The sequence below is a fragment of the Cibotium barometz genome, chromosome 11 (genome assembly GCF_041138505.1).
Source record: "Cibotium barometz isolate CiBa-2024 chromosome 11, ASM4113850v1, whole genome shotgun sequence".
Lineage (NCBI taxonomy): Eukaryota > Viridiplantae > Streptophyta > Polypodiopsida > Cyatheales > Cibotiaceae > Cibotium > Cibotium barometz.
In genome coordinates, this window is record NC_141056.1 from 24184361 (window position 1) to 24255520 (window position 71160).

Here is a 71160-nt window from a genome sequence, read left to right on the forward strand (position 1 = left end):
AACTACACAAAATCCTAACTCCCCACCACTACCCCTCTTGTGACCAAATCTTGATATGACATCTTTTAATGACCAAATCCCACGACTCATTAGCCTAAGCTAATGCTAGTAATGCTAGGGGATGTTCACACCTATCAACATCATGTCATGCTTGGTTGAGTGTCATAGCTCTATCTCACAACTCATGTGAATTTGGAGTGACTTGGCTCATGTGAAGTTGTGGCTCACATATCTCACTACTAGTTGACTCACATTATGGATTTTGTATAAAATGAGCATCTTATATCTTATGTCTCACGTTTCACATTTTACGACTAGCGGTTCACATCTCATGAATTTTTATAAAAATGGCTCACAAAGGTCTGCTAGTGAGCTAGACTCACAACTCACGCCTCACATTGAATGGGTTGGGTCTCATGTCTCACACCTTTTGTGGACTCACTTCTTACGTCTCATGTTTTTTGTGGACTTGTGTCTCATATCTCTCTTGTGTGGTTGAACTCATGGATTTTTTAATGAAATAGGTCCACATAATTTTTTTCTTTTATGAAGTACGCATGCTTGGGCAGGGATTCCAAGTAATGTGTGGAGCCTCGTGCACTGCGGCGAGGATTGGTGAGCAATTGTGTACTTAATGCTCTAATATTTACAAAGGACAATAAATTTTCTTAGAAATTGGTACAAATTGTTTAACAAAAAAATCTTGCTAGGACATTGGTAGGTATGTCGCAAGTCTTTAAGGTAGGTTTAATTGGTCGGTACAATATTAAGTTTACCTACCCTTTCATTCATGCTCATGTCTACGCCTCACATTTGTTTTAGCTCATGCCCATGCCTGTATAGCTCACGTCTATTATTATAGTTCACACTCATGTTTGTTATAGCTCATACTCAAAGACATTTTTTGCGCATGACTAAGGACTTGGTCTCCTAGTTGAGAGGTCGTTTTGCCTAGTTTTGGGAGTTTTTTTTAGCTTTTTGGGATTTGATGGGAGGTGATTAAGGTTCCTACTCCTAGTTTAAGATTAAGCTACTTACATGCTCCTTCTTGTTATGATTCTCATCTTTACATGCCTGGAGAGGGTTGTTCATGCTCTTTACATGCCCAAAAGGGGTTTGGTATGGTCCAAGAAATGAGTACAGGATCGAAATGAGATGACATTGATCTTTACATGCCCATAAATCTACAACCTATACATGTTCAAGAAGCACTTTGTGTACTCCTTATATGCATGGTACTGTCTCAACATGGTCTTTCTTTACATATGTAGATAACTATGACCCATACATGTTCAGGAAGCATTTTGTGTAGTGCTTACATTCATGGTACTATCTTGGCATGGTCTATATAATGCATACAATATTGCCTAGGTGCCAAGGTAGTCTTTATGTTACGCTCAAAAAGGGTTGCACGTGTTCTATACCTGCTTGTGGTTTTTTGTAGGGTATCATGCATAGCGTCCATATGGTCTAGTGCTTATTACATGCTCTATATTGTCCCATTGTGGCCTCTTTGATCTATCTATGATTGAAAAGCACTTCTTGTGATCTACATATACATGTTCTAACATGGGCTATATAGTTCATTAAGGGTCGAACCATGGATATGGATTGTGGAGTCTAACCGTGTCAATATTCGCCATGTAAGACGATAACCCCATCAAACCATGTATGAACCATGTGTGTGTTTGTGTGTGTACATGGGCGTGTGTGATATTATACTTATTATATTGATCTACAAAAATAAAAATATTACATATATAATCATATACATATTATTATTATCTTATATATAGTATTCTTATATTATATAATATAGTATTAATATATATAATATATTTTATATATTATAATATTCTATATATAATAATTATTATAATGTTATATATAAAAATAATATCGTATTTCATATATTAACATTATATATATATATATATATATATATATATATATATATATATATATAGAAAAGGGAGAGGAGGAGCATTAAGGCCGACACTACTGCTGTGGTAGAGAGAGAGGGGTGTGGGGAGGGGTTTGCAAAAAAAGGAGGGGAGGGGGTTTCAAAAACATTTGAAATGACTTTCTCTCCCTCTCTCCCTCTCTCTCTCTCTCTCTCTCTCTCTCTCTCTCTCCAAACATGGTGTATAGGTAGATGTAGTGTGTATATGATGGTGTGTAGAGGATTCCAGGTGGCAAAAGCGACATGGCAGACAAGTGTACTCTCTCTCTCTCTCTCTCTCTCTCTCTCTCTCTCTCTCTCTCTCTCTCTCTCTCTCTCCATAACCCCCCATTCTCTCTAAGAGGTTGAATGCAAAAAAGGGGGAGGGGTGCCTTTAAAAATAAAAAAAGTTGTAGCAATTCTTTCTCACACCTCATAATCTCCTTGGATCTATAGTAGGAGGTTGATTGCAAAAAAAAGGGGGGGGGGAGTGGGAACAATAGTGTTGAAGCAAAACTCTCTCTCTCTCTCTCTCTCTCTCTCTCTCTCTCTCTCTCTCTCTCTCTCTCTCTCTCTCTCTCTCTCTCTCTCTCTCTCTCTCTCTCTCTCCATGCTTTTGGGGGAGGAGGAGTGGAGCATGGCCTTGGGGGAGGAGATGGTAGGGTGCAAGACAAAGAAAATAATGTGGGAAGGACCCCTTCCCTACCCTAAAATGGCTATATCACACAAACTATACCTCGGATCAGCTGAGTTGTAAAACGCAAAAGTGATTATCTCTTTGAGCTCTATCCAATGGTGGTGTCGAAGAGAAAGTTAGACAGTGTGAGACAACAATAGCGTCTAGCACTATTGCTCCCCCTTCCCCACACTAAGATGGCCATATCTCACAAACGTTGTGTGTATATATATACACACATGTGTGTGTGTGTGTGTGTGTGTGTGTGTGTGCGCACACTAGCTCGTTTGTCAGATCCTCACACACACACATACATGTGTGTGTGTGTGGGTGGGTGTGCGCTAGCTCGTTTATCAGATTCTCACTCCATTGTTGTCACATTGGAATGCTCTTTTCCTAAGGGGGTGAACATAGACCTTCCTTTTTCTAGATGGATGCAATAAGGAGATATCCTTTGCGGTGGTTCTCTCTCACAAAAGAGGGCGGAGAAGAAGCTAATGAGTGGGAGAAGGTCACAAACCTACCTACCTTTTCAAGAAAGAAAGATTCAATAGAACACAAGCAAGACGGTTAGGAGCTCACAAGTATCATATTACAAGGGAATGAATGTGTATTGCTCAATGTCAAAAATGACTTATATACAATTGTATAGCTTTCACACTAGACCAAACAAAACTTAAAATAGTTTCGGTCCACTAGTTCTAGTCAAATTCAAGTACGTACGCTAAGTTAACGACTTTCCTATTTAGCATGAAGCTCATGGTAAGGTCGCTTTATAAAGTCCAGTATCATCTTACAAAAGATAGGTGTCCATTCAAGCAAGTAACTTAGCAAAGCACCTTACGATCACCTTACAGTAGATTAGGCGGATGAAATCGTGTTAACCTGCAAAGTGGTTTTTGCAAAGTGGTTTTAATACTTCTTTTCTTCTTTCTACCTCATTTTCCCTCTATATTGTTTTGATGGTATTTTTGTCTCCCTTGGCTTTTTTTTGGGAGTTTGTAGGTGTCTTGGGTGTATTTTCATTAATTGAAAGCTTAAAAAGCTATTCAAAAAAAATAATCAAAGCTAGATGCACTGTTTTGTGAGGCTAGGTCGAGAAAAGATTTAAGACATGGAGATTGAGAACGTTGCTATCGTGGTCTTTACACGGCTACACAAAAGCAAGCATGGAAGCTTCTCACGTCACTGAGATGATGGTGGCAAGGTGTGGAGTTGGCAGCCTATGTGGACAACATAATATTAGAGACATGCAAATTGATGCAGGGATTTACAAAAAGGCTACAAGATAGGGGGGTTGATGGCTGAAAGGGCACGTCTATGCTGAGCGGAATAAGGGACATAGAGGGGTTTTATTTTTTTCAATGAATTAAACACAAAAAAGTAGTTTTGATTATACACAACAAAATTACAAAGTAAGAACTACTTTATTTTTAAAAGAAAATAAACAAATAGAGGGGATTTCTTAAAAAATAGAAAAATAAACAAGAAGAGGGAGTTTTATTTGTTTAATTATAATAAGAAACAAAAGTTGCAATTCAAAATTTGAAAAGAAAGGGGGGGAGATTTTAAGAAGCATTGAAAAAAAATGAGAGTGGGAAAGGGGGCTTTGGAAGTTATGGAGGAGAGGGGAGTAGGTTTGCCTTTTTAGTGATGGGGCCTCCCACTAAACTTAGGGGTCCACTAAAATAGCAATCCCTCCAAGTTTAGCAAGGAATAAAAAATGGCTAATCACTTTGCTAAAAACAGGGTGCAAATTAAAGGGGTTTTAAGCATCAAATTAACAAATGAAAATCAGTTAAGTGATGCAATCAATTAGGGCTTTTCTTTAGCATCATGGCATCCCTTGAGCTATGGAAGACTCTAAGAAAATCAAATGATAGAGCAAAAGGAAAGAAGCTTATCAGCCACCATCAATAGCCCCAGGGGCACCATGTTACGGCAAAAAGAGGCTCGCTCCTCTCTTAGTGTCGTGGGGTTTTAGTTGATAAGCCTCTCACAAGCCGAGCTCAAGGGATGCCACTCTCATGTGTCGAAAACTCCTTTTTCATTCCCACATCCATTGTCACACTGATGCAGCTTCATCTCCATGGGTAGTGCCCTCTTCTCACTCTAGATGCAACTTCATCTCCATGGGTAGTGTCCTCTTCTCACATTGGTGCAGCTCCATCTCCATGGATAGTGCCCTCACACGTGGAGCGCTCCTTTTTCCTTCCCACATCCATTGTCACACTAGTGGAACTCCATCTCCATGGGATCTTCTCAACTCTCTCTCTCTCTCTCTCTCTCTCACACACACACACACACACACACACACACACACACACACACACACACACACACAAGCACAGTAGTATGTATTAAGAAATGACTAGTAAGGCTCCAATTGCTAAATGGGAGGGCCCTTTGCATTATGAGAAAAACTGGTATATATACAAGGCCACATGTGTTCACACTCACTTAAAGTGTGTCCATAGTAGGTGCTCATGAGATAGTTTTGGTTCATTCATATTCTTATACACGATTATGATTCATTCTCATAATACATTTATGAAGCACATTCACTGTGGGAATCTCTACAAGCTTGTTGGCACACACTCATGAATCGAGAATTCTAGAAGTAACACCTTGTTTGTCTTGGGCCCTCATCCATTGATTGTGTTGATGCCATAGTCTATCTCTTTGTTGCTCTTGGTGTTGGTATGTTCACCTTTGCTAGCTAGTTGGTGTCGACAAAATCGTGTTAAGTAGTATGGTTTTAACACTTCAACTTGCACTCATTGTATTCTCCATTGACATGGCAATTGCGTATGATGCCACTAGTTTCCCTTGTCAAGGAAAGTGGTGGATTTGATTTCCACCGTATATTTTAGGGCCAGTTTCAACTTGAAGTTGATGCAGCTTGTATAGTTGTATTCTCCATTGACATGGTAATTACCCAAGCCACGAGTCTCCCTTGCCTTTAATAGAATTCTTCTTAGATGTCTAGGAAAGTGATGGCTTTCGACCATTCTTGAGGACAATTTAAACTTGAGTCGTGTGCTTGGGTTACAACTTATAAATAAGGTAATGTTAATGTTTAATGTAGCTTGCACTAGGTTCATTCTCCATTGAGATGGCAATTTCCTATGCCACTCGTTGCCTTTGCCTTAATTTGAGTTTGCTAGAACTCTTTGTAGATGTCTAGGAAAGCAATGGCTTTGATTTCCACCATAGATTTTGAGGGTGGAGTCACATGCTTGGGGTGGTGACTTACATGTTGATGGAGCTTGCAATAGCTATAATTGGCAACAGTTCATGCTACAAGTTGCCCATTAAGGTGGCTAGAAATCTCCTTACACGGGGCAGGTTCTCGAAAGGAAGAATTACATGTGATAGGTTTGGGAGAGGAAGAAAGAGCTTTGGCATAGTTTTGGGGAGAGAGGGAGGGAACTTTCAAAAAGCGAGCGGAGCCGTGGGTCATTTACTAGTTTATTTTATTAATGGAATCAAGATGCATAGATGATCATAGCCCAAGCAAGAGTTGGTCTACTTTATAAGCGATTTGCCATGTTGATGGAGAATACAGCCAGTAAGGAAGGCACAACCCAAACAAAAGATTCCAAGTTGAAACTAGTAAGTAAGTGAGAACCCAAACGTTGAAAACTACTAAGCAAGTCACAACCCAAACAAAAGACTCCAAGTTGAAAACTACTCTCAAGTTCTAAGGTGGAAATGAAAGCCATCACTTTCCCATTCCTATACACCTAAGGCATGGGAATAATAGTGAAAATGAAGAATAAATATATAATATAGTATTTATTTTCCCATAATAAAAGAAGCATATGATAATATCGTATAATTATAATTATTCACGGGCAGATATAATTTATCATCATGTTCTGCGTCCACTTCATGTATTCAGACATTCCACCTTCTTCCGACAAGTTGCCCTTATTGCCCCATCATCACACCATCCCCAACACTCAAGCTTGCTCTTCCCTCCCATCTCTGCAGCTTTTATCTGCTGCAAACCCTAACTCTAACTTCAAACCCTAGCCCTAACGTTAACCCTAACCCTTAATCTAACCACAACCCTGGACCCTGTGTTTCATGGCGGATACCCAAGCTAGCCTTTTACTGCGCAAGCAGCTCAAAGGTGATATTTTTGTTCTCTTGAATGGCTGTTTTTGATGGGTTTTCTATGGTCTGTGAAGATCTCAGATTTGCTTTTAAGGTTTTTTCACTCTTGCGCAGATCTCACCAAACACCCTGTTGAAGGGTTTTCAGCCGGACTTGTGGACGATTCAAATTTGTTCGAATGGGACGTGGCCATTATCGGACCCCCCGATACACTCTAGTGAGTGGAAGCACTCGAAATTATTTCAATAGTTAATAAATAACAATTGTGTTAAATTTAGTTCATAATTGTATCATATTCAAGGAATACTTTGGTGGCTATGGAGGCTTATGAGTGGCAATGAAAGCTCTTTTGAGAATCATGAGATATCAATTTTATGTAGAACTATAGCGTTTTTTTCTTTGTTCAAGGGTATTGGATGATTGATATCTCCAAATTCTCTTGCTGATAATATAACAAATTATTCTGTTTTTTTTTTTGGAATTATGTTTTTGGTAGTTTAGGTCACCATAAATATAACTTCATTTGAATACACATCCCTTTTTTTCCCTGAGATCATCTAAATGCATACGATCGGAGAATGTATTCAGTTCTAGTGTGGTAATCTGATTGCTCCTGCATTACAATCTTTGAATGCAGCGAAGGTGGTTATTTCAATGCCATTATGAGCTTCCCAGTAAATTATCCCAACAGCCCCCCATCAGTGAGGTTCACTTCTGAGATGTGGCATCCAAATGGTAGGCCGATTTCCTTTATGGACTTTGAAGGGCTTTAGTGTCAGCAGTCCTTATTAGACATGTTTTTGGTTGACTGTTTGCTAAGCACCCCCTTTACCTCTTACACACATTACCAGTGCCCCCTTGCTGCCGGAGCATTTGACTGATGCAAGGGAGGGGGTGGTGGTGTGGCTCATGGACAGGTAATCATACCTGTCCATAGCTGCCTGTTTGTGTTTTGGGGATGGTCGTGTAAAGGTCTTCAGCTTTCTTTCTTTGCTCATCTCCATTTTTATCAATGGATCCCTCACACCAATCAACTTGTTTGCAAGATTTTTCGGTAGATTTACATCAGTCGATAACTGCTTGAAATGTACAAATTTCCCTTTTTTTCCAGTTTATCCTGACGGGCGTGTTTGTATATCAATACTACATGCTCCTGGAGATGATCCGAATGGCTACGAGCTTGCAAGTGAGCGGTGGACTCCTGTGCACACGGTATTTTTCATGTAAACTAGCTACAGTCACCTTTGTTAAAATTGTTTTTTTTGGAGTTTGTTGAAGGTGTTGTAGCACCGTATGCTTTGTTTAGTTACATTTAATGGTTTGGTTGTTTTTTGTGCAGGTAGAGACAATATTGCTGAGCATAATATCGATGTTATCGAGCCCAAATGATGAGTCCCCTGCCAATATTGATGCAGCTGTGAGGATTTTTTCACACCTTTTTCTTATGTGTGTATGTGTGTGAGCTTGTGCATGCGTGCCCAACACGTTTGTTTCTTTATTTTGGTAATCTAGTAGTAGTGGGTGAACTAGTAGATATTCAATATGAGCTGTTTTGAGGATGATTATGGGAATGACAAGGAGTTCGGGGAGTTACTGTGATAGATGAGGGAGCGAGCTGCAATAGGGAGAGGAAAGCATATTTTCCTCTTGAGTGGGAAGAGTGGATGACATAGTATTTGACTAATGTGTAGCAGCAGAATTTGAGCTCAAGTCTAGGCTGTTAAATAGCTTACCTTATTTTCACATGATCATGCAACATGAGTGATCATGGAGATGATGAGTTCTGATATTCCCACACTAGCTTCCCATGTTGATGGGCATTATTCCCACACTAGCTTCCCATGTTGATGGGCATTATGCTTCCTTGAGACTGCTTCTTGACATTTGAGACCTTTGGCTCACATATACGTTTTAGCCTAGCTTTACAACAAATGTTGGATGATCTTTCTCATGAATGATCAATACATTTGTTGTATACCTTCTCACAGGACATTCTTTGCTATAGCGCTCTTTAGGTGCATTTGTTACATGCACCGAGGTTGATCGTGATAACGCGCAACAGGGCCTTCTTTATACCTTTATATGGTGAGAATATGTAGCATCAACTTTAGAGAATAGGGAGAGAGTAGAGAATGTAGAAGACGACACCAGATTGGGTCCCAATACCCACTGAAGGGCCCCCCCTGCAAGCAGGAGTATTTGCTTATATTATTCTTTGGAGAAGTGCTGTACAATGTTGAGTACAAATGATATAAATGCCCAACGCAAGGACGAGGAGGCCCAAACGTCGGCGGAGTATCCAGCTATCCCGAGACTCTGCTGAAGACTCTCCTTGGCCACTGATGCAAGTCCAGATGACTGAAGGACTGCACATATGCTGGCTGAGATGTAGAGTAACTTCCTTGTTACCTGGAGATGAGCAGGATGCTCCAAACTGTAGTCGCTTTCTGCTGAATACCTGAATGTGCTTTGGGGAAATAAGTCCATGCTTTTTATACCCCCTCAAACAGCAGTCGGCTGGTGCAAGAAGCCTCCATGACTGGGAAAACCTAGTTGGCTGCTGTAAATATTCCTCATGACTGTGAAAAGCCAGTCAGCTGCTGAAAAGTACCCTCATGATTGTGAAAAGCCAGTCGGCCAGCATTAAATGCTGGTTGGGTACTGCACCTTCAGTCGGTTGGCTCATTAAATGCTCACGACTGCCCATATGCAGAGTCGGCTGCCCACAATACTTGGTCGGGTGCTGCTCGATTGTGAGGCAAGGCCTTGGCTGCCTTGGGGCTGGCCTTAGGGCTGGCCCCCTTCTATGTGAATGCACCTAAAATGCTTTATATGCAACTACTGCTAAGGCTGACACATACATGCTCCTGAATGATGCTTTCTCCAAGTGGGTTAAGAGGACTGACAATTGACTGACCTCTAAAGCTTAGAGATTGACCTACGTAGCTTGTGCCTGACCGTCCTTGGACTGAGGGCTCACAATGGGGTCACGACGTACAACAAATAATCCTAGAAAAGGTTCTACTTTTGTACAAATGCTGCACTGAAGATCATGCCAGTGTGTCACTGTGTACCCCAGTGCAGGGTGCACGTGACAGCATTCTTGATAGACCTTGGCCTCGTTTGAGTGTTTTTGGACAAGGGAAGCTATAGCTGTTGTAAGTGAGAAGAGGTTCTTTGTTGACAAGACTTGATGATCGGGGGGTCTTGGATCCGTGGATAGGGTGTGTACATTGGGGTGGGTAGACACAAAGGTGGAAAGGTGGTGGAGATCCTCAGTATGATTGGAAGCACTATGATACCAGTTTTGGGTAATATTTGGGATTCTCGATGTTCGCACCGTGGAGGAACTCTTCGATGCAAGATTTACCTCAAGTGATGGAGCTCCCCCCTATTGCACCATTGCTTCCCTTTGCCATTGCCTCTCCTCTGTCCTTCCTTCCCTCGCTTTTGCCTCCATCACTTGCCTTGCGCTGTTGGCACGTGCTTCTGCCTCCCTTCTCTTGCCCCCCCCCCCCCCCCCCCGCGCCCCCCCTTAATGTACCCAGGCTAATAGACCTTGCAATTAAGCATAAACATAAAGGAAATTCACGGACACTGGCATCTAGCCCAACCCGTGTAAGAGGCTTCCAAAGGCTGTCTAACCAAGATCTCCTAAACACAATTCAACACAAAATTAGAGAAAACCAAATTAAAGGGGAGCAGGCAAGCGCAGCACCCAACCATAGGATTAGTATTTTGATCCACCCTTGAGTCGGGGGCTAAGGCTCCACTCCACAAATACATGGATTCAGCACTGGCATCCCATATCACCTGTGCCTGCTTATAGGGGCTCTCGGCAAGACTATCTGTGATCTATTTGCCATGTCTATGGCAAGAGTAGAAACTCTGGTCCAGGCACAGACCCATCAAAAGTGCACCACTCGACTCTGAACCTAACAATAATCGAAGGCATCACTTATACAATGATAATTGCCGCTATAAATAGCTAATTTGCTATAGATAGCCAGCAGCCTAGTCTTTTTAATTTTGAACCTCAACCTTCTGAATTTGCATGTTATCTCCTAATTCCAGGGTCCCTAATTTTGTTGGATTAGGCTTGCTAATCACAGGACTAGCTCTAGGTACATAATAAACTTTCCTCCCTTAGACGTTTCCACTCTTGGAAAAAAAATCCGCCCAAGCAAGAAAACCGAGGAACCTATGCTGTAAATTAGCAAATGTCTCCCAAGTTGAGTCCTCCTCCGCCCTGTCTTTCCACTTAATTTTAAACTTAGGGATCAACTTATTTCTAAGTTGCCTTTTCATGAAATTTGTTACATGCATTGAGGTTGATCATGGTAACGCACAATAGGGCCATTTTTTTTCTTATTTGGTGATATCTCTAGCATCCAATTCACAGAGTAGAGAGAGTAGACGACACAGTATTGGGTCCCAGTTACCCACTGAAAGCCCCCCCCCCCACCCCCTTGCATGTAAGGAGGAGGCTTATATTAATTCTTTGGAGAATGCTGTACAATGCTTGAGAACAAGTGATATGATTTCCCAACGCAAGGATGAGGAAGACCGTATGTCGGCTGAGTATCCACCAATCTGAGGCATTGTAGAAGACTGTTCGGGCCACTTATACAAGTCTAGATAGCTGTAGGACTGCACGTTGGCTGGCTGAATGCTGAAGAGGAGCTTCACTGAAAGCTTGGAGAGGAAAGGATGCTGATTGCTGACTTTACTGCTGAATGATGAATGATGTTTTGATGTGACTGCTTATATATGGTTTTAGGCTGCTGGTTGGCCAGTACAAAGGCTGTCTGCGAGTTTTTGTGGACCATAAAATGCCAAAAAATAGCATTAAATGCTGTGCAGCCAGCATTTAATATTGCACACAGTCCTGCTGCCCACCTTTGCTGCTGGCCAACTGTTCTACTACCCGACCTGCTGCCTGGGATTAATCTAATGCTGGCCGACTAGAGTCATAAGACTCCCTCTTGCTGTTGGTTGCAAGGTAGGATCAAAACGTACGTACGGATCCAATCCGTACCGTACGGGGATTTGTACGTTTTTTTAGGTTTCGCGTGCGATAAACGTTTCGCCGTTATGTCCTTCTGTGCGGCGTGCCTGCGTCTTGTGTCTGGACTCTGGAGGCCGTACGACCTCGACCTTCCGGTAAGGGCCAGCCGTGTCAAATCCCCACGGATCCCCTCGTGATCGATCTTGGTTCGAACTCGAATCCTGCAAATAAACGAACAACAAACAAGCAAGGGGGTGCAGGCCTGACTCACCTCCCAACCATGACAGCCGTGGGCAAGCCCACAGTCTTGGCTGTCCCCACCGAGCCACGAGCTGAGCTAACTAGGATGACGTACCGACCAATCTCTACCTCGTGACGTCCCATACCGCCACGAAGCTACCCTCACGGGCCTCGAGACTGCTGCCGGCCTCGGCTGCGTAAAGCAGGTGCACGTCTGCACTAGATCCAGGCTCCAGACCATAGAGCTCTCACAAACTCGCGAGACTCTCTATATCCCATTAACTAACCTTGGCCACCCTTTTATAGGCTCTTGGCCGGTCATCGGGCGTCCACACTTGGGTGCCCGCCCGTCCATACTTGGGTGCCCGCCCGTTAGTATTTCCCTAACTCAGCTCGTCAATCAGCCTGCCTAGTTCCAAGCTTCCCCAAGCCTCGAAACTAGTCTTGCATGCGTATAGCACACGGTAGATACCCACTGTGCACATGACATACTCCCCTTCCTCTAAGAGCTCACTCCTGAGCTCACTAAAAAGCCAGGGTAATCTCTCTGAAGAGCAGTCAATGTCTCCCATGTAGCGTCCTCCTCAACACGATCCTTCCACTTGATCTTGTATTCCGTGATAAGCGTATGACGCAATCTTCGTTCACGAAAGCCAAGAATCTTTTCAGGTTCGTGCGGAACAAATGTCATGTCTTGAACATCTATAATTTCTTGAGGAGTAACTAATTGATCTGCTCCACCCAGTACTTCCTTAAGTCTACTGACATGAAATACAGGATGAACTTTCACATGAGAAGGCAAATCCAATTCATATGCAACTGAACCAATCCGTCGTGAAACACGAAATGGTCCACAGTATCTAGGGAATAATTTCGGAGATCTACCTGTCCGTAAAGTCTCGGAATCTTTCGGAACTCGCAAATACACCATCGTTCCTTCAGAGAACTCTCTAGGTGAACGATGTCTATTAGAATAAAACCTGTCTCGGTCTTGAGCACTTCTAATAGATTCCTTTGCAACTTGTAACATTTCCTGCATATCTTGCAAAAAATTACGTGCTGCATCATGCTGAAGTCCTGAGAATCCTACTGTAATAGGTGATCTTGGTTGAAAACCATACATAAGCATGAAAGGACTAAACCCTGTACTCGTATGCTTAGTACTGTTATATGCAAATTCCAACATAGGAAGATAATCCTCCCATGAACTTTGTCTTTTGGATACATATGCTCGAAGCATATCCTCCAAAATCTGATTCACTCTTTCAGTTTGGCCATCAGTTTGAGGATGATCTGAGGAACTCAAATTCAAAGTTGTTTCCAACTTCTCGAAAACAAGTTTCCAAAAGTCACTCGTAAACTTAGAGTCCCTATCACTGACTATGTCTTGCGGTAACCCGTACAGTTTAAACAATTGCTCGATAAACTGCCGAGCTAATTGCGTAGCTGTACTATTCTTCCGGGTCGGTAAAAATCTAGCTATCTTTGTCAAGCGATCTACCACAACCCAAATAGAATCGTGGCCTTGATGTGTTCTTGGCAATCCGGTAATAAAATCCATGGAAATACTTTCCCATTTATGACCTGGGATTTGCAAAGGATGCAACAACCAGCCTGTCTAAAGCGTTCAGCTTTATTTGCCTGACAAATCTGACACTTGAGAACATAATCTTCTACATACCCTTTCATCTTCAGCCAATAAAAAGTGTGTTTCACTAAAGATAGTGTCCTGTGTACCCCAGGGTGTCCAGCAGAAGGTGCGTCGTGACACTCCTTCAGAATCTTGGACCTAATGTCCGGGATCTGTGGTACACAAATTTTGTCATTCCGGAATAGTAAACCATTCCGAATCATCCACTGACCTCCTGCAGCCTGAATGGTAGACTGCGCAGTCACCGAGTCTTGGTCAATCAATGAGCTCCCGTCTTGGATCTTCTGCCAAAATGGACCAAAATAACTATCAGTCCTGCAAAGCCCTCTCAATGACTGAAATAAGTCAGTAGAAATCTCGGTGAACGACAAAGTATTCACCTCTCTAATCCGACTAAGCGCATCTGCAATATTATTCATGCACCCTTTCTGATAACGGATCTCAAAATCAAAATCTTGCATTAACTCTGCCCAACGAGCTTTCCTACCTCTCAAATCGTCCGCATCACACACATACTTGATTGACTGATGATCAGTCAATACCACAAACTTGGAGCCATATAAATAATGTCTCCAAACCTTGAGAGCATGAATCACAGCATAAAGCTCCTTCTCAAGGGTTGGCCAACGAGATTGAGTGTCGTCTAGCTTTTTACTTTCAAAAGCAACCGGTCTACCATCTTGAAATAAAGCAGCCCCGATAGCATAGTCACTGGCATCAATTTCAAGAACATAAGGCCGACTAGGATCAGGTAATGCTAAGATAGGTGCTTCCTTGACTTTATCTTTCAAAAGTCTGAAGGCCATATCCAAATCGTTATTCCAAGTGATAGGCTGATTGGACTTACGTCCACGACCTTTCAATAAGTCGGTCATCGGAAGTGTGAGCTGAGAGTACTCCCGTACAGATTTCCTAAGAAAAACTACAAAACCGAGAAAAGAACGAAGTTGTTTCACTGTTCGTGGTATAGGCCAGTCCAAAACCTTCTGAACTCGGTCATAGTCAATGCTCAATCCATCTCTAGTGATCTTGTGTCCCAAGTAAATGATGTCGGTCATAAAGAACTCACATTTACTCAACTTAGCATATAGTCGATTCTGTCTTAAAAGAGATAAGACAATCGTGAGGTGTCTGACATGATCCTCAAGAGTACGACTATAAATCAAAATATCATCCAGGAACACCACCACAAATTTTCCCAAATGTTCACGAAAAAGATCGTTCATCATTTGCTGGAAAGTGGCTGGAGCATTGGTTAACCCAAAAGGTAATACGAGAAACTCGTAATGGCCATACCTAGTCCGAAAGGCGGTTCTTTCGACATGCCTTTCATGAATACGTATCTGGTGGTAGCCAGTACGCAAATCTATCTTCGTGAAATATTTCGCTCCTGCTAACCGGTCAATAAGGTCATCTGATCTAGGGAGAGGATAACGGTTCTTAATAGTCAGCTTGTTCAATCTCTTGTAATCTATACACATTCTCCAAGTATTGTCCTTCTTTCTCCCAAGCAACACAAGTGCACCCCAAGGTGATTTACTTGGACGGATCTGGCCCATCCTCAAATAATCTTCGAGTTGTTTAGCCAACTCATCTTCCTCAGCTTGGCTCATCCTATAAGCTAGAATACTCACAGGATGAGCACCAGGGATCAAGTCAATACGATGATCTACTGCCTGTTCAGGTGGTAAACCCGATGGCAATTCCTTAGGAAATACATCTTGAAACGAATCAAGTATCTTCTGTAATTCTTTGCTTTCAAACACACTTAATTCATTCACATCCATGGAAGGGATGAGAAAAGAAGAAAGTGGAATCAAGACACAATGGAAAGCGGTGTACAAAGAAGAATTCATTATATTTCCAAAATCAACTATATTTACAAGAGGTCCCTGAGAGGGATGAATACAATCACCTAAGATACTATACTTGGTGTCCCTATGCTGAAAAGAAAAAATATGACTAGACCAATCTATCTGGACGTCAAGAGTCTTAAACCACTCAATCCCTAATAACAAGTCTACATTTTCCAGATGCATAACATAGCATTCCAGAGTATCTTTGTAGTCCTGAATCTGGATTGGAAGCATCTCCACCTTGCGATCCCAAACTTGTCTGCCCGCAGGTAGACGTACCTCATAGGTATGGTCACTGAGTGTCGTATCAAGACTCAATTTCTGCACAAGTTTGTAGTTAACAAAGTTATGTGAACTGCCAGGGTCTAACAGAATGTGAATTTTATGGCCATTCACTTCTCCATAAACTTGGAGAAGATCATGCATGCCAAATACCTTAGAATTGAACAGACAATCAGAACAAGTACTAGGGCGAGAAAGTACAGTAATTGACTTACCTGTCAAAGACAACTGGTTAGCTGCCTTTGGCTTGGGTCCTGCGTTTGACTTGGTACCCTTTTTCTTCGGGCACTCGTTACGCATGTGTCCTTTTTCTTCGCAAATAAAACAACGTCCTTCCTTCTTGAGTTTTAAAGCCCTAAGGAGTCGTTTCTTCTTCGCTGGTGTCGAACTGGAATTCTTCGAAGGTTGGTCCGACGACTTGCCTTCAGTCGTGTTAGCCATAGGTGTGGAGACTTTCTTTTCTGCTTGTTCCCCTGCCCGGTAACGGGTTACGACTTGGAAGAGACCATCGTATCATCATAGATACGAGCTGAATGAATGGCCTCGTCCAAAGTTTTACATTTGTTATTTTTAACCTGTAATCGGTACGAGTCGGGTAAACCAGCTACGAAAAACCCCAACAGAGTAGTGGGATCCATCTTTGTAGCTTTCATCTGCAAGTCACGAAACTTCTGGAGGTAGACCTCATAAGTGAGGTGCTGCGAGGTCATGGTCAAAGCTGAAAACCGGGCAACAACATCATAATCATCCTCTTTCTTGAGGAATTCTTTCTTGAAAATGTCTTCGAATTGTGCCCAAGTCGTTGGCTTTGGGTTCAGTTCCTTCCACCAAAGCAAAGCTTTGCCGGACAGGAAACCTGCTGCTAACTGTATCTTCTTTCCATCATCATATGGATGAAACTGAAAGTGAACTTGCCACTTGTGTAGCCAAGTGTCCACGATCTCCTTGGTTCTCTGCTTTTGCTCGCCCCCGAACGGTTCCGGAGTAATATTGGGGCCTAAAGCTGAAGCCAAGGTATCCATTTCCGAAAAAGTAGAGAGGGTAGTGGTCAATAGAGCGATGGAGTTCTGCAAAGCCTGCATCTGGGCTGCGATTTGTGCCTGACGTTCCGTCGAAGAAGCTTCGAGAGCTACTTTGAACTCTTGGAAATCTGATTTTGACACAAACTCGTCAAAAAGATCGGCATCAGTGCCTTCCGTAGCCGGCAAGCCTTCGCGTTCCACGAGGGGCTCCAACTCTGATTCTTGGGTCGACATCGTGAAGAGGGTACGTGGAGAGAAAATTTGGTCTTTGCACAACAAAAGTGCGAGCGAACTTGAGAGCTTGAGAGCTTGAAAACTTGAGAACTTGAGAACTCGAGAACTTGAGAACTCGAGAGATGTGTGGCAAGAAGCCCACGTGAGGGGGTTTATAAAGGTTTCCCAAAAGCCAAAAAAAAAAAAATCTCGAAAAGCTATGCTTAGCTTTTGTGTTTTTGTTTTTTTTTCCGTGAATAAATAAATAAATAAATATATATATTTTAATATATATATATATGGATATATATATTCTAAAGTCTTAAAAAAATAAAAACCTTGGAAACCTTAGAGAGGGGAGGACTTGTTTAAAAAAAATTAAACTCCCCTAAAAAAAAAAAAAAACGAAAGCACTGAAAAAAGAATGCTTTCCTTACGTGTTTTTTTTTTCCTTCGCTTCCCTCCTGGCGCCTGGATTAGCCTGCCGGCGCATGCTTTTCGTCTGGCGCCTGCGTGTCCTGCGTGCAGCTGTACCCGTGCCAACTTGCCAGCCTGCACACCAGCCGGATGCAATACCTGCGCTGGCCGCCTCTACAGGGCGTGGCTGGCCTAAGCGCTGGCCTGCCTGCGCTAGGCTACGTAGGCCTGGCTGGGGCGCCTGCATAAACTTGCTGGCCGCCTGGGTAGACATGGCCGCCTGGCCACGTGGCTGGCTGCCCACGCACACTGAGCCGCCTGCAAATTGTATCGCCTGCACATACTCGACCAAACGCCTGCCTCTATCGCTTCTTTCTCTCTCTCTCTCTCTCGTTCAATCAACGAAAAGCAACGTGCGTTTTCTCTCTCTTTTTTTTTCTTTTCTGTTTTCTCTCCCTGCAGGTTATGCGACTGCACAACAAAACAGGCCTCTTCTTTGCCAAGCAAAAAGACCCTACTTCTTGCAAAAGAATCAACCCTTCTAAGACTACCATCTCCCATCAACGTGGGGTTCTTTGATGAAGAAAAAACACATACAAAACTGAAATCTGCAGTATGCACAGAAAAAACAGCAAGCTTTTTTAACACATACCGTTCTTCGACCTCTTCTTCTCTACCTACCGACTTGCTCGTTCACGAGGTGTGCTCTGATACCACTGTCAAATTCCCACGGATCCCCTCGTGATCGATCTTGGTTCGAACTCGAATCCTGCAAATAAACGAACAACAAACAAGCAAGGGGGTGCAGGCCAGACTCACCTCCCAACCATGACAGCCGTGGGCAAGCCCACAGTCTTGGCTGTCCCCACCGAGCCACGAGCTGAGCTAACTAGGATGACGTACCGACCAATCTCTACCTCGTGACGTCCCATACCGCCATGAAGCTACCCTCACGGGCCTCGAGACTGCTGCCGGCCTCGGCTGCGTAAAGCAGGTGCACGTCTGCACTAGATCCAGGCTCCAGACCATAGAGCTCTCACAAACTCGCGAGACTCTCTATATCCCATTAACTAACCTTGGCCACCCTTTTATAGGCTCTTGGCCGGTTATCGGGCGTCCACACTTGGCTGCCCGCCCGTCCATACTTGGGTGCCCGCCCGTTAGTATTTCCCTAACTCAGCTCGTCAATCAGCCTGCCTAGTTCCAAGCTTCCCCAAGCCTCGAAACTAGTCTTGCATGCGTATAGCACACGGTAGATACCCACTGTGCACATGATATGCCGCCATGCTCTCTCTCCTCTACAGTCGCACTCTCTCTGTTCGCTACTATCACCGCTGCCTTCTCCCTGGGCCGCCCCCTGCTCAGTTCGCCTCTGCCCTCACCGCCCCTGGGCCGCCCCCTGCTCACCGCCGCCTCAGTTCGCCTCTGCCCTCACCGCCCCTGTTCGCTTCGCGCCTCTGTGTGTAGCCGCCCTCTCAACTGGCGCCCAGTACGGCTGGCAATATGCTGGCCCGCCCCCCTTTCCCCACCCACCCTTGCTCAGGCCCCCAAGGCAGCAACATAACTCTCTCTCTCTCTCTCTCTCTCTCTCTCTCTCTCTCTCTCTCTCTCTCTCTCTCTCTCTCTCAGAGCCTTAGCCCACCATCTGTGGACCGTGCACTGAGCTCTCAGCCTCTCTCCTTCAAGTCTCTCTCTCTCTCTCTCTCTCTCTCTCTCTCTCTCTCTCTCTCCCTCCCTGTCAGCTGAGCTGCCCACTAAATATTATGCATTGCATGATTGCCGAATCCTGATTGAAATTGTATGGCATTGTGCATTGAATTTGTCAGAGCAATCATGCCGAAGCGAGAGAACCCATACTGGAAGGAGCACACAAACGTCATTCGCATTGTGACTACTCCAGGGCAGGCAGGTAGTGGCACTCGACAATGGCAGTGCAAGTACTGCAATTTCACCCTCACGAGTAAAATTACTCGTGTCATCAAGCACCTCACAGGCATTGGCACCACCAACAATTGTGCAGGGTGAAAGAGAGTGCCACAAGCATTGAGAGATCAGTTGATTGCTGAAAATTTCCCTGCAATAGGGGCAGCTGGAAGAGGAAGAGGCACGCAAGAGACGCAAGATGCGCTTCATGATGCTCTTCTTGGGGACTTGGCCGGTCCATCCACGCAGGTTGATGAGGATTCACAATCGCAGCGTGCCTCTTCTGAGCAGGCATTGTCTGCGAGAAAGAGGCCTTCTGTCATGCAAGATGAGGATGAGGGTGATACATATATGCAAAGGCAAACCACCTTGCCTTCTCGTGTGCATGCACAGTCTTGGGTCAAAGAAAGGCAAAAGGTGGCTAAGATGGAGATTGCTCGCACTCTCATAGAGTGCAATATCTCCTTCAATGTTTTGAGGACTGACCAATGGAAGAGGATGGTCAGAGCTATAGCCCAGGTTGGACACACGGAGTCATGGTCAGGGCTTGAGTACAAAAAGATGTGCACCACGATGCTTGATGAGCAAAAGGCCTTGATAGACAAGGCATTGGTGCCAGTGAAAGCAGGTTGGCAACAATTTGGTTGCACTATCATTTCGGATGGCTGGAGTGACTTACGGCGACGACACATCATCAATATTCTTGTCTCTTCATGTCTTGGTATGTATTTCTTACACGTTGTGGATGCTGGGAAGGCAGGCGAACGCATCATTGCTGAGAGTATCTATGAGCATATTCGCGAGGCAATTGTTGAGGTTGGTCCAGAGAATGTGGTGCAGGTTGTAACAGACAATGCTGCTAATTGCAAGGCAATGGGAGACATGGTGGAGGCAGAGTTTCCTCGCATTGTGGACTCCGTGTGCAGCCCATTGCCTTGATTTGCTTATGGAGGACATAGGCAAGCTGAGTTGGGTGCAACCCACAGTTTCTGATGCCGCGAAGATCACTACATTCTTCAGAAAGAAGCACCAGGCATTGGCTATCTTTAGGAGCCACAGCAAGCTAGATATGGTGCGGTCATCCAAGACAAGATTTGCCTATATGTATTTGGTGCTACACAGGCTTTTCAAATTGAGAGATCCACTATTACAGACAGTTGTGGATCCAAAGTGGAGAGATATGTATCATTCACAGACATAGGCCACCAAATACATTTAGAGACGGATACTGGATGAGACCCTCTGGATGGATGTGCAAACTCTCTTAGTGGCTTTGCAGCCAGTATTTGTACTTCTGCGAGTCACAGACATGGAGGGCTCCACTTTGGGCTTAGTGTATCACCTCTTCATGCAGATGAAGAGTCATATTGCAGCCTCTACGTCCCTGACACAGAATTGGTAAGTAAAATCTTGATTCTTGATGGCCGATTACAGAATCTTGATTCTTGAGTCTTGACTTACTAATTGCTCCACTTCTCTGTTTATTTTACTCTTGCAGAGCCGAGATGATGTATTGGCTACTGTGGATTATCGATGGGGGTATATGAGTCGCCCCATTCATGGGATGGCTGCATTCCTCCATCCTTTCTACAAGACGCCACTTCTCTTTCATGATAGGGAGTTGCTCACCTTACGAGATAGGTACATTAATAGTATGTATGATGTGGAGCAGCAATTGGAGATTGATGCGGAGCTCTGCAGCTGGGTCAACAACTTGGGACCCTCATTTGCTTGAGTTGTTGCTCTTAGACCAGAGACCACCAAGCTTCCTCTTACTTGGTGGCAAAACTATGGAAGACAGGGTCTTCCACAGCTTAGAGATATAGCTCTGCGAGTGCTATCTCAGGTATGTATATCATGTATGTACTATGCCATATGAACTAGTCTTGTGAAGCTTGTTGGGAATTGCCGAGCTCACATGAATGAAGTACTTTTTTTGAATTGGAGTGCAGGATTGTTCAGCAGAGGTGCATGTGAGCGCAACTGGAGCGCTTACTCGCTCATACATGCAAAGATACGCAATCGTTTGAGCACCTCTCAACTAGAGAGGCTGGTCTATTGTAGGACCAACATGAAGCTCGTACGAGCTTATCATGCTTTGGGCACCCCAAAACAGGTGAGTTTATCCTATTCATTCCCTTATGGGGATTGGCCTCCCATTTACATAGCTTTTATACTATAGTATACACACAGTTGAGTCGTTGACACTCCGCGTTCTCTTTGGTTTTACGTTGAATAGGTGGATCCAACACGTGTCAAGCTGGTCCCAGATCCTACCACCATTGATGAGGCAGAGCAACGGTTGAGAGATGAGCAGGACGAGATTCTTTGCCTCCTGCATAGAGAGCTGGAGAGTGTAGACAGGCGGGTGACGAGATTGAGAGCCCGAGCTTATAAAATTCAGCTACACGAGGGACCTGCAGATGCAGAGAGTTCTGGCCGAAGAGGTGCCCGGAGAGGGAAGCTGCCTATTCAGACTCCTCGAGCATGTGTGAATGAGGCCGATCGCCTCATTCACACTAACGGCCTCATTCACACTACCCAGCAGGATGATGCAGAGGCAGGGACAGGGACATCTGAGGCAGCCCACCCACCTGTGCCCATGATGACAGGGCCCGAGTATGATGACGAGGACAATGTCATCACGGAGGGTTATATGCTTGATTCTCCAGGGTCATCATCCTCATCGGATGATGAGTTTTGATTTGGATTACCTTAGTTTTGATTTGGTGTTGTATGGACATGGCACATTTTGTCATTATTCATAGACTCATTTTCAAATTTCATCATTTTTTGATGTGAATTGTGAGTTGTCACGACTCACTTGTGACAATGTGACTTGTCTTAAGTAATAAGTATTAAGTATTAAGTACGATTAACTTATTAAGTATGATTGACGACTTGTGATTCTAATTTCTCACTTTTGAATTAGTAGGTTTGTGACCTTGTTGTGTCTCTATTTCGAAAGTTTTATATGTCAATGTGAACATGGACTGAAATTTTATGTAGGTGGCTGAAATTTCTGAGATTTTATGTATTTTTACCAATGGTACGTATTTTTACGTACCTTAAATTTTTTTTTCCGTACCAAACAACATATAGTACGTACAGATCCGTACAGTACATAATGTTTGGTACCACCTTGGTTGGTTGCCTCTAGAAGAGGTTCAGGGCTGTAACCTGGCTGTTAATTTGAACACCAGCCATTGGCTAGCACATGAGTATGCCATCCTGCTGTTATATGCTTCTAATGCAAAACCTACTGCTAAGGCTGACTTCTACATGCACTAATCTGATGAATTCTCCAAGGGGTTAGGAGGATTGACTCCAGACTGACCTCTATGGCTCGGAGACTAAACTACGTAGCTCGTACTTGATTGTTCCTAGATTGAGGGCTCACAATGGGGTCACGGCATACGACAAATATTCCTAGAAAAAGGTATTATTTTGTACAAATGTTTGCACTGATGATCATGCCAGTGTCACTGTGTACCCCAATGCAAGGTGCACGTGACATCCCCTCTTGCTTAACTTGCCGACAAGTTCAGGGCTTCCAAGTAGTGGAATGAGCATGCAGAACTTATTGAATCTCTCCACAATTGTCCTACATTGTGTTTTTAGATCTAGCTGAGGCGGGAAGAGGGCCTACGAGTCCATATTGATGTCGTGAAAAGGTCCCTCTAGAATAGGCAAAGGTTGAAGTAACCCTGTGTGTTTCGTATGTGGAACTTTCACCTTTTGATATATTTGACATGCTTGGACGTGTTGGTAGACATCTTGTCGCATTTTGGGCCAATAGAATGACCTCTCTAGCTTCTCCAGGGTATTGTTGATACCCCTATGATCTCTGACAAGAGAGTCATGGGCATCATGGAGAAGGACTTGGCGCTTTTCTTTGAGTACACAAAGACGGTTCTTGAAAAACAACCAACCATCTTGTATATTGTATTGGCTTGGTTTTGAACTGAGGGCCAATAGCCCAGAACATAGCTCGCTTGTTCATTCAGTTTTGGTATCCCATTGGTGGTTTGCCCCAGACAATCACATCAGACATAGATTCTAAGTTCTTGTCCCATTTTTTGAGCGCATTGTTTGACAATTTTGGGACTAGGTTGTCTAGTGCATTCCATCCACAAATAGATGGCCAGACAAACATATACAATCAATTGGCCTTTGACGTTCTCAAATCATATTGCCATGACTAACAGTCGAAATGGGAACAATATTTTCCATTGGTTCATGCAATCCTGAATGATACTCACTTATCGAGTATTGTATGAGGCAGCATTTGGTCGCCGGTTCTTTACGAGATAGGTATCACCATCTCTAGAGGCCAATAAAACAACCGAAACATTTTCGGAAATTATTGATTCAGTTAAGGAGCATCTTTTCAAAGCTCAGGAAGCTTATATTTAGCAAGCCAATAAATCCAGACTTTAAGAAAGGGGGGATTGGGTATATCTCCGCATCATGAAGCAATAGCTAAAGCAAGTGGGCAAGCGTTGTCCCCAGCTTTCATTCCGAAGTTTCGGTCCATTTCTCGTCTTTCAGAAGTTAAGTGATGTCTCTTTAAAGTTAAAGTTGCTGGAAAGTTGGACTATGCACAATTTCTTTCATGTTTCTTAGTTGAAGCAATATGTAGGTCCAACATCGCAAGATGTATCTGAAGAGCAACAACCAGATATGATCTACATGGTAGAAGGAAGTCATAGAACCAGAACAAATCCTCCTCCATGGATGGAAGCATAGTTTCGGTTGAAGGATACGACAATTTTATACGAAGTTCAAGGATCGAGTAATCCATGAAGTAGTATGGTTGGATGAAGGGTTCTTTCAGGAGTATCCCCAGTTATTGACGGTTGCAAGTAGACAGTCTCGAATTCTTCCGAATCTAGATACTGTGCCTTCATGCTGTCCAAGTCTTTGCCTTGAATTTCCAACACAATGGACTTCTACAATGTTTGGATTGTGTCTTTTTGACTGAGAGCATCGGCAACGGGGTTGTTCTTACCACCAAATTGTTGGAACAATTGACTCCATCTAGATTGTCGTCACTCCATTGGGCAATGGGCATGGTTTGCAACCATCTAAGCGCCTGGTGATCTGTCTTAAATGTGAAGCCCCTCCCGTAAAGGAAGTGCTTCCAATGTTTAAGTGTGGTCATTATCCCCAAAAGCTCTTTGTCATACACTGAATAATTCTTTTTGGCGTTATTTAACTTGCAACTATAATAAACCATTGGCCTTCCATCTTGTTGAAAACGGCTCCAATGGCTAGGTTACTGGCATTGGTAATCACCTTGAAAGGATTATCCCATGCCGCCGACTTCAAAACTGGTGACTTAGAGGCAACTTTCTTCATTGCCTGAAATGCCTCTAAAGCCTTGCTCGTGACAGACACTTTCTAGTGACGAGTCTTCACTTCCTTGAGCAAGTCGGTGAGAGGTGTTGCAAGGTCTTGACAAAGACCCACAAATGAGCAGATTTCCTAGGCTGTTTGGGGAATATCCAAACTGAGAATGGTTTGTACCTTTCATGATCGAGGCTAATACTTGATGAACTGATGATGATGTTAGCAGTCATCTTGTCATGACCCTGTGTTTTTCTCTGGACAAGATGCAGATGTGCACGGGGACATGGTGGACAGTGTGAATGGCATCAGGTGGGAGTGAAGATGGAAGCCCATGTGTGGGCAATCCCATGTGTGAAAGGGGGCAAAGGAATTTTAACTTAAAAAGGTTTTAAAAACCTTTAAAGTCATTTATTATGCCATTTATGAAGAAAACGTGGCCCATAAGCTATTTTTGGGGCCACGTGTGCTTTTTGGGCAGAAAAAGCAGGAGGCGCCTAACTCTTGTGGGGTGGTGTGCTTTTTGGAAGAAGTGGGCTGCCAGGAAGCATGGGGATGAACAGCACGTGGGCTTTCTCTGTAACTGGCTAAGAGTCGACTGCAGCATACCCACGTATGATTTTTTTGGAAAGAGAAGATGCTGGCTGCGCATGGAAGGGCTGGACTGCAGGTACAGTCCACGTGGCTGTGTACGGCTGCTGTGCAGGTACAGTCCACGTGGCAGGTTAGGCGGCTGTCTGCAGGTACTGTCCATGTTGCAGATTTGGTTGTGCAGATTCTGGCGTCTACTGTGCAGGTCTTGGGTTGGCGGCTGGAACAGTAACTGCAGGCCTGTACGGACAGCAGGTACAGTCCAGTACGGAGGCTGTACGACAGCTGAATTCAGGTGGCAATTGCACACTTTTTCGTACAGGTGGCTGCAGGTTGAGTACTGTTGCAGGCGGCGCATCACCAGGATACAGGCGGCGCATAGAAAGCTAGGCCATGTGTGTGCTTTTTGGAGGACGCCGTGTTTTTACAGAAGGCAAAGATTAGTTTTCCATGAACATAGACAGCATGTCGATGGCGTTCAACTGATGGAACTTTCAGCCTTCCTATGCTTCGATTCGGGACTGTTTTGGGACAGTTTATGGGCTGTTTTTGTTTGGTCGCAAATTCAGCTGTGTGCTTGGGTTTTTGGCTACAGGCACAGGTCTTTTGGTTATGTTTCTTGGCATGGGAGTGATGCAAGCTCGCATGGCTGCGTGCTCATGGAGCAGATTGTTTTCTTCCTCCTAGAAAGGAACAGTGGGACCTACAGTTATGGGCATCTCTATGTTGCCAGATGTTTCATGAGGGAACAGGTAACTAGATGTATGGAAACAGGACATAAGTTTCAAAGGGAAACAGGCCTAAGGGTTTCGTGTGGAAACAGGTCGTAGGTTTCTCGACGAGGAAACATGTTTTGGGTTTCTCCAGGAGATAGGTCACATGCAGGCAGAAGGTACAGGATTGGACACATGCATGGTACAGCCTTGCTACTGATAGGACAAGGGACAGGGAATCCATGACAGAGATGGATAGTACCCTTGGATGGTAGAGAGGGTTTGTACAGGTGTGTCAACTGTATGGTATGCTGTGCTGTGATACTCTTTTGAGAGACAGTTTGGGAGTCTGTGTTGTGATGCTGAAGCACTGGATGTGTCAGGGTGTGATGCTGTTCATAGTGTGAGAGGCTATGGATGGTTGTGGTAGCCTTGACCATGGGAGAAAGCTTCTGTATGCAGACTCAATGTGAAGGGTCTTTTGATATGAACAATGGCTGGACTTGTTTGTGGATGCCGTGTGGACAAGAAGCCAGATGCAGGTTCTTTGCAGGCTTTAGGAGTTCTACTGGGACGGCTGAATTACCAGCCTTATATTGTAATCAAAGCTCTTAAATTCAATTAAAGAAATACCGCAAGGGGCGCCACTGCGATTTGGGGCCAATCGGTGTCCGTGTACTATTTGCAGGAGCACTCTAGCTCCCCCTGTTTGTTTTCTTTTTCTAGGTCCTCAATGGTGTTGAAGTGTTTTATGTGCGAGTGTTTGTTCCACCGCCTTTTGCTTTTTATCAGAGGCCGGTTTACAAGGTTCCGTTTGCCGGGACACATCGTCGACTTTCTCAAGGAGGCGAGTCCGTGGTTGCTTTGGTTGGGACAATCGCCAACTTTCCTAAGGGGGCGAGCTCGTGGTTGTCTCATGAGAGTCACATCAAAAGCTTCAACATGAGGAAAGTGAAAAGGAAGTGCAGGACATAGTACAGGATTTTGTGTCTTTGCCTATATGAGGTGAAGAGCAAGAGCTGAAGATGAAGCTCAGGAGAAAAGACACCAAGGACAAGAAGTAGTCGGCCAGGAACAAGAAGCAGTTGAAGTGGTATGGTGCAGGAGATGCGTTGAAGGCTATGGCTTTCGACAGTTTGTCACCAGTGGTATCTTCATAGAGGCTTCATGGGTTCGGAAGACAGTTTCTTTCTATGTTTAGCAGTGGTGATCTACTATGCTTCATCGAGGACTTGTGCTTACCACTTGGGTGGAGTGCAAGCAGGTTTTGGGTGCCTGAGGATGTATCAGATGAGGCTCAGATGGAAGTGGAGGAACTTGACGAGGTTCTTATTCCTGAGCAGATACTGGCACATAAGGAAAGAAAGGTACAGGGTAAAGTTTCCCGTCGCTATCCTGTGAAGTTCAAGAGCTGTTCACTGATGGATACGAAGTGGATGGAGGAGGTTCACTGATGGATGCGGAGTGGATGGATGAGGGTGACTTAGCAGATTCACCTCAGGAGTTGCAGCTTTATCTTGATGCCTATGAGTTGGAGTCGACTCTTGTTACGGCTCATTCAGGTTCAGTAGAGCATGGGTCTGGAGCATTACCTGATGCTCAAGAGGGGGGTAGCACCTCCGCTCCCTTGTTGTTACAGACAGGCTCATTTGTTATCTAGGAGTCGCTTGGTGACATCTTTGTATTCACCCGAAGGTACTGAGGCTGACAGTACATCTGCTTATGGGACTTCTATGATCTTGTGTTCTAGACACATGAGATGGTAAAGTTGGGTATGGTTCACAGTCGCGCGCACCTTGAACTCTAATTGCAACTATGGATAACTCTATGGAGGACATAAGTCTTGCGAGCAGTCCTAGAGTTGGTTTGGTTCATGGAAATATGGATCGAACTTTGTTCGTGCATGTATGCATTCACTTTTTGAGGTAGAGGTATTTTTGTATTCTGGTGCCATTGGATCCTGGTACCACTGAGAATACATTGGGAAATACTCTGCATTGTGTCATGTGCTGCATGTATGTTGGTATGATACATCAAGTGCTTTATTATGTCATGGATGCACCATTGGGTGTAACTCCTGCGGGATGGCCATGAGAACATATGTGGGAAAGTACTTGGTAGATGTAGTGTTTGGATGCATTGAGTGCTTTCATATGCTCATGTTTTACCTTCCGTCGTGGGTCCTGCGGGATGCCCATGGGCGTAAGGCTTGCGAGCAGCCCTTAGACTGTTACTTTGGAGTAGGTAGAGCATTTTGAGGAGCATATTGTTTGCGAATGCATATATGTGTCATGCATATGTTTGTCATATGTAGAATGATGCATGGTTTTGTTTTTGGCTAACACAGTTAACGTGTTTCCATTTGGTTTTAGACTTTTGCTGTAGGTTCTGAAGGAACAAGCAAGAGGACAGTGTGGCTTATTGTGCAGGATGATTGTTCTATCATCCAGATGCATTGGAAGGCCATTGTTTTTGCCATATGGAGTATCTTTGCTCATGAGATGCTTTACTGTGCCATTGAGTGCAATCGAGGACGCTTGCCATTTTTCAAGAGGGGGGTATGTCATGACCCTGTGTTTTTCTCTGGACAAGATGCAGATGTGCACGGGGACATGGTGGACAGTGTGAATGGCATCAGGTGGGAGTGAAGATGGAAGCCCATGTGTGGGCAATCCCATGTGTGAAAGGGGGCAAAGGAATTTTAACTTAAAAAGGTTTTAAAAACCTTTAAAGTCATTTATTATGCCATTTATGAAGAAAACGTGGCCCATAAGCTATTTTTGGGGCCACGTGTGCTTTTTGGGCAGAAAAAGCAGGAGGCGCCTAACTCTTGTGGGGTGGTGTGCTTTTTGGAAGAAGTGGGCTGCCAGGAAGCATGGGGATGAACAGCACGTGGGCTTTCTCTGTAACTGGCTAAGAGTCGACTGCAGCATACCCACGTATGATTTTTTTGGAAAGAGAAGATGCTGGCTGCGCATGGAAGGGCTGGACTGCAGGTACAGTCCACGTGGCTGTGTACGGCTGCTGTGCAGGTACAGTCCACGTGGCAGGTTAGGCGGCTGTCTGCAGGTACTGTCCATGTTGCAGATTTGGTTGTGCAGATTCTGGCGTCTACTGTGCAGGTCTTGGGTTGGCGGCTGGAACAGTAACTGCAGGCCTGTACGGACAGCAGGTACAGTCCAGTACGGAGGCTGTACGACAGCTGAATTCAGGTGGCAATTGCACACTTTTTCGTACAGGTGGCTGCAGGTTGAGTACTGTTGCAGGCGGCGCATCACCAGGATACAGGCGGCGCATAGAAAGCTAGGCCATGTGTGTGCTTTTTGGAGGACGCCGTGTTTTTACAGAAGGCAAAGATTAGTTTTCCATGAACATAGACAGCATGTCGATGGCGTTCAACTGATGGAACTTTCAGCCTTCCTATGCTTCGATTCGGGACTGTTTTGGGACAGTTTATGGGCTGTTTTTGTTTGGTCGCAAATTCAGCTGTGTGCTTGGGTTTTTGGCTACAGGCACAGGTCTTTTGGTTATGTTTCTTGGCATGGGAGTGATGCAAGCTCGCATGGCTGCGTGCTCATGGAGCAGATTGTTTTCTTCCTCCTAGAAAGGAACAGTGGGACCTACAGTTATGGGCATCTCTATGTTGCCAGATGTTTCATGAGGGAACAGGTAACTAGATGTATGGAAACAGGACATAAGTTTCAAAGGGAAACAGGCCTAAGGGTTTCGTGTGGAAACAGGTCGTAGGTTTCTCGACGAGGAAACATGTTTTGGGTTTCTCCAGGAGATAGGTCACATGCAGGCAGAAGGTACAGGATTGGACACATGCATGGTACAGCCTTGCTACTGATAGGACAAGGGACAGGGAATCCATGACAGAGATGGATAGTACCCTTGGATGGTAGAGAGGGTTTGTACAGGTGTGTCAACTGTATGGTATGCTGTGCTGTGATACTCTTTTGAGAGACAGTTTGGGAGTCTGTGTTGTGATGCTGAAGCACTGGATGTGTCAGGGTGTGATGCTGTTCATAGTGTGAGAGGCTATGGATGGTTGTGGCAGCCTTGACCATGGGAGAAAGCTTCTGTATGCAGACTCAATGTGAAGGGTCTTTTGATATGAACAATGGCTGGACTTGTTTGTGGATGCCGTGTGGACAAGAAGCCAGATGCAGGTTCTTTGCAGGCTTTAGGAGTTCTACTGGGACGGCTGAATTACCAGCCTTATATTGTAATCAAAGCTCTTAAAATCAATTAAAGAAATACCGCAAGGGGCGCCACTGCGATTTGGGGCCAATCGGTGTCCGTGTACTATTTGCAGGAGCACTCTAGCTCCCCCTGTTTGTTTTCTTTTTCTAGGTCCTCAATGGTGTTGAAGTGTTTTATGTGCGAGTGTTTGTTCCACCGCCTTTTGCTTTTTATCAGAGGCCGGTTTACACATCTCTTGTCTGTACCATATTATAGTGTAGGGGGTGAGGGCTAGTGATGTGGGTGTGCTCCCCTGCCACAGTTTTGTTCCGGATATAATAGTGTATATAGTAGAGTTCGACATTGTCTCTCCTCTCTTGCTCTTTTGTAGTTTTCTACTCTCTAATTTTTGTCTCTTTTTCGCTGCACGTTCTGACATGGTATCAGAGTCCGAAGTGGCTTGAATCTTTGGAGACAGTGAGAGCTTTTGGGGTTGCTGTTTTTGGTGTTGATTGGATAATATTTGGGCTGTATGCGACGTGGAGAAGCGGGCAGAAGGTGGGCATCATTGCTGACAGCCACCTTTCGAGAAAACACAACCTCTTCTTCAAATTTTTTTCCCACCTACCCTCACTTCAAAAGACCACATGAACCCCTGAGATGGCAGATTTGCTCGAGATGGCGGAGAAACATGTGAAGATCCCCACCCTCCCAATGTTCTTGGTGGACCGACAGTTGGATGGGAACGTCTGTGGCATCTGGAAGGTAATGATGGAGTCTGTCTTGGAGTCTTATGATTTGCTTGATTTCATCATGGTTGGAGTTCCAAGGCCAGAGTTGGAGGAGGAACTTTCACTATCAACTAAGAAAGAGCAGGAGGCCTAGGCACATGCGTGGGATTGTGTCAATGCCCGTGTGCGTTCTTTCATCTTCCTCAATTGCACACCCCAAGTGATCAATCATATCAAACACATGACGTTGGCTCGAGGGATTTGGTAGCACTTGGCCTCTTTGTACAATCGAGTATCACCCATGAAGAGAATTTCCTTGGAAGTGCAGATGCGAGTGATGAATCTCGCAAAGTCTTCGACGATGCGAGAGCACATCAACAAACTCCAGGCTCTTTAGCAGGAGGTTCTTTAGGCTGGGAAGGAGATATCATCAGAGGACATGGCCATCACCTTGTTATCTCATCTATCCCCTCAGTACTCTGCTTTCTATTCTTCTTTGATCACCAGTGGGAGGCTTAGCACCATTACTTGGGAGGAGCTTGTGCGCCGATGGTTTTGGACGAGGAGGAGCGGTTTCTGAACCCTTCACACGGCGGAGGTTCTAAGGTTTTGACAGGCCAGGGGCGGTTGAAAGGCTGCAACAACAACAACAACAACAACAACAACAAGGGCAAAGGAAAGTCTTCATAGTCGAAGTCTTTTGAGAAGAAGCCCGACTCAGATCGTGATGCTTTGAAGGTCGAGCGGACCTGTAACCATTGTGGCTGGAAGGGTCATTATTGGAGGAAATGTCCTCAGCGGAGCATTGAGAAAGGTGTAGATTTCTTAGCTTACCGCGAAGACTCTAGCTTTTGTGCACTTGGAGATTATGGATACCGGAGCTTCATCTTCTTGGAGTCGGGAGATGGTTGGTCTCACTATTGGGGATACTCGAGAGAGGATTCTGGATAGTGGTGCTTCTAGGCACATGACTACTCCGGGAGAGTTGTTACAGGATCTTTGGAGGCAACAGGTTGTCACGATTGTGACTTAATCTCTCTTAATTACCCATAATTATCCTTAATTACTCTTAATCATTGAAGAGACACCAGTGAAGGTCACAACCTGTCACATGGGTCATCCCCAAAGGACACATCTCTTCAAAGGGACACATCTATTGATCAAAGGACACATCTCTACGTCCAAAGGACATAACTATTAATTCAAGAGTCACACCCTTTCATTAGGGATGTGCCTCTTCATTTGTACCTCTTCAGGCCCTATTTAACAAGGCCTTGTGTCTCAATACAAACAACACAGCTTTCCGCTCTTTGCCTCATGTCTACTCAAGTATTTAAGTATTAAGATATTTTAATCATGTTTAATTAAGCTAAAAGCTTAACAGTGATATCAGAGCAAACAAACTCCAACCTGTATGATGCCCACAGCCAAACCCTAACCCTAAAAATAAAAAAACCCTAACCGTGAAAATCAGCCATAGCAAGGTTTGTATGGAAGAGGGGGAGAGAATGACCCATGCAATTCTGCCCAATTTAGCTAATTTTGTTCGATTCTAGTTTTTCCCCAAAATTCCCTCAACACAAAAAGAAAAACGATGGCAAGCTATAGCCTCACCACGAGTTCCTGGCCTTGACACATGCTTGTTTTGGCTCCCTCTCCTAGGCCTCGAAAGTGGATCGCGTGTCCTTTCAGGCTGAATCGGCTCTTTCTAACAGGTGTCGGCCTTCATTGAGAAACCTTTCGTTTTTTGTTTTTTTAACCAAAAAAACAAAATGTAATGTTGAAAAAAAAACATTGCCCTACCCTTTAACATTCCCCACAGGCTATGTAAGCAGCCCGTCCACCTCAACAAGCCGCCCACGCACCTGCGAGCCACATTTTAAAAAAACGCAGGTCAGCCTATTAAAAAAAAAAGAACAACAAAAAAAAGGGGCCTTCGTAGCAATACGCTCCCCCTTTGCAAGGCGGCCAGCCCAGAGAGAAAACAAGAAAGCGAATCAGCCAGCCCTCTGACAGCCGATCAGGACCAGCCGCCGCCTACGCTTGCAAACGGCCAACAAAGAGCAAAAAAAAAGGGGACCTTTATAGCAAACTGCCCTCCCTTTGCAATGCGGCCAATCCAGAGAGAAGAAACAAAGAAAGAAAAAACGTTTTGCTCCAGTAATGCAAACAACCAGCCTGCACGAACTTCAAAAAAAAGGGTCCCAAGTCTTCATTACTTGCAGCTTTTGCTTAGTGCCTAACACTTGCACGAACTTCAAAAAAAAGTGTCCCAAGTCTTCATTACTTGCAGCTTTTGCTTAGTGCCTAACTCTTGCAATACTTGCGTTCAGTCGGGCTTCTTCAAACACACACATCTCAGTTGTGATCAACCATAAACCTTGGTGTTTTCATCATTAAAAAAAAAGCACAAAATACAGCCAAGACAATGTGGCACATTAATGTTCAAGAAAGCCACAATTCATCATCATACGAGTACTACGCACTTCAGGTGTGCAAACCGGGATGTATGGTTTACATAGAAATGAAAACCCCATCTGCTTCTTCGTGGGCAACAACCAATGCCAGTGCTCTCGGTTCTAGCTGATCTTCCTACCTATGGTCTATAACAGCCTCACTAGCTTGTAACCTACCTTCTTTAATTCACATGATGTATCTGCCCCCCCTACATGCTGATGGTTCTCACTAGGGCCCAAAGGCGTCAACAACCACAACCCCTGAAGCCTCAATTTGCAGAGTCTTCATCTCAGCCTACTAGTATGGAGGACCAAACCCACCAGCCTGGCAATCTAGCTCCAGCAGATTGGCAGCAGGCTTTGTAACAGATGCAGCAACAATTTCAACAACAACTTCAAGAGTCCATGGCCACATTGGTTTCTCAGATCCAACAGTTGCAGACGGATCGCCATTCCCGTACGAGTTCTATACCAACAATCGACATCATAGCATCAATACTAGACAATGAAGACAACATTTCCCCTGAGGTGGAAGGTGACGATCTTAAGACTCTTTATTGTCTTTTGTAAGCTAGTAAAACAAAGAAATTGCAAGTTAAACCCATTGAGTCCTATGGAGGACAACGCTATAAGTGTACAGTTGAACAATGACTTTACAAACCTTGCCTGTATTTTGACTTGATGGTCCTTATACCGATGCGAAGAAGATTACATTTGCCGCATCCTTACTTAAGGATATTGCCTTACTTTGGTGGCAACGGCGACAGCATGTTGGAAAAACGGTTATGACATGGGAAAAATTTGAGCGGGTCATTCGTAAGCAAGATCAACCTCTGAAAGAGGCTCACCTAGAACTGTGCGCATACGATCTGTGACCCTCCCCTGCACATGGGCCCACACAGTCTGTCTGCAAGCATCCCGTGCCTCCGTGGCTGGCTCCGCTGAAAGCAGGTCTCTTTAGAACTCAGTGGCAATGGCTCTGTGGCTACCGATCCGTCCTGCCGCCTGAGCTGGCGTACTCCTGCTCGAGCATGGCGGGGTCCAGTAATCTCAAAGAACTCCCCAGTCACTCTATCACCAAGCTGCGTCCACTGAGAGGCCTGGCGATGATAGTAGAACTCATGCCTCTGCTCCTCTGCCTCTCTAACCCACTCACATGTAGGCTGCTGCTCCTGAAGGCGCTGGAGCGAAGCAAGGCTACGTCTCAAACGACGCTCCCGCTCTCGTGTCTCTCCCAGCCGTGTCAAGGCTACAGCGTGCAAAAAAGAGCTGAGCTCGATGAGTCCCTGGGCACACTGGCGTGTTGCATCCAGGTCAGAGCTCTGGCTATCATGCCATATCCTCTCAATGTCCTCAGAAAGACTAGGATCTGTAAGTACCCTCTCTGGGATCCTCAACTGCAAGCTGGTCTCCCGTGTCCTCTTCTCAAGTGTCAAAATAACTGGTGCATGGTCTGAAAAAGAGGTGCCAGCGAGAATGCCAATGGAGCCCCCACGCTCCCCGAACCTGTTGCCCAGATAGAAGCGATCAATCCGTGATAGATTAGTCCCTCCCTGCCGGCGATCTGACCGAGAAAAACTAAGACTGTCCTGAGAGCGGGAGAAAGCCTCATGCTGCCATGCATCAATGATCCGCAGTGTCATGCAAAATCGCTCCCAAGCTGCAAGCTCCGTGCCGTGCACTGTAACATGACTGCCTCCCACCCTATCGGCCGGGTCCTCAAGCATGTTGAAGTCTCCCCTGACACACCAATGTGCGGCCTCTGGCAATGCATCCGTAACAAGGGTCCAGAACTCTGCTCTGGCACTAGCATGGTTGGGCGCATAGACATTGAGCACGCCAAAGAGCTCATCATGCATCCTCAGAATGACATATTGTGCTCTACCAGGCATAATGACCCCGCGATCCACAATGGCGTGCCGCCATACATCCGCAATGACCATACATACTCCTCCCTGCCCACCCAAGGGGCCAAACACTGCAAACCAGAATGTGTCCCATCTACCAGGCATCACCGAACCGTATCTTCAGATCTTGCTCTCACTCAAATGGTGCTCTTGCATCATCAGAATATCAATACTGCCCCCAACCAGGCATCTTTGAAGCTCCTGCCTCAAGCAACCACGATAATGTACATAGTGTGCGCTGCCAAGGCCCTGTACATTCCATGAGATGATCCTCATGGATGACCTGCTAAGGTGGAGGCTGTCTCAGCCGTATGGCGGGCCTTCGCAAGCGGCTTGGATGGAGCATCCGAGCGGCTACGAATCTGCCCACCCGGTATGTTGCAAGAATCTCGGATCAGGCGCCAGTGGCTGTGTCCCATGGCGACTGCCTCCCGCTCAGAGAGAGCAACCTCGTGTATACATACATAACCAGGGTCGCGTGCTAGGTCAGCCACTATGCGAACCACCAAATGTCGAATCTCGGAGGCATCCACACTCCTGGTATCAAAGAAAAAATGAGCCAACTCCCAGAGTCGGCCTATCACGTCTGTCACCTCCAGATCGCTCACATGGTGAGAAAACTCAACTGCCTGAGTCTTCAAAATGCTAAGAGCGAGATCCAGAGTCCACTCCCGGTCGCTAGGGCCACAGAGAGGGAAGGAGAAGGCCACCGCTGAATCAAGTGCCTCCTCCCCTCGGGCCGGAGGTATCACTACATGAACTCTGATGGGTGCTGGCTCATGGGGGCCCTCCGCTCCAAAAAGCCGTGTGAAGGAGTAGTCAAAAGCCTCCGAGCGCTGTCTAGTGTCGAGACTACTCAGCCGACTGCGGATAGAGGATATCCGTGAAGCCCGAATTGGCATGGCAAGTCTCCTCTGCGGTGCTCGAGCAAGGTCGGTGCTCAGTGCCCGCCGGACTGCAGGTGAGTGCCAGGGAACTGCCAGGGCCTCTCGGGGAGCTGAGGCGAGCGGAGGGGGAGGAGGGGGGGGAGAAGGGGGTGGAGAAGGAGCCGTTGACAAAACCGGAGCGGGAACGGGAGGAGTCGAAGGTGGAAGCGAGGCGAGAGGGGGGAACAGGGGAGGGGGGGGTGGGGGCGAAGGAGGGGGTTGCTGGCATCTCCTGGTCCTCAGTCTGCGCTGGGGTCTCCTCCTGTAGGGGAGCAAAGCTGTTCCTCACTGGAACCGAGTGATGCTGAGACTGTGGCTGCTGCTGCATCGGTCTCTGGGCGTGTTGCTGTGGCTGTCTCCCTCTACGGCGCCCCTGTCCAGGCTGCCACTCCGAGGTCTTTGTGGGCTGAGCAGGTGTCCCGGAGGCTGCCTGCCGAGCCGCATCTGTGGGCGGGCCATCGGGGGCCTGCTGCTGCGGTGAAGGTCGGGGTCTCCTGCGAGGGCAGGCCTTGGCCATGTGGCCGACCTGCCTGCATATAAAACACTGGTTCGGGAGCCCCGAAAACTCCACTCTCTGATCAATCCACCCCCCCCTATCCTAGGTAGCTGAATGACCTTCGGAAGGGAGGAGATGTCAGGAACCAAAACTCTGACCGAAGGTAGACCAGCTGCTCTAGCCACCACTGAAGCTGTTGTGGGGCCAGTCTCAAGCACCGAGCCCACCAATGCTCCTAGCCTGGAAAGGAGCAGAAGGTACTCGCGGCGGAGTCCAGGGAAGCAAACTCACAATCGATATCAAGCAAGAGGATAAAGTTTTCAACACTACAGAGAATTTCAAGCATTCTTCTAACAACTTGGATGAGTGCTTAATAATCAGTCTTGTTCACACACATTGATGTCTCGAGGTGGACAAAACCCAATGCCCACTGCCCAGACCTTATCCCCTTTGTACAAAGGGAGTAACCAGCCGTTTGCCTGTTCTAGCTTGCACCACAAAGCACTTACCTGACACCTAGAGTGGACAACTCACCACCTCACTCTTCCCTCTCTCTAGAAGTAGGTGTCTCCTTCATGAGGCTTCTTTGGCTGTAATTTCTGCACTTTCTCCTTATCCAAGCTTGCTAGGGTGTTTTCCAAGCTTCCAAGAGTGTTTCCAGATGCTATACACTCTCCCACACATTCCTAATTATTAAAATTCAACAAAACAGCTCTCATTTTTGTTGTAATTTTTGGTCTTTTTGCTGAAAACCCTAATTTCAGCCTTCCTTTGTCAAGTTGAACCATAGGGGAAGCTTTCCTAAATTCCTAGGGTTCCCTTCATCCTCTTGAAGACTTTTTGATGCGAAGGATTGCGACAAAATGAAGATTTCAACACTCCAAGCACTTCCATCGCGAACTGGGCTGAAAACAGCTGTACAGTCCATTTCAGCATGGGTTCTTCGCGGTGTTTATACTTGCGTGAGGCGTGTGGCTCGAAGGGTGGAAAATTCGGGTGGCCAGAGCTAAGGTTTTCATGGCTGGTTATTTGGGACAGCTCTACTTCTAGAGGGTGCAATCACGTAGTAGAGTATGGCTGTGCCCGAAGGACTCTTGGAAGACTAAGACTGAAGTGTCAAGCATTTGTTTTACTTGTTTTCATCATATTCTGGATGTATTTGGTGCTAGCCGCCAGAGTGCTTACTCTCGGGCACCAGTTTTCTTGTACAGGAACACTTTGTTGGTAATAAAGATACCTCTAGGGGGGCTGGCCTAGGAAAATTGGCATGAGAAACCATGAGCCTAGATTTATCCTCGACACAATATGAGGCAATCCCTTGAGGGAGGGTTTGTTGGGATCAAGGTCTTGCCTATGTGTTTGTTTTTGTGCGTGTGTGAACATCTAGAGTAAACACCCACTTTATTTTTGTGTGTACGTGAATCCATTCTCAGAAGGGGCTAGCATAATATCTAGATATTATTTGTGTGTTGACAAAAGAAATGATGTCATTGGGGCAACCTTTGGAAGACGCATGTACTTGGTTGAAAATATCAATCAAGAGTCGCACAAATCACTCTCTCTAGATCTTTGTGCTCTCTCTATCTCTCCCTCTCTACTCACCATGGATATTTTCCACCCACCATAGTCTCTCTGTGCTGTAAACCCTAACCTTAGATTTAACACCATCTGCATCTTTGCCATTGCCAAATCATCTTGTTAAAGCAAGTCTACCTCAGCCAAGCAGGCCAAGAGTTGTATCCTCAGCCAAGGGCTAGTAGGAAAGCAAAACGTACAATAGCAAGAGGCGACTAGAGGTCATCTATCAGCAAGGAGTTTTCAGCATATTAGCCCATCATAAGTGGCCTGCCGCTTGTGTGCAGTAAAACACAGCAAATACAGGGCATCCAGATCAGGGTAGCAACTGCACCATACAGGCTGGCGTAAATCAGGTCTAAATTTGGTCCAAAAGAGTCCCAAACAGTCCCAAATCTCTTGAGCGCTTAATGCCCAGCTCTGTGCCTCCGCACTGGGCCTTCACTGCAACCAAGCTCATTCTGTGATCAGAGCTTGCATCTCCTGCCCCAGTGTTGCTCTCCTTGGTGCTCCTCTGCCTCACGAGTGCAACGGCACCACATATCAGCAAGGTACTTAGTGATCATATCAATATCTTTTTGAGATAAAATATCATGGACACGCTCACACGATCCTCGGGTTCTCTGTCTTGGTTATCATTTTTAACTATGAGTATTGCAAGCAGCATCACAACATATTAGTTCTTTGCAAGTTAGTTTCCCACACTTGACAATCAAGTGTGGAATCTTGGAAACATCGGTGTAAGAAGACGACATCAGATCATCATCGACGTTGTGCCATGGGGAGTTGTTAAAACTTCCAAATATTTATCTATCTCTAGTTATTAGTCATGGGTTCTTTGCTTGGGAAGTCCCCCAAAATCTGAATATTTGTAGTCATGGGTTCTCTGTCCGGAAAGTCCAATATTTTGTTTCCTTTTTGTTCCATCATTACCCTTTTACCCTTGTTGAGAGCGAGGGGGGTCGTCTTGATGAGTTGATGTAGGCTATCTTTCTCTCCCAAGGTAAGACATGACCTCTGAGTCTTTCACATTGACCCATGCTACATGAGCCTACATGTCACAAAATTCCTTACAACTTCTATTTTTCTACTGTTCATGTGTGGCATGTGGAGCCTGACATGACATACATGTATGGCTGGTGTAGCCTGACATGGTGTGTCTGTGTGGCATATGGAGCCTGACATGAAAGTACATGTATGGCTAGTGTAGCCTAACATGATAGTACTTGTGTGGCTTGTGGGGCCTGACATGATGTATATGTATAGCCCATGGAGCCTGACATGATGAAATTCTCTGGGACTAGTTATCTTGGAGATCTTTTGTATTTATGTTCTGGGAAGGTTTCGGAAGGATCATGAGCCTTGGACATTTTATCGGATACAACTGAGCAGATGGGTGTTTCTTCCAATATAATTGCACTCATGTGTGTGCATGACTTTGATTCTATCTTTGGATGACTTGTCTTGTTTGCCTGACAATGCCTAAAATACGGTTTTTTAAATTAAAGAACACCTACAAACATAGACATTTTCAATTTGGAAGGGTAGAGTCTAGAGAAGTTGTTTCAAACCAAAATATCATTAAAAACAACTAAACAAGTTTGAAGTGACAAACAAAAGTACATAAGTATAGAGGTGCGATGCGATCATGCGCGCTAGGCGCGAGTACAAAAAGAGAGGCTAGAGCCAAGGCCCAAGGAGAGACTAGACAAAGGCATCACTATCAGAGCTCTCGCTGAAATCATCCTCATGAGAAGAGGACACATCAGTGGCCTCGCCGAAGTCGCCATCGCTAAGAAGGTTGCCCTCATCATCGAACTCGGGCTCTCTAAGCTCATGTGAGAAGCCAAAGGGAGCATCCTCATCTGCAAGAGCGAGTGTGGAGCTACCCGATCCACGCCGCACATAGGTATGCACTATGTCCCTGGGAGCATCACGAACCGTGCATCCACGGCTTCCTACTTGCACTCCTCTGCCACTACCTCCACGCCCACGACGAGTGCGAGTAGGTCGTCGATCAAATGACTCGAGCTCTCGATAGATCTCTGCATAGATCCTCTCCTCCTCCTCATCCTGCACTTTGTTTACACTCTGAAGAGTGTCCCCTGTGAGCTTGAATGCATCCACATTCACCTACATTGTACAATGATCAAGTGACAAGCAATGTATTAGAATTTGGTTCCAAATTTCAATAAACATTGAAGTTTGAAATTTGAATGCTTATAACTTATAACTTATAAGTTGTAACTTATACCTGTCTCGCTGATTCCATCTTTTGCATTGCGCGCAGCATGCGCAAGTTAGCGCGGCAATACACTAGCCGCTCTAACTGTTGCGTGCTCAAGCGATTACGTAACTTCGTGTGTACAAGTGAGTAGGAACTCCAGTTCCTCTCACATGCACCTGAAGAGCAATCCTGAGCTAGGATTCTCAAAGCCACCTTTTGGAGGCTTGAGAGCGCATACCCAAATGTCTCCCACCAAAAGAGGGGCTTCACAAGGGATTCCCTCTTCCAACAGGTAGTAGATGCAAACGCGGCTCCTCCCCTTTGGTCATTGTAGCTTATGAGCTCCTCAAGGAACTTCCCATGGCGATCCTCCGGCAATGCTTTGGGCAAGTAAGCATCTCGGGCTTCAAGTAGCTCCACGTTGGTGAAGAGGGCGGGTGATTTGTAAGCCGGATGCAATAAAGCGGCAAGACCATGGATAGGTCTTCGCATCCACTTCCATCTCTTCTCCACAATGGCCAACATACCATCGCGCTTCTCCTCGTCGATGGAAGGAGAAACGCGTAACTCTGCTATGGCCTCTCCCATGAAGTGAACAAGAAGGCCCATGGTGGCTCCCTCCATGTCGGTCATCCGCAATACCCTATAGAAGGGCGTGACCGCAATGACAATAGTGCGGACCGACTGCCAAAACTCCTCCTTTAGGCAAAGCCGTTGCATGGCTTTGGCCTCCGCCGATTCTCGCTCATCCCACTCATTCCACATTGTGGAGACCACTGTTTGGCGAAGGGAGGATTTCACATCGTGGAGGCGCTCCAAGACGAGCCACATGTAGGCGAAGCGTGTAGATGAAGGCTTCTTCAATTCCAACTTGCTATGTTCGCGGAACATGGCAAGCACCTTCACCTTTGTGGTGAAGAAGGTAACAATAGAGATAGCTTCGGTCATTACTTCCTTCATCCACACTAACTTGCCCATATCCTCCATGAGCAAGTCAATGCAATGGGAGGCACAAGGCGTCCATACTATGGAGGGATAGTCCTTCTCGAGCAACTTCCCCATCCGACGGCAATTTGAAGCGTTGTCGGTGATGACTTGCACCACGTTCTTCGATCCAACCTACATGTCACAATGCACATGAATGGATGCAATGAGCGTATGCCGTATGAGACGGAGGTCATGACTCATGATATAGCCACATATGATCATATCACATATACCAAAGCCTAAACTTTAAAGACTTTAGTGCAATTTGAAAGTTGAAACTTACCTCCATGATGGCTTGCTTGATATGGCGATATATGAATGCACCCGATGTTTTCCTCCCCGCCTTTCCGGAATCCACGCCCCGCACAAAGTATGTGCCAAGAGGGCAAGAGACAAGTATATTGATGATGCCTCTCTTCTTCCGGTCACTCCATCCGTCGGAGAGGATGCTACACCCATACTTGGACCATGCCGCCCGCACCGGATTGAGAGATCTATCGATTCTTTCCCTCTCGTCCACAAGCCTCTTCGTGCGCATGTCATGATAGGAGACGCCGGTCCATCCTTCACATGGGCCCACATTTGCAATGGCTTTCACCATTGACTTCCATTGATCTACCTTGAGCACATGGAATGAGAGATTGCACTCAATAATGGTGCGTGCAATCTCTATATCCGCTAGCCGTTGCCGTTCTCGGAGATGTGATAGAGAAGAAGAGAACCCCCCGGTGGCTTGGGCTAGAGTGGCTTGCCTCATGGGAGACTCAAGCCTTTGTCTCTTTGAGGAGGCGGAGGCGGAGGCGGCACCGATGGAGGTGGCACCGATGGAGGCGGCGGGGGAGGATGTATCACAAGGCGGGGAAATGACCTCATCATCCGCCCTTGAGCTTCTACCACTATCATAGTGAGCACCCAATCCACCCTTGATCTTGTTGAAGATCTCATCGGATATAGCAAGGGGGACTTCCTTGCATGGCGCAACTTGCCCCCCCACCTTTCCAACATGTTGGAGAAGCCTAGTAACTCCACTTGTGTATTGTTTGCCACAATACTTAGAAGTCCACCTATATGACTTGGACTTTCCATCGGCTTTCTCTACATGGATAGCATGCACATTGAAGGCTTCATTCTTCTCCCTTGTCATTGTAATAGAGAGAGAGAAGTTAGAAGATTCAAGAGATGGATAGGCTTGAGAGAGAGAGAGAGAGAGAGAGAGAGAGAGAGAGAGAGGCTTGAGAAAATGAGAGAGTGAGGCTTGAGTCTTGACTCTTGAGAGAGAGAGAGCCTAAAGGCTTGAGAGAGAGAGAGAGGCTTGAGAGAGGGCCTATGGGGGAGAGAGTGGCTTGAAAGTTGAGAGTTGAGAGAGAGAGAGAGAGAGAGAGAGAGAGAGAGAGAGAGGGGGGGCTTGATGGTCACTTGAGCAAGACTCAAGAGAGGGGGGGGCTTGATGGTTACAACTCACTAGAGTAATGAGCATTGAGAGGCTAGAGCTTTGAGAGAGGCTTAGGGGGTGGGCATTTTATAAGGCCATGTAGCATGGGCCATGGCCATGGGCACATGGGCCACAAAGCATGCCCAAAACGGCCAGCAAACGGCTACAAAACGGCTACAACAACGGACAGAAACTGCTACAAAACTGCGCAGTCGGCGGCGGCGCAACGGCTAAAAACGGGCAGAACTGGCATATCGTACTGTACGATATCGTACGATATCGTACGGTATCGTACCGTACGAATCGTACGTACGAATTGATTCGTACGCGTACGAGAAACAACCCTGATCAGTTCCTTCCTCCTCATTTTGAGAAGGATGTACGAAAGGAATGGGATTGGCTAACACAGGATGAAGGCGAATCCATTTCCTCTTATGTTTCAAAGTTTAGGTGGATTCTTCTCAAAGTCGCACCTTTCATGACGATTAGTGAGGACGAGAAGAAAAGAAAGTTTGAGTTAGCGCTGCAAACGAATCATTCAAAAGAGCCTTGCAATGTACCTCCACAACACCTTACAGGAGCTCATATACTCAACAATTGTATTTGAGGAGTTGCATGGCAAGGGAGTATCAAAAAGACAAGAATTCGGCTCACACAAAGGAAAATTCAGAGCTGAAAATGAACAAAAAAAGGGTGGACAGCTACCTAAGGTTATGCTTCATGAGTCCAAGGATGCAAAAGGGGGCTCAGAAAAGAAGCCAGGGGGTAAAAAAGGATGATCCTAAGTTGTCCAGACAGCATATCTTTGATTGCATGAGAGAGGGAAGTGCTTCACATGTGGGAGCAAAGATCACATGAAAGCTCAAGGCCCCCAGAATCTCAAAAAGAATAATGTGTAGGATGCCAAATTGAGTGTGAATGTTATACCTGATGTTCAAGGTAGCACTGCACATGAACCAAAGAGCAGAATTTTATGCAAAGCTTGGGACAAGTTAAAGGACCAAATAGCTTTATTCCTTTTTGATAATGCCTCAACAGATAACTTCATATCCATACAGATGGCTATTGCTCTTGGGTTTAAGCTTGAGGAATTGGGCATGGACTTTCATGCAGATGCTGCCTTTGAGGGCAAGGAAGTTAAGGTCACTCCCATCATTGGGAAACTTCACATACAAATACAGGGATATTTGGATCATGAAGACTTTCTCATGGCACCACTTATAGGATGTGATGTGATACTTGGGATGCCTTGGCATTATTGTTTGGATCCCAAGATTTTGCACAAAGAAAAGAAAGTTATGTTTACTCATAGGGGTAGGGAAGTTTGTATTAATGCAGGTACTACTGGGAGTGCCATACCGGTTGTAAGCCATATTTCTATTTCAAAGGCAATAAAGAAACCAGCTTGTTCTTACTTGGTCTTTGTACGTGATAATGTTGAGCACGATGTTGTAACTCCCGTAGATAAGATAAGATTGATTCTGAAGTGAATATGCTGATTGTTTTGCTGATTCACCACCAGGACAGTTACCCCAAGAGAGGCCAGAGGATCGTTGTATTGACATAATCCCTGGGAGCTCTCCTCCTAACCGACCTCCTTATAGGGTGAGTGCTGCCCAACAAGAGGAAATCATGACTCAAGTAAATGATTTACTTGAGAAGGGGTTGATAAGGCCAAGTTCTTCGCCTTATTGTTCTCTAGTTTTACTTGTGCAGAAAAAGGATGGGACATACAGAATGTGTGTTGATTATAGGGCCCTTAACAAGATTACTATCAAGAACATGTCTCCGATTCCTTGAATTGATGATATTCTTGATAAACTTGAGGGAGCTGCTTGTTTCAGTCGCATTGATCTTAAGAGTGGTTACCATCAGATTCGAGTGGTACCTCAAGATATGCACAAAATGGCTTTTCGAACAACATTTGGATTATATGAGTATTTGGTTGTGCCATTTGGACTTACGAATGCACCCGCTACTTTCAATAGAATGATGGACATAATTTTTAGACCTCACCACAAGTTCACAGGAACTTTCTTTGATGATATTATCATTTTTTCAAAGAGTGAGGCTGAACATAAAGAGCATCTTGCCATTGTTTTTGAAGAGCTAAGGAAACATAAGCTTTTCATGAATGGGAAGAAGAGTGAATTCTTCTTGCGAGAAATTCACTATTTAGGGCATATTGTTTCCAAGGATGGAGTACGCATGGATCCCGCAAAAAATCAAGCAATCAAGGATTGGCCAGAACTGTAGAATGTGCATCAAGTTAGGAGCTTTATTGGTTTATGCTCTCGTATTATTGCCGATTTATTCGACACTTTGCTTTCTTAGCTTCACCATTACATGATCTAACGAAGAAGAAAGTAGCATTCCGTTGGTCGGAACCCGAAAAGATAGCTTTTCAGAAGTTGAAGGATGCCATCATATCAGGGCCAGTTCTTACTATTCCAAATTTGCATAGGCCTTTTGTGGTCGAGTGTGATGCATGTGGAGATTGTTTGGGGGCTGTTTTGAACCAAGAGGAACATGCAGTGGCTTTTGAAAGCCGTCGCCTGCAACATGCGGAATTGTATTTGCAGGTTTATGAGAAAGAGTTGTTAGTCGTTATTCATGCCCTTCAAACATGGAAGCATTATCTTTTGGGGCCTAAATTTATGGTAAAAACAGACCACCAGAGTTTACGGCACTTTCTTACACAGCCTAAACTCTCGGAAAAGCACTTAAGGTGGGCAGACTTCTTGTCCATGTTCCATTTTCAGATTTTGCATGCCCCGGGCAAGAAGAATTTGGTGGCGGATGCTTTGTCATGCAGGCCACAAGTGCATGCCGTAACTACCGCCTACCATCAGGACTTATTAGGGATGTGAGATATGTATGCTTTGGACACAAATTTTCAGCTTATTTGGGCTGATTTGAATCATGGTATTGTTGTTCCATCTTATTCGATTAGAGATGGGTTTCTGATGATGCAAAATCGTATTTGTGTAGTGCATGATTTACGCCAAAAGGTTATGGAAGAGTGTCATGCTCCACCATATGCTGGTCATCGTGGTATTCTGGCCAGAGTCACATGGGGACGGGGGACGGGGACGGGGACGGGGAAGTGCCGTCCCGGGGACGGGGTCGGGAACGGCAAAAAAAACCCTCTTTTTTAAAAGCAATTTAGGAGTTGTATGCATGACATACATATAGAGACACACTTTGAACAAACTTTTACACCGAACAGACAAAAAAACAAGAGTCATTTTGAGCAAAATGCGCTAATAAAACATCGATGGCACACTGATTATGTGATTGATAGTCTGATAGATACAAAGAGATAAGTACATGCCTCATGGGCAGTGAGGGTTACAAAAAAGAGTGGGTACAAAATAGGGATACTAGATAGATCACAATAGATCATGGCCATTGGCACTGGGCACAAAAAAGGTGAGATGGCTCAAGGCTCAAGAGTCAAGAGTCAAGCCTCAAGCTCCTGAAGTGCTAGCCTGGCGGGAGGCTTGGAAGTCGAAGTCGTCGATGCCATTTGAAGCCTCCTCCTCCCCCTCAGGTTGTACCTCCTCCTCTACCTCCTCAAGATGCTCCTGAGCTGCAAGATCCTGCTGTGCCATCTCCCATTCGGTGAAGGGATCCGCCTTCCCTGTTGCTGATGCGCAAGTTAGCGCTCACAAAAACCAAATCACTTGCCCTTTGCACCTCAAGGCGGTTCCTCTTCTTAGAGGCAATGTGACTGTAAACGCTCCAAAGTTGCTCCAAGCAACTAGAGCTCACAGCCTGGCTAAGGATGCGAATAGCCAAGCGCTGCAACTCCGGCCCATCTGATCCGTAATCCTCCCACCAAAGAGGAGACCCAATCTTGAGGCGGTCAAGCTGTGCATCTAAACATCCAAAAGATCCCTGCCGCGTCCTGTACTGAGATAGCTGGTCTCTGATCTTCCGCCTGATGGTAGGGTCGGGCTCTAAGCGCTCCAAAATGATCCGCCATCCCCTGCTTACTTCCTTGTCGGCCTCTTGCTTTCTGCCCTGGAACTCTGGATCAACCACAAAGGTAGCCGCATGAAGAGGGGAGTAGTAGGAGTTCCACCTGGACTCACATAATGAGTGGATCTCCTCAAACTCGGCCCTGTCTGGCACAAGCTGCTGGAGTGACTCGATCATGCGATCCATGGCCTCATAGACCTTGCCGATACATGGTTCACGGCCGTCAATGACTCGTAGAAGGTGAACAATAGGCTTGACCAAGGCATCGAGTGTCTTCACCTTCTCCCACTAAGCGGCATCGTCGGCGCGATCTCGGCACGTTCTCCCTGTTGCCGATTTTGACTGCGGCATGGCAGAAAATTCATCACTAAGGAAAAGCCCTCTTAGGGCTCCGCCACATGTAGACAAGCGGCCTAGCATGAGGAAGTTGTATGCAAACCTTGTCTCAGAATACTTGAGGAGGGAAAGAGTGCTCCTTTTAGAGAACTCATGTCGCAGCCTTTGGTGGTTGAGGACAAAGGATACAAGCTGGTTAGCCTCCTCAATGGTGGGTGCAATCCATGGCAAGGCACCTATGTCTTTGAGGAGGTTGTTGAGACAATGGGCTATGCAAAAAGAAACTGTGATGGATGGATACATTGACTCAATAATGCTCCTGGCTGCCCTATTTGACGCCTCTCCATCCGCCACCATGCCGACCACAAGCTCCGGCCCAATGACCTCGATTGTGGACGCCCATTCCGCGGCAAGCACATCCACGGCCTTCCCAGTGCCACTCGCATCATGTGACTCGATGAAGTACACTTTGCCCCTTGAGTAGGCCACCACTCCATGGATGGAGCGCTTGCGCGTGTCACTCCATCCGTCTACAATGAGAGAGACTCCGTTAGTCTCCCATGTTGCCTTTGTATCCGCCGCCGCCGCCTGCTCAACGGCCAACTTCTCCCTATCAAGCAAAGTGGTGCGAATCTTTTCCGATGAAGGTGGCACATAAGAGGGGCCATATTCCCCGATCTTTGTGGCCATCTCACGGAAGTAAGGAGACCTATTTCAAGTAAGGAAAACCATGTAGCATGTTAGCTTTTTTTGGCAATATGACAAATGCTTTGAAGCATGAGACATTAAAAAAAAAAAGAGTGAAGAGAATTGAGTCTCGACTCTCACCGTGCCGCTTGAAACGCAATGTGGTCGTGGTAGAAGAACCTAGCCACCGACCTATCCACCTCATCCTTCAATTTTGGGTTCCAATTCTCGTTAAGAGTGGATTGACGGCGGATGGGAATGGAGGCACCCGATGTGGATGGAGTGGACTTGAATGGTTGAGAGCTTGAAGCAAGATTTGGGTTCCTCTCCACCTCCATTCGCGTCGGTTGCTCTCGTGCTCTCACCACATCATGAGGATCAACGACAACATGTCGCCCTCTCTTTGCCGCCTCGGCCGCCTCATAAACCTTGAGCTTCTCAAGAAGCTCCGCTCGCTTCTCAGGAGTAACGCGTGCGCAAAATTGCACTTGATGACCGGCCTCGTGCAAAAAGTGAGCTCGCACTTTGTTGGCGCCGCCACTTCTCTTGTAGGAACAAAGCTTGCAATTCCATGCCCTTGAACCACCGCCCACTCCACGACTAGCGTAGTGGACCTCATCCCACCATGACCATGTGTGCACCGCCGGCCTCCTTCATGAAGAGCCCGCAACGGAAGATGTGGCGGCGGCGCCTTCACCTTGAGATGCCATGAATGATGATAGTGTGAGAGAGAGGGAAGAAGGGTGCAATAGAGAGTTGCAAGTATTGCTTGACTCTTGAGGCTTGCAAGTCTCAAGAGGGATGGATCATGGAACTTGGAGAGAGAGAGAGAGAGAGAGAGAGAGAGAGAGAGAGAGAGAGATGGCTTGGAGAGAGAGAGAGAGAGAGAGAGAGAGAGAGAGAGAGATGGCTTGGAAGTTGGCACAACTTGGAACTTTGAAGTTTGGATTTGGAAGCTTGAGGCTTGAGAAATGAGTGTGGGTGCAATAGAGAGAGTGCCTTTTTTTATAGCTGGAAATCTGCCCGTTTTCTGGCCGTTTTCTGCCCGTTTCTGGCCGTTGGAGACGTCTCCTCACCACGTCCCCTGCCCGTCCCGCGTTTCGGGAACGCGTCCCCGGGACGCCATCATGCGTCCCCGTGTTGCACGGCGTCCCCTGCGCGTCCCACCCGTCCTCGGCCGTCTCCGCGTCCCCGCGTCCCTACGGCCCGTCCCCGCGTCCCCGCGTCCCCGTGTGACTCTGATTCTGGCTACTACACAGGCTTTGGAAACATATCTCTTTTGGCCAGCTCTACGGAGGGATATCGAAGCTTATGTGCGAGAGTGAATAGTGTGTCAGAAAGTCAAGTTTGACAGACACAAGACACTTGGTTTGCTTCAGCCCTTACCCATTCCATAGGAACCATGGGAAAGCATTGCTATGGATCTCATTATGAATCTGCCGAAATCGGCACATGGAAATGATGCTATATGGACTATTATAGATCGTTTTAGCAAACATGCACACTTAATTCTTGTGAGGAAAACAATCAAGCTAGAGCACATGGCAAAGTTGTTCTTAGCTCAGATTTTCAAACATCATGGCATGCCCAAGTCTATTGTGGGGGATAGAGATCCTCAGACTACCAGTTTATTTTGGTGGGCATTGTTTGATAATATGGGCACAAAGTTGAGTTTTTCATCAGCCTATCATCCTTAGACGGATGGTTAGAGTGAAATAGCAAATTCAGCTGTGCTTGACTTGCTCAAGTGTTATGTATCTGAGCAGAAGTCAGATTGGGAAAAGTATTTGCCATTGGTTGAGTTTGCATACATTAACACAGTGCATTCTTCAACTAATAAGGCTCCATTTGAGATAGTCTATGGCAAGGTGGTACTTCCACCTATGTGTTACGAACAAAAGATGAAATCTTTGCAGCAGATGAGTATGTCTGTGATTTGGATATTGCGTTTGCACAGGTTCGGACAGCCATAGAAATATCTCAAGCTAAGCAAAAAAAGGCAGCTGACAAACACATGCGAGAGGTGGTTTTCAAGGAAGGTGATTGGGTATTACTTAAGCCGGAAGCGGCCAGGTAAGGAAGGCCGGTTTCCTAAGCTTTCAAACAGGTATTATGGGCCATTCCATTTTTTGTAGAAAATAAATGAAGTGGCATATAGATTGGTATTACCTGATCTCCACAATGCCTTTCATGTCAGTTTGCTAAGGCCTTATGTGGGACCACCTTCTATGGAACGAGTTTTGGAAGATCCACCAGAAGTGGATGAACTTGAGGAGGTATTGCAACCTGAGCAGATACTTTTTCATAAAGAGCGCAAGCATGCAGGTGGCAAGGTAGTGCGCAGGTATCTTGTGAAGTTTAAAAACTATTCGGCTATGGATGCAAAATGGATGGACGAGGATTATTTTGCGGATTATCCGGAACTTCTTAAGGCCTACTTGGAAGCTGTTCAGTTGCGGTCAACTGCTTAGAAGCCGGGGGGGGATGTCACAAAATTCCTTACAACTTCTATTTTTCTACTGTTCATGTGTGGCATGTGGAGCCTGACATGACATACATGTATGTCTGGTGTAGCCTGACATGGTGTGTCTGTGTGGTATATGGAGCCTAACATGACTGTATATGTATGACTGTGTAGCCTAACATGATAGTACATGTGTGGCTTGTGGGGCCTGACATGATGTATATGTATGGTCCATGGAGCCTAAAATTCTCTGGGACTAGCTATCTTGGAGATCTTTTGTATTTAAGTTTTGGGAAGGTTCTGGAAGGATCATGAGCCCTGGACATTTTATCGGATACAATTGAGCAGATGGGTGTTTCTTCCAATATAATTGCACTCATGAGTGCGCATGACTTTATGTAGGGTGTTTTTAAAGTAAAACAAACTTTTTGCAAAAAGGTCTTAAATGTCGACTACGATAAGAGTATGTTTTGAAAATGCTCTTGGTATTTGATACTTTTTTTTCCACTATATCTTGTGTTGACAGTATTTTCTGAAGGAATTCTGTTGAATCTTTAAAGAGGTATTTATTACAAAAGTCATAAAGCCAAAGAAATGCCCTAATAACAAAGTGGGTTAAGACCCTCATTTATTTTGTGAAAGGTATATCATGGTTGAAACTGCATGCACAAAATACTTGTAGCTTATTTTGCTTTGAAAATGCAGAAAGAATGGCGAGACAATCGAGAGGAGTTCAAACGTAAAGTGGGTCGAATAGTACGGCGATCCCAAGAAGTACTGTGATCTTTCAAAACTGCAACCATGACAAGATGGATCGTCTTGAAAGAAAGCTCCTTGAAGACAAATAACTTAAACCTCTTTTACGAGGACCTTGAGTCTTGAAAGAAAGCTTCTCAATGACAAATAACTTAAACCTCTTTTACGAGGACCATTGAGGCCTTGAGGGATGTCATGTACACAGTCCTCGTTTTGATATTTGTGAATGACTCAAGGAACTACTGTTTGGAAGGTTCGACTGTTTGCGTGCTTTCTTTGATTACCAAAAAAGGTAATAAGGTTCAAGGCAATATTTTTAATGGACAATTGTTAAACACCTTTGCTTCTTGTGCTTAGTTATGTAAATTTGTTCAGATTGAGTGTAGTACAAGTTGACGTCTCCTAGTGAATGAGTGTGGCTCAGCTACCACCAAGCAGGCGTTACCTCTCTTTCTGTGGCTTTCTGGTGGTTTTGGTACACTTGTGGCTCTTGTTACTTATTTTCATGCCATTTTAAGGATGCTTGGCATGATCTAGTTGATTAAAATATTGTTTTCTTTTGTTAGACCATAGATTTAGGTCAAGACTGAAAAGTAAAATTTTTTCTCTCTTCTCTCTCCTCTCTCTCATGGTTTCTTTGTGTTATAGGGTTTTTCTCTTTAAGGAGTGTTCTCATGGTTGCATTGCTTTTTTATGTATGTTTAAGCATATTCGTTTGCTTTGGGAGTTTTGTTGTGTTTTAAGATCTCTCTTAATGGTTTCTCTGCATATTAGTGTTTTGGTGTGTAAATTAGGCGTTTGCTTTGGGATCTCTCTCTCTCTCTCTCTCTCTCTCTCTCTCTCTCTCTCTCTCTCTCTCTCTAATCTCGTGATCGGGATGCCCATGTAATTGGGCTCCAGTGGCATCTTCACGAAGTCCTAGCATGCCGGGCGCGGGTGGAAAGCTAGTAGCCTTTGTGAGTATGTGGATCCCAGAATCGTGCTTCATGGATGGAAAGAAGGCTATACTGGAGTAAAAAAAAGGCTTAATGAAGAAGTCAAGACAACAAGATCTGAGGCATCCATTCAAACTGTTGGCATGAGGCATGAAGAATGGGAGCCGGTGTCAAAGTGCCTTGGTTAGGTGCGGTTTAAACCGTTGGGTGTGATTGGTGGAAGGCATAGGTGCAAGAATTGGTGCCAAAAAGACCAGAAGGCAGGGAGGACTATCCGGGCCTATGTGCGTAAGTGCCTGTGGCAAAAGGATGTGGCGTCATCCGCCGTAAAGTGTGCACAAAAGTTCTTTGTCCGCAATGGATTAGGTTTTGAGTAAGTCTATGGTTGTGTGGCGAGTGCGAGTCTCAGAGGTGGTTTGAACTGTTTGGGTAGATGCATTTGGACTTTCTGGGAGAGTACTTGCAAACAAGCTGTACCAGCTCTACCCTCCATGAGGGGCTACACGTGGATATTGCATGTAGTCCTCATCTGAAGAACAAGCATACAAAAGAAAAGGTGTTGGATCTTGCAAGGCAAACAAGAAAATTGCTTTCATGACTCTCCCAAGTGCTCCCACTCAAGGGGGAGCTAATATAAGCAGTAAAAGGAGGGTGAAGGGGTTACCTGCACTTGCCGGTTTGTTGGGAAGATACTGACGTCGGTATTGCGTTGATTGTCACTTGTTGGAATGTTGGTAACAGCTAAACCAGGGTGGTTGAATGCGGGTTGATTGTCACTTGTTGGAATGTTGGTAACAGCTAAACCAGGGTGGTTGCGTGCGGATAGCTTCGTGCCCATGGTGTGCTGGTCCTCACTATGTGACAATGAAGGTGTACTCTTTGGTTTTAAGGAGTTTGAGCTCCTTGCACCTTCCGTTTGGATGATATCAATATCATCAACACATTCTTTTTCAAGCAACTCCTTTCTCTATAGAAAGCAACGTTTATCAAAATTTCGTTGTCAGAGATGCCTTGAAAGCGTGATGAGAAGTGAAGTCCTTTAGGGCGAACTCCCTGATTGTTGCAAAAGATGATTCATTGCAGGATGCAGACGTAGAGACCTCTTGCAGGGCTGTTTCTAGCTCTGACGGCTTCTCTCCTCTCCACGCTCTGCACTGGTGCCAGGGCACAAGACCGTCTCTTTCCTTTACTTCTTGGTCAGGGCTGCACGGGCCCCTAAGGGCGAAGCCCTTCTCCTCTTTCCTCTCCCTGCTTCAGTTGCCTAGTCGGCCAGGGGCCAAGGCCTTTGTCTCTGCTTTTGTCTTGCACAGGCGGCGGTCAAGGAAGCATGGCCTCTTCTCCTCTTTTTTATTTGCTGCTCGGGCTGCTGCGTAGGTGGCCAGCCAAGCCCTTTCTCCTCTTTCCTCTCCCCACTTGCTGGCACTAAGGCATAAGGCGTCTTCTTTTCTCTCCATGCTCGCTGGCGCCAAGGCACAAGGCTCAAGCCCGATTCTCCTCTGTCTTTGCTTCTGCAGGTGGATCGGACTGGTGCGGGCTTGGAGCAGGCGGACGATACAGGAGACAGTGGAGCTGCGGGCGGCTGGGGTGCACGCGGCACAGGGGATGGGTGTGGTGTAGCACGCAGGGCGGGGGCTGCGCATCTGCGTAGGAGGTGGGCGGAGCTGCATGCGCAGGCGATGGCAACTATTTTTTTTCCACCTGGGGGCTAGGGAATTTTTTTTGAATTTGTGTTTATTGTTTTGTTTTTGTTTTTTTTAAAATTAATGCAAGGGGGCAGGATTATGCATATATATATATATATATGTATATGTATATATATGTATATATATATATTAAAAAAGAGGAAAAAATAAAACTTAAGGGGTTCTTTTAGGTGATCTAGGTGCCACCATCATCATAAATCATAATCCAAGTTTTCACGGCTGCCTCCGATTTCTTCAATCACACAATTCAACAATTGAATCTTGATCTACCTCTTCAGTTCAATCTTGACGATTCATTCTAGGAATCGCGATCCAAGATGAACTCATCAATGGTCGACTAATGAGGCAGCTAAATCATGATCTAGCTAGATCTTGATGAATCAACATCTTCGATCGATGACCTCATGTCTATGATCATGATCTGACCTTACCACATCTTTGATCGTCGACCCTACTTCTCAAGTCGCGAGTTGCCTCCATTGATTCCACCCTCTGAATCATTGATTTGACTTCATAAATGCCAGACCCCTCAAATCGTCACTAATCAAGCGTTTGAACTTTTGAGATCACCAATTTGACTCAAGTGCCACATCATCATAGCCACTATATATATCAATAATGCCAAACTCACCCGATGTTTGAGCAAAGCTATTTGAAGCACACATTTGATTGGCAAAGTGAAGAAAGGGAGTGTGCACACGGGGGGTTATGTGCACGCGTGGGTGACTGTGCACACATGGGTCTGTGTAACGAGTGAATGGGAATGCGTAGGAAGTGAGTGAAGGTGTAAATGTGTGTATATGCACATGCGCGAGTGGATGCATGCACAAGAGTGTGTAATTGTGCAAAGGGGAGTGCGCACGTGTGAATGTGTGCACAGGTGTGCGCAAAGATGTGTGCATGCAAGATGCGTGTGTGGGCATGAATGTGTAAGCACGTGCAAGAGAAAATGAGTGTGGGGTGTACGTGCGAGTGTGAATGTAAAGGGGTAGGTGCACGTGCATGAAGGCAAGGTGTGCATGTGCATACAAATGCAATGTGTGTTCACGCATGTGTGTAAATATGTGTGCATGTGCAAGTTGTTTTTTGACGTTTTTGGTTATATTTTTGGGTTTTTGTGTTTTTTTAAATCATTCTCGGTGAAGATCATGATTGCACACTTGAGTTTGGGGGAGGGGGGTTACATTACGTATGTACACTTGGGCTAGGGTTTCGTGCAAATGATCAACGGGCGCGGCAGGCGAGGGTGGAGAATTGCTTACCCATCCATGAGACGAAAGCTTGGATGCCACTGTGGGACAGCTTTGCTGGCGCACTTGTGCTGTATCTTTCTAGCTTGCGAGTTAGTTGCGATGTGGCACACAGGTGTTGTGGGATCATGGTGATCTTTTTGAGCCCTAGGGTTGTTTGGTGGTGAAGTGTGTGCATGGTTCTCATTGGGGGTTGCCACCGAGCTCTTCAAACTTTTTCTGAAGGTAGTGTTGCAATAGTCAAGGTGGAAGCCACTACTCTCAATTCCTGCTTAAACTGAGGAGTTGGTGTTGGAGGCATTGCTTTGGGTCTCTTTGGGTCTCCACACCCACTTGGAATTGACATTCAAGGGTACGTTTGCGGGGGTCCGAGGCAGAGGTTTCTTTGATCTCGGCACCTAATGTGGGGGCTCCCTTTGTAGAATCCTTGTGCATCAAGTAACTTTGTCTGGATCCAATGAAAGTGTCGAGTCCCAACGGGGAGTGCTGGTGGGGTGGTGCCAAGTGTTGAGGCCTTTGCATGGATCTTTTAGGATTTGAGGCTTGTGCGGACGACGAGGTTGTTGGGATGATCCATATGGAGAAGCATTGGGATTCAAGTGTTCTTCGTCTTTGTCGTCGGTGAGATTTTTGGATCTCCATAATGGTTTGAGGCAGTACGTGACAAGGCCCGAAGAGTGTTGAGGGTTACCTGAGGTGGTGGCTCTAAGTGGAGGACAAGGCTTGGGATGTTGATGAGTTTGGGGTGTCCTCATCCACCAAGAGCACAATAATCATTCTGAGGAGGAGCTTGAGCATCACGGTTCTTCTTCGCAAGATGACAATGCAATCTGTGGCCACGATCCATTCCCTTCTGAGGATGATGCTCTCTTTCACTACTCTCACTTAGCTCGTACTCACTTGGAGGTGGGGTTGGACCTCCTTATGTGTAGGGGATGTGCACTGATCCTTCCCTAAGGGGTGGTGCCTTTGATGGGGTTGAAATGCAGTCGTCATCTATCACATTAGAGAAAATATTGTGACTATAATGACCCATGAAAGGCCAACTTTCACCTACTGAGTCCTCCTTCATTGCAACTAGCAATGGTTCCAAAGGCAAAGGCTCTGGAACTGGCTCTCTTTCATAGCCTCTTAAGAGTGGTTGAAGTTTCAATCAAGGCCTTTGGCATGCTCTGAGGCTCCCTTATTAGTTACATAATTGGCTATGAGGTTCCCTTATTAGTTCTATAGTTGGCTTTGAGATGGAGTCAAGGATCGATTTAGGCAGGGTCAATGGTTTGTACTCGACCACTTGCTCAAGTACTAGCTCTAGTTTAGCACCTTCCTCACAAGTTCTTGGGCTTGTTTCATTCACTCTTTCTTCAACATGGGGTTGAGGTACTCCTTGAGTTTATTTGGAAGGTTAATGTAGTCAACGGGTTTCTTTTCTTTAGAAATAGTTACTTTAAATGGGAGATCGTTTGTTGTCTCTTCAAAAGAGGTAGCTTCGAAGCTATTGTTCGAACCACTTTCAATGGTCTCACGACATCGCCCTTAACAACTGATCATGCATTGCGTTTTCGTGAGCTCTTTGAGGTCTTCTTTTTCTCGACCTTTGGGTTTGCTTCATTAGCCTTTTTAGGGGCTAATGTAGCCTTTGGGGCATGCATCTTTGGGTCTTGGACTGCTAGTGAAGCTTGAGCTTTCTATTTTTGTGTTGCCTTGGATGTCTCCTTTTTGTAACTACCGCCAACTTAGTTTGGATCCTTGTGATGGTATTAAAAGGGACTATATGAATAAGTCCTCCTTATACACTTAACAAATTAAGTTTCATTGAAGTGCCTGATTCTCCTGCCGCCCATTGAGGTGATTATTATCACTTGGTTGGGATAATCCTTAAAAACATGTTTGAATCCACACTTGTAATGTCTCGGTATGGAATGTCATTGGGGTTTGGCACACTAGATTTGGGTATGGATTTGGGACACTAGGTGTGATGGTTCTATGAGGACACTCAATAACACACTGTGGGCCCTTACAATGGATACATTGCATTGGTGGCCTGCATGCCATATTGTTGAGGTCCCTTGCTCTTTATTGCACCATGGTGTAGAATAGAGAGGTGTAATCAATGGTTCGCTGGTTACTCTCAATATCCATATGAATCATTTTGCTCATATGACTCATAGCTCTCCTGTTTGGACTCTTGAAGCTGACTAGCAAAGTCAACGCTACTACTATTGTCGTGGTGTAGTTCCAGGAGAAATTGATTGGAGTGGTAATACTGGAGATTAGTATGGCATTGGTGGCAACAGTATGTACATACCTCATAGTACGAGGTTCTGATAATTGGGCATTAGATTATGAGCCGGTTGAGAAGCGTTTGGTATGGGCGGTAGGGCTAGTGGTTGCTTTGGAACTAGGTGCACAGGTTGCGGTACTGGTTCCCTGGTATACCAACAATAAGCCGTGTCATGATTCTCATGGCTCTAGCAATGAGCACAACAATGTTGTTATCTAGGCCTCAAACACTCTGTATTTGTATGAATCTTGCAAAAAATTACACAACAAACCATTTCTCTTTGTCGGAATAGATGTGGGTCTACAATGTGAGGTGTTGGTGGTGGTTGGGCTAGCCATGAGGTTGTTGGCAGCCCATCCACCCCACTACTAGCCTAAAATGGTTTAGAAGATTCTTTGCCAATCGTCCATGCTTATGTACTTGACTAGGACTCTAGCTAGTGCTTGTGGAGTGCCCTTAGCCATTGATGATTCTTTGGATGATGCGTCCCTTATCTCTTGGTTCAGGTGGATGACTTCTACATCCTTGCCTTATAGGTTGTAGGTCTATTGCCTCATGGCAACAACATTCATCAAAGATGTGTCAAAATTGTAGAGATGGTCATGAAGCCTCTTGCTCTTAAGAGACCGATCATAAATTGATCGATGATGAGGGATAAGTCATCGCCTTTTGCAGGTGCTACATCTCATGTGGAGATACTTGGTTCTAGTAATGTAGTTCCGCATGGTTTCTCCCTCCTCCTGCTTGAGGTTATATACCTATGCAATAGGGCTCCATCTTGCTCCACTAAGAAAGAACCCCCCTATGAATGTGTCTCAATATCTAGTAGCTAGTCTTTTTAAGTGTATTTAGTGACCTCAAGCACTGGCCTGCTTTGCCTTTAAGGCAAAGTTCAAATGAGCATATCTTGGTGGGATCGTCAATCCATCCCATGGCAAAAATTTGATCAAACTTCTCTAGGTACTGAATGGGATCTCTAGTTCTGTCGAATTTAGTCATCATCCTTGAGATGTGGATTGACTTGGTTTTTCCCAACTCTGAGCCTCTACAGCATGGCAGTGGAATGTAGGGAGGTGGTTGCGCAAGAACCTCTAATTTAGGGTACGAGATCTCTTGCCTTATGGGATTGGGCTGTGTGGTTTCCAATGGCACTTGTCCTCCACCAGCATGGCTTTGAGGCTACTAGCTTTTGCCTCCAGCAGAGCGGACATCTGTGAATACCCTTGTGGATCCCTTTGTGATGAGGTAGTCCTTGATATTGGCTCTTTAGCCTTCCCTACGTTCCATGTTTCTGGTCCAAAACAAAGAAGAAATAGAACTTGGTTTTGTGGCACTTTTATAGTGGGATCCTGTGGAAAGTGGAACTCTTGCGTGTTCTGTGTGCGTTTACTATTGTGTGTATTATGAAACACTTGTTTTTGGTGGTACAACAAAAGAGACTAATTATGGTTGTTGGGTTGCTTGTTGGTCATGTTTGGGTTAGGATAAATCTTGCTCAAGATCGATACCAAATGTTTAAAACATTGTGGCGTCTGACGTGGTTTGATCACTTCCTCTCTTGTGGGAGCGAACCTTGAGGTTTTTGGTCTTGCTCATGCTTCTTGATTTACGCCTAAAGATAGGACAGTTAAATGCCTTATTCATAAAATTTAAAGCATTGTTTATAAAGCAAGTTGGTGAATTCAGAGTTCGGAGGCCTAAAACGACTCCTGTTTCCAGGTGTTCCGTTGTTCCTCCACTCAGATTAATGTTGCATTGGCTCATTTCTTCCCAAATCTCCTCGCTTGTAGTGGATCTGAGCACTCTGCTAAGTGATGGCCATTTCTTGGGATCAAAGGCTTGGTGGGTTTGATGAGGTTTGGTTTGATGAATTGCAATTGACTGTATTGTCATTTCCAACAATCAGTCTAGATTAGGTTTGTATCAAAGATCTTTGGTGTTTTTGGACTAGGTCTGAGAATTGTTTCTGACAAGTTTTTGAGTTTGATTTTTTTTTGGGCTACTAGGCTCATATCTGCAGTCCACATCGCTAGGTTCATGCCTCAAGACTAGGCTCACATCTCACTCATGTGTACAGGTGCATGTGTCTGGGCTCACACATATATAGGTTCACATCTCCTGGCTCATATGTCTAGGTTTATGTATCTACGTAGGCTCACGCCTTTTTTGTATAAACTTGACTCACACACTTTCTTGGTGTGAAATAGGCTTAATTGGAACACACAAATCTAGGAACTGGGCCTATGACAGGGTTGGTGTACACTTATTGGGATAATAATTGTACTCAATTTTTTAATAATTACTAAGAGCAATAATTTTCATTAGAATTTATAGCTAGTACAGATTGTATAATAATAATATCTTCCAAGGACATGGGTGGGTGTGCCCGTATGGATCTTTATGGCTGTACTCATTGATCCGTATTATATTAGGTATACCTACCTCTAGGCTCACGTCTACAAGCTCATGTGAATATGTAAGCTCATGTCTATAGGTTAACGTGTCCAAGCTCACGGTTCACATGTCCAGATTCACAACTCGCATGTTTAGGCTCATGGCTCATGTCTCCAGGCTCACGTTGTCCCCTACCTAAGAGCTGGTTTGGCTTGGTTTTAGGTGGTTTTTGTGATTTTTTTGGACTTGATGGGATGAGATTAATGTTTTAATCCTAATTAATGGTTATAATGTAACTAATTATAACCTTCAAATTATTTTTAGATAATTAAGTATGCTTCTACTCTACCAATTTAACTATGCACGAATAGATTATGAAAAAAATTTGAAAATACCTAAACCAAAAGTGACAATTTCACATCAAAATCAAACCAAAATTGTATGTTTTTGAAAGTGCGATCTCCTAATCAACACCGATAAATATTGGGTGATCCCAATAGCTTGGAATGGATGAGAAAATAGAGCTAAAGCCCTAGGCTAGTACCCAGCAAGTGCAGTGCCAAATATGTTGAAGTCAAGAGCTTACCCCAGCCTTGCGGAAGCATGTGTCATTGGGTTCTACCTTAGAGCCGCAAACTGTAACTTTCCATGTGGGTGCACTAGCTCTCCCATTGCATCCTCACTATGTTGTGTCACACCAGAATGCTCCTTGATACATAAAAGGGGCGAAGGGAAAGCTCTCAATGCCTAGATGGAGGCAAGAAGAGATGGTCCTTCGCAATGATTCTCTCTTACACATGCAAGGGAAGAAAAGGAAGCTAATGCAAGAAGCAAAACTACAATCAAGCTGCTATCTAGCATGTATCCATCAAAAGCAAGCAAGATTTAAAAGCATACAAGCAAGCAAGAAGAGGGATGGAGAGCTCATAAGTAAAATATTGGAAAGGAATGATTGTGTATTGCTTATTGTCAAAAATGACACATACACAAATGAGTAGTTTTCACACTGGGATGGCCAAACTTTAAAGTGGTTCGATCTCTATTACTAGTCTTAAGCAACTATGTACACCAAGTCCGTAGATTTTCTCTATTTAACATTAAGGTCATTGTAAGGCTGTTTTATAAGTACACTAGTGTTAAGTAACTATGTACAATAAGTTTGTAGACTTTTCCTATTACTAGTTCAAGTAACTATGCACACCAATCATAAGGCCGCTTTATAGGTACACTAGTGTTAAGCAACTATGGACAATAAGTTTGTAAACTTTCCCTATAAGTAGTCTTAAGCAACTATATACACCAGGTCCATAGACTTTCCCTATTACTAGTCTTAAGCAACTATGTATACTAAGCTCGTAGACTTTCCCTATTTGACACATTAAGCTTATGGTAAGGCTACTTTATATGTTCCAGCACTGTCTTACAAAAGTTAAGTGCCAGTTTGTGTGGGTAAGATGGCAAAGCGTCTTACGGTAGGTGGAGCGAGCAAAACCATGTCAATGGAGTGGTTAACATTAAAGTTAATAATATTCTCATAAATTTTTAATTCCCAAAGTTTGTATATTTTTTCCAAATTTGGTAATAATCTCTTTACATGCAGGTGATTAGATGATAATACCATTGCATAAAGACCTAACAAAATTAGGTTATATTATTGTGCTCATTACTCCAATTCTAGCATTTCTTGCTACTTATTGCTAACTTCAAGGTCATAGGTTATGTTAAGTATCTTTAGAGAAAGGTATTAAAAGTTTCTTTGGAATTATTTTCTCCAAATTTTTGCTTTAAAAAGTAAACCAAGATAAGCAAGCCTTAAAGCTACGTGCAGTAGGCTAGAGTCTAGAAGCTTACACAACTGAAAGAGAATCAAGTAAATACACCATAAGTGAAAACGAGTTGGCTAATTAGTGATGCTAAGGAGTTAATGCCCAGCTAAGTCTTCGGCATAATCAGCAAGAGTATGATAGAGATGAATGTAGAAATATCATTTACAAGATTTCAATAAGGTGACCATATATATATATATATATATATATATATATATAAAATCAATATTACCAATTAATCAAAATATATCTTTCAGACCATATGCTTATATAAAGTAAGAGACACAAAGGCTTTGATGAAAAGTAAACACAAATTAGTCAAATGAGGAAACAAATAATGTGAGAAGTAAAAGTAGGAAAGGGTTAAGGCAAGTACAAAGGGGAATTTAAGTAGAAGTGATAAAAGAAAAGAAAAATAGCATCACAAGGAGTGAGTGTATCCACTCTATCCCATGGTGGAAACTACAACTTATCTAAGGAGAGATGAAAGACACTCTCTTAGAGTGGTGTCTATCATCCTCCAGGTATACAAAGGAAAGGTAAGGGTTACCCTTAATATGTGAACAAGGTCATATGACCAGAGCATCAAGGAAGCACTCATGCTTGGCTTGTATCTTGCAAGTCTTATGCTAAGGTGTGAGTTCAATATTCCAATCCAAAAGTTGTAAAGATCGTATTATTACCTTTCTAGCTTTGTAAGGCTTTAGCTTAGATCCTATTATGGACTCTTAGGTGTGAGAGAGTTTATGTTTCTTATTTTTCTTTATTTTCTTTTTTAATCTCTTAATTTTGCTAATATTCAAACTTCTTACCTTAGATTTTGCATGGATTCTAAACTTGTTTAATAATTTATTGTGATTTTAAAATGGTTTTTTATAACCTTCCTTCTTGGATTTAGAAAGCATCAGTGTTTCTAGCAAGAGCATCAAAATTATTACCACAAAAAATATCATCTAGGACATTATTAGTGTTTCTAGCAATGTTTCTAGCAAGAGTATAAAAAATATCACCATGTTACAAGTTTTTCTCTTCTATATTCCCTCTTTTATGTCTTATTGTTGCACTTATCCTTAAAATACATTCATTATGATGGTATGTAAAATTGCATTCCTTTGATTCCATGTTTTTTATCATCTTTTAAAATTAATCTAATGACCTAGTTTTCACAACCATAAGGTTGCGGTGAGGACTGTGCCTAAATTCTCAATATCAAATGTATTTCTAAAACCTCAACTAATTGATCTTCTAAAAAGGACTTAATCTCTCTCTCTCTCTCTCTCTCTCTCTCTCTCTCTCTCATATTCCCATTTTTGCTTTTATAAGCTTCCTAGATGACTTTGAGATGCTTTTGTCCTAACTAGCCTTATTTGCACACTTGGACTTTACAAAACTCGATTTGATTACTTTTAATTTTTTATATAAAGTCTTGGGTACTCTCTTTTTTCAATCTCTTGTTGATCTACTTTAGATATAAGGTTGTTCTTTTGATACACAAGAAGATCAATGACCCTTCATAAATGGACACATGCCCTCATTGATTTCAAAAAACTTTTCCCTACCTAATATTTAAACTGTGATTGCACTTAAATATTAGTGATTGGCATATTCTTGAAACAGTTTTGCTTCACATCATTTTATTGGTCTTAGTTACTTTTGTTTATAGGGTTTTCCTTTTGTATGAAGCTTTGTGCTAGAACATTGCAAAGCCACCTGCAAAGCACATTACTTCTCAGCATAATTTATTGTCCTCCCTTGAGTTTGCTTGCTCCTCAAGAAGGCATAGTCACATGTGCAAACAACCCCTCATATCTAGTGAAAGGAGTTGGTAAGTTTGTTATCACTGCTACTACAAATGGTGGGACAATCACTCTTGTAGAAGTCTTGTTTATGCTAGGCATTAAAAAGAACTTAGTGTCAATCCCTACCATTGCTAGGGCAGGCCTAGTGGTTAGATTTGTTGATGACGGGTGTATAGTTCATGATTGGAGTGATGGAGACATCACTGTGGTATCGAGTACTCTAAGCCATAGGATTTACAGGTTGGACATGTATGAGAGATTGTCACATAATGGTTGTTCAAGTACTGCCACATATGCTATGAGTGACATATGTATGAGATATTTGCACATAATGCTTGTTTAGGTACTACCACATATGCTATGAGTGACATATGTATGAGAGATTGGCACATAATGCTTGTTCAGGTACTGCCACACATGTTATGAGTGACGCGGAGCTATGGCATGCTTACTTTGGTCACTTGAATTTTGGTAATTTATTACAGAGTTGCCAAATCTTGAGGCCCTTGTCAATTATATCTTCATATAGAGATGTATATCAATATACGGGTGTTTTGTGTGCATATTTCGCCTTGTTAGTTTCTCTTTTTTTACTCTAGAAAATAATAACAAGTCCATTTTCATGTTGAAGCCTATCTTCCCATGGGATTAATTATGCCCTTACCAACTTATTCTTTTGGATGGCTTCCAATGGGATTAAGTATGCTCTTTTGGATGGTGGAAGGTGAGTTGTGATGATTGGAGTAAGGGATTGATATTTTAGAGAACGAACATCTACATTATTATTTTAAAATGTATTTAATTCCTTCATTTTGTTATGTAAAGACTTTAAAAATTGGTTCTTCTAGTATAACCTATCAATATTGGATCAATTTTTTTTTTGATTGGGAACTTTGCATTGTTTGCCACTCACATGCCACATAACTATTCCCAATCCTAATTCATTATGACCTTACACATAGTAATATACACACACTTCATCATCCAATTGGAAGTCCGATTCGAAGATAAGAGAGAGAAGACACAAAACAATATTTCCTTTAGTTGTGGGAATTTAACAAGTATCTATCACTGGACTCCCCTTTGTTAGGCTTGGTTGAAGTGTCAATCCTCTTGGCTAGGGTTTGTCGAATTTCTTTCAAAGAATCATGTTTTCTGGGGTTTTGTCACACTTGATGTTTGGAATTCTTTGCTTCTTTTGGAAAACAAATTTTCCTCACAATTCATGGCTAAAGTAATAACAAAGCTAAGGTTATGTTGTACTTCTTGTTATAGACAAAGCTAAGGAAATAACAAAGCTAAGGTTATGTTGTACTTCTTGTTATAGACATAATAAGGATAATTTACCCTATATGACATTATAATGAACCAATATAGTATGATGGTGTAAACATCCTACCAATTAAGGCATTTGGTATACAAATAACATGGCATGCATAATTCCTTTGTATAGAAGACTTTGCAAGAATTCATGTGCACGAGATACTAGTACTAAGGGTATGCCAATGAAGAGAAGGTCTACCCCACTAGAGTTTCAAGGCGGGTAGCCAAAGGGATCACGTATATGTTATAACTTTCCTCAAATTTTATCACTTGGATTCCTTTATTGAGTGCTTATACTTATACGCCACTTTAATTATTGTTGATGATAAAGACCTAACAAAATTAGGTTATATTATTGTCCAATTCTAGCATTTATTTACTTATTACTAACGTTGAGATCATAGATTGTAATAACACTTTCTTTGCAATCGTTTTCTCCAAATTTTAGCTTTAAAAAGAAAACTTCTCTTTTTCAATCTCGTGTTAATCTCCTTTAGATATACAGTTGTTCTTGTGACACACAAGAAGATCGATGAACCTTCATAAATGGACACATGTCTTCATTGATTTAAAAAACTTTCCCCTACTTAATATTTAAACCATGATTGCACTTAAATGTTGGTGATTGATATATACTTGAAATAGTTTTGCTTCACATCATTTTTATATTGATCTTAGTTACTTTTGTTTATGGGTTTTATTTTACATGGACCATTGTCCTAGAACATTGCAAAGCCACCTCCAATGCCTTTTTAACAAGGCAACACACCATTGTTGCATGGGGAGAATTGTGGAGAGTATGATTTCTAATGTTATGATTCAAGGATAGTTGGAGGGCTACAAATGGGGAAACTTTTACATTTTCACATGGGGTTTGTTTTTCTTGAGAAAAGGGCATATGTGGTTGTTTGGCCAAGAGGGCATTGATAGTCATAGTCTTGACATTATGGCCATGGTGCCATGTTTATGCATGATGGTTCTAACTTCTCCATGTCCTTGCGGAGGCTACTAGTGGTAAGATAGAAAACATATTTGGCTTGGCCTTGATGCATGATGCCTTGTGTGAGCATGCAAACATAACCAAGGCCTTGTCCATCCTAAAGATTGTGGCAACCCATGCAGTTCGTGAGACTACAAACCCTATAAAAAAGATTTATTCCCTTGCAATGACCAAGTTAAAATCTTAGTATTGTTGCTACAGAATTAGGTAGTGGCTTTGAAACAAGGGTAAGAAAGTACCATGGTGTACTATATAAAAGACAAAAGAGGAGGTTTCTTCCTAGTGTAGCAACATTGAACCAACCAAGGAAACCCACATATTGTTTTGGATGTTATGGGAATCACAAGGTTGTTAGATGCCTAAGCAAGGTGTAGTAAGTGCAATTCCTATGCATGTATAGAGATTATGGAGTGAACCATCTCTATTAAGATTTTTCAATGTGGGCATCTACCTTGGTTTCTCCTCCCACAACCACATCAAGCCAACTTGGGGCTATCTTCACCATTGAGAATGTGCTAATGCCATGTGCAAAGAAGGTATTGAAGCCAAGGTAGAAGGAATTGAAGTGATTGGTGTTGACAAGATTGCAAACAATATAGCTAGAAAAGCTTGGAGAGTAAGAGGAGAAGAATCTTATTCAAACTTTGACTAAGAAGACAAATGAAATGTTACAAAGGCAACACAAGAGGAAGAAGAAAGCCATTGGAAAATATATCTAAAGAATTATGAAATAATGGTGGCCAATCAAAAGGGTTAAAGGAGATAACAACCTCTCTTAGATACAAGTAGAGGACCATTGCCACTGACAGTTGAGAAGGGGTGGAGTAAGTTGATCCAAGGGAGCTTTTGAGGGAGCTTATTTCCTTAGTCAATCTCTTTCTAATCTCTCTCCTCCCCCATCTTTCTCTCTATCTCTAATTTTCTCCTTCTCCTCCTCTTCCTCCTCTTTCTTGTCCTTGTCCTCTTGCTCCTTGCTCCTTGCTCCCCCCACCCCACCCCACCCCACCCCACCCCTCGGTCTTTATCGTCCTTGTCCTCTTGCTCCTTGCTCCCCCCACCCCACTCACCACCCCTCTCTCTCTCTCTCTCTCTCTCTCTCTCTCTCTCTCTCTCTCTCTCTCTCTCTCTCTCTCTCTCTCTATGGTAATCCCTTTTCTCTAGGGTAACATAACTCCTTGTTGTTTTCATCCCACCTCATATGCTAAGGGGGTTGTCTTAGTTGTGGGAACTTATGAAGAGGCCCTACCATTGTTGAGCCACTCTCTCTCTTTCTCCCCGACTCCATATACTCTCTCTCTCTCTCTCTCTCTCTCTCTCTCTCTCTCTCTCTCTCTCTCTCTCTCCATTGAATCTCTCTCTCAAGTCGTGTTGGCCAGCTGGTCGGCTTTACAAGTCCCGAGGGGTCTTCCTCAATCACTAATTACTATTTTGCTTAAAATATTACGGAGGTTGGTTCACACTTTATGGCATCGCAGAAAAGGCTTTAGATTATTTCAACAACGGGTGGCCTTTACTAGGGTCACCCCCTTAAATGAGAGGCGGGAAAAACGTTCTGCTGGCTGGGTAACATAATGGCAATGTATTGGACTGCAAATCCTAGAATGACGGTTCGACCCCGTCCCCAGCCTATTCTTTTTCTTTCAAATTTTGGTTATAGAATGGCCGGTCTTTTTCACTTGCTTCTGATCAGGGACTACAGCCTGTGCCTGCTTTTTGTAAGCCCGTTCCTGTTGGTCGAATGCCCGGTCTCGGCAGCTCTGCGATTTGGCTTGATCGCTCTGCAAGTGATTGCGCTTGAGTCGTGGTTCCAGGGGAATCTTTCTCCGCCAGGTCGAATGAAGGCTTGGTATTTTCTAGTGATTGAATCAGATCGTTGCCTCCTCCATTCGTCGAAGTGGCTGAAACCCGTCGACTGGCTAAAGCGGTCGACTGGCTGAAGCGGTCGAGTTTTCTGCCATGGACTTCTCCCTCACTTGCATCAAGGTCAACCGCTTTCAAGATTGTCAATCTCTCGCTCTTGCTTAATGGTCAACCGCTTTCACCGACAAGAGGTTACGCGGCTGCATCTATTGATGAGTGCAAGCTCGGATTCTGGAAATGGACCTAAAGGCAAGCGTAGCGAAAGGCTTCCCCGAAGGAAGCCTGAGCGAAGCGATCACCTTTCAATTATCCTTAAAGAAGCGATCAACGCTAAGCAGCAGCTTCGAGAATACGAAGCAAAGCCTCGATTACCACAGCTGCAGCTTTGAGAATACGATACGATCAGCGATAATCCAGGCATCCCTGCTAGGATCGCCTCGCTTGCAATCCTGAAGTGAGAAGGTTCTTAGTGTTGACACAGGTTTACCTCTTGCAGACACAGATCTACTTCTTAATACTGAATATTCTCTGCATCAAATCCTAAAATTCTATTTACTCAATTTTTTGGTTCTAAAGAAAACGCTCTGGAATCAATCAATGGTGGCTTGGCAGCTCATGTTGGGTGTCTAGGCTAGCTAACGAAGTTCCACTTGGAAAAGGGAATTAACGTAACGATGTCACACCAGACGTGAGCAGCAAAAACTGGGGCGTATTTTGGGCAGTGACGTTGGGGTCTTTCTGGGTTGATAAAGATGTGTCAAGCCACGCTTGCCCTTGAAGAGTGTGGGTGCTGAGACCTTAAGAACCATGTTAATACATTGTGACAGCTCCGCCGTGTGTCTCGGGCATCTATCAGGCGGTCGTATCCAGTAAGTCCGTGCTTTGACATCTTCCCATTTCTCAACGAATTAAATGATTACGCAACACGCCCTCGTTCATTCTGCAATTCCACTTCAACAAACACCCATACGAAAGGTTTGGGCATTGTGAGGAACCACTGAAACAAAAGCCGACGAACTCATCTTGCTTCGCATGTTGATAAACTATTAGTAAGATGATTCTTTACTAGGGGAAGTTAGTTGGTTGGGGGCCCCGCCCCACCAGGGTAGGTACGTTCGTTCGGGGTCTGGTGCCATTTTGCCGGTGTCAGAAAGTCCCCTTGATAGGTAAGACTAGTTTCCTGGTTCGGGGACCCTCGAGGTTCGCTTAGCGAGTATTATTGCTCCCTCGCCCTAAAACGCTTTGTGAAATGTCACCAGCGGGGCGGCGGCTGGTGACATCCATGGAAAGAAAGTGGGTCGGCGGGCCTTCGTGAACTGTGAAGGTGAAGTACGCCTTCGGCTTCGTTTGGAGTGCACCGGGACCTCAGTGATTGAAAAAACCCCCGGATTGGAATTGGACAGAAAGCCGGAGCGAAGCGTAGGGACTAAGCAAGATCAACCTTATGAAATAAACGCCTTCCCCAGGGTTTCCTGTCCCGTCCGTTCCCAAACCCTAATCCTTGGAAACTACATCTCCATTGAATCTCTCTCTCACCTCACTTCAAAAGTAACAATTATTGTACTTGTTCAAAAGTGACACTACATGATGAACATTTATGATCAAAATAGAAACTAGTTTATTAAATTTTCTTGTGTTTACATATGCAAAAAACCAAATGGCTCTTCTACCCAGCTCCTCTCTCTCTCTCTCTCTCTCTCTCTCTCTCAAACACACACATATATTTATTCTCTCTCTCTCTCTCTCTCTCTCTCTCTAGCCCTATCACCCCTCCTCTTTTATCCCTGGTGGCTCTTCATTGTTATACTTTGTTAACCCCATTTTGAGGTTAACCTCACATCGCTCCATTATGTAAGAGAGATAGCACAATAAGTTTCATGAAATGGCACTATAAACGTTGTAGTTATGAGAATGGTTAGTAATGCCACAAGACCATGTATCTTGTAATCATTAAGTTCATCTTTCTTTAAGTTTTGGTTGCCCAAGTGTGAATAAGGGCCAATTGTATAAATAACAACATTCTCATAATGCAAGGCACAATCCCCCTTTGTTCCAATTGAGTCTAGTCTTATCTCCTTGCTCTCTTGTGTCTATGGTGTGAAAGAGCGAGTTGAGAGGAGAGAGAGCTTCATTCTTGGTGCATGTTTCTCTTATGCTTGTGTTTATGAGTGTGAGAGTAGAGAGGAATGAGTGTCCTTGTGTGAGAAGAGTGGCAACCTCAGGTGATAACTTGAGGAGGATGCAAACGAGTGGAGCTAGCTTTCACTAGCATAGCTTGGAGTCTTTAGAGACACGAGCTTGGATAGCAAGATCGGCAAGAACCCCATGATGTGTGAGGTAAGCATTATCTATCTATTGTAATAGGAGAGGGATAGTGTAGCTTGTAACATTTTTGGCACCACTCTTGGGGAGCCACCAGTTTCTTTCTACTTTATTTGCACTCCCTATTATGGTTATCTTTTTATAAGTCCCTTTTTCCTTAATAACTTCTTGAAGCTGTGTGATTGTTTGAGAAGAGGATAATTTGTGTATAAGGTTGTGAGAAAAGAGGAAAAAAGAGAAAAAGAAGGGTTGTTTTTTTATCGTTTTAGCATTTGAAATTGTTGCTTGCATTTTTTAAGAGTTGGAAAAGCAACAAAACAAAGCATTTGCATCAATACTTACATGGTGGTAACTCCATAATCATGCCATGATTATGCAGGGAACACCCATTTGCTATAGTTTTAAAAAATCTTGAAAATTTGAAAAAACAAAGAGGCATTGATTCTCTTGCATGATATCAATAGATCATTCATGTTGCAAAGGAACAGTCTCAAAATTTTGAACTGAAAAAGTTAAGATTTGCATCCCCAAATCAATGATTTTGGTCAAAACTTTTGGAATCATGTTGTCGTGATTTGCAATTTGCAAAATCACGCTCGTGATTTTTAATCACGTCATGATTCTTTGATAAATCCAGCTATCCCATTAACCTCAAGATTATACATTAAAGGCACCTTATCTCTGACAGATTTCATCTTATGCACTCGTGATCATGGATCACGGCCCGTGATTGTCAATTATGACTGTGACTACTACGTCATAAATCATGCCTAAAAACCATGTGCGTGATCAGTACAATCACGCCGTGATTACCATGTAGAATCACATCAACAAATTAATACTTTGAGTATCCTCATGACAAGTGCTCAAGGGTGTTTCTAGGGTCTCCTTGACACCAGGGGTAGTTGTAAACAGTTGGGGATAAGTAGCAATTTTGTCATGATTTCTATTGTGGTCACATCCGCGATTTCTAATCACGATTGTTGTGATTCTGTAGAAATCTGCTGGTGATAATTTCAGACATGATAATTCCAAGTATGTAAATCCATATTTTGGCTAATTAAAATAATTTCATGCACTTAAGGTTGGGAAGGCTTGTTGGTGATGACATCGCCCTTGATGATAGTGCATCTAACTAACCAGGATCCTTTACCAAAGAAGCTTAGGGTTTGCTCACACGGCCAGCACACAAAGGAGTGTGCGTGCTTTGCAAAGGCTAAATTATTTTGAAATCATCAAGAGTAGCCAAAGGAAACCATGGAGAATCCTCTTAATGAGGAGGTGGCAGGAGAGAAGGCTACTTCTTCTCCAAC

General features: G+C 44.3%; 4 protein-coding genes across 6 annotated transcripts; 2 read left to right on the plus strand and 2 right to left on the minus strand.

Annotated features, from left to right (window-relative positions):
- Positions 1–6480: 6480 nt before the first annotated feature.
- Positions 6481–51479, plus strand: LOC147633935 (ubiquitin-conjugating enzyme E2 7-like). Of its 3 annotated transcripts, none has more exons than XM_086805007.1 (7): positions 6481–6756; positions 6855–6957; positions 7378–7475; positions 7852–7952; positions 8080–8157; positions 50925–50960; positions 51104–51479. In XM_086805007.1, the coding sequence occupies exons 1-6, from the start codon at positions 6711–6713 to the stop codon at positions 50946–50948; spliced, it is 450 nt and encodes a 149-aa protein (XP_086661133.1). In that variant the 5' UTR covers positions 6481–6710; the 3' UTR covers positions 50949–50960; positions 51104–51479. The 3 variants fall into 3 exon arrangements, with proteins under 3 accessions (XP_086661133.1, XP_086661131.1, XP_086661132.1); XM_086805005.1 differs by lacking the exons at positions 50925–50960; positions 51104–51479 and adding exons at positions 49892–50007; positions 50132–50827; XM_086805006.1 differs by lacking the exon at positions 50925–50960 and having other exon boundaries at positions 6483–6756.
- LOC147633936 (uncharacterized) lies at positions 21363–22393 on the plus strand. The gene is made up of 2 exons (XM_086805009.1): positions 21363–21468; positions 21592–22393. Exons 1-2 carry the CDS (start codon positions 21424–21426, stop codon positions 22054–22056), a joined length of 510 nt encoding a protein of 169 aa, XP_086661135.1. The 5' UTR covers positions 21363–21423; the 3' UTR covers positions 22057–22393.
- On the minus strand, positions 39772–42836 carry LOC147633937 (uncharacterized). Its single transcript, XM_086805000.1, has 3 exons — positions 41779–42836; positions 40536–41627; positions 39772–40414 (listed from the first exon to the last, which is right to left on the minus strand). The coding sequence occupies exons 1-3, from the start codon at positions 42637–42639 to the stop codon at positions 39986–39988; spliced, it is 2382 nt and encodes a 793-aa protein (XP_086661126.1). The 5' UTR covers positions 42640–42836; the 3' UTR covers positions 39772–39985.
- On the minus strand, positions 44517–47821 carry LOC147633938 (uncharacterized). The gene has a single exon (XM_086805008.1). The coding sequence runs from the start codon at positions 47095–47097 to the stop codon at positions 46504–46506; it is 594 nt and encodes a 197-aa protein (XP_086661134.1). The 5' UTR covers positions 47098–47821; the 3' UTR covers positions 44517–46503.
- Positions 51480–71160: the final 19681 nt, after the last annotated feature.

Bases quoted from the DNA above. Each gene is read 5' to 3' on its own strand.
- LOC147633935 (XM_086805005.1), top strand. From the start codon at position 6,711: ATGGCGGATACCCAAGCTAGCCTTTTACTGCGCAAGCAGCTCAAAG. The intron at 6,757-6,854 runs GTGATATTTTTG...ACTCTTGCGCAG, and splicing joins ACTGCGCAAGCAGCTCAAAG to ATCTCACCAAACACCCTGTT. The intron at 6,958-7,377 runs GTGAGTGGAAGC...CTTTGAATGCAG, and splicing joins GGACCCCCCGATACACTCTA to CGAAGGTGGTTATTTCAATG.
- LOC147633936 (XM_086805009.1), top strand. From the start codon at position 21,424: ATGAAGCTCGTACGAGCTTATCATGCTTTGGGCACCCCAAAACAG. The intron at 21,469-21,591 runs GTGAGTTTATCC...TACGTTGAATAG, and splicing joins CTTTGGGCACCCCAAAACAG to GTGGATCCAACACGTGTCAA.
- LOC147633937 (XM_086805000.1), bottom strand. From the start codon at position 42,639: ATGACAAGGGAGAAGAATGAAGCCTTCAATGTGCATGCTATCCATGTA. The intron at 41,628-41,778 runs GTAAGTTTCAAC...TGTGACATGTAG, and splicing joins TCAAGCAAGCCATCATGGAG to GTTGGATCGAAGAACGTGGT. The intron at 40,415-40,535 runs GTATAAGTTACA...TGTACAATGTAG, and splicing joins AGATGGAATCAGCGAGACAG to GTGAATGTGGATGCATTCAA.
- LOC147633938 (XM_086805008.1), bottom strand. From the start codon at position 47,097: ATGGATCGCATGATCGAGTCACTCCAGCAGCTTGTGCCAGACAGGGCC.